The sequence below is a fragment of the Eschscholzia californica genome, unplaced genomic scaffold (genome assembly GCF_041429995.1).
Source record: "Eschscholzia californica isolate CP2 unplaced genomic scaffold, dmEscCali1.0.p SCAF_2, whole genome shotgun sequence".
In the NCBI taxonomy this organism is placed as follows: domain Eukaryota; kingdom Viridiplantae; phylum Streptophyta; class Magnoliopsida; order Ranunculales; family Papaveraceae; genus Eschscholzia; species Eschscholzia californica.
Window position 1 is genome coordinate 40,677,055 of NW_028238309.1, and position 72,089 is coordinate 40,749,143.

General features: G+C 36.5%; 5 protein-coding genes across 7 annotated transcripts; 1 reads left to right on the top strand and 4 right to left on the bottom strand.

Annotated features, from left to right (window-relative positions):
• Nucleotides 1-12,886: 12,886 nt before the first annotated feature.
• On the bottom strand, nt 12,887-13,695 carry LOC147557929 (uncharacterized). The gene is made up of 2 exons (XM_086658960.1): nt 13,119-13,695; nt 12,887-13,077 (listed from the first exon to the last, which is right to left on the bottom strand). The coding sequence occupies exons 1-2, from the start codon at nt 13,693-13,695 to the stop codon at nt 12,887-12,889; spliced, it is 768 nt and encodes a 255-aa protein (XP_086515086.1).
• Nucleotides 13,696-21,291: 7,596 nt separating this feature from the next.
• LOC147557930 (protein yippee-like At3g11230) lies at nt 21,292-23,425 on the top strand. The gene is made up of 5 exons (XM_086659492.1): nt 21,292-21,781; nt 22,563-22,606; nt 22,771-22,879; nt 22,985-23,040; nt 23,125-23,425. Exons 1-5 carry the CDS (start codon nt 21,686-21,688, stop codon nt 23,207-23,209), a joined length of 390 nt encoding a protein of 129 aa, XP_086515618.1. The 5' UTR covers nt 21,292-21,685; the 3' UTR covers nt 23,210-23,425.
• Nucleotides 23,426-24,228: 803 nt separating this feature from the next.
• On the bottom strand, nt 24,229-29,668 carry LOC147557931 (arginyl-tRNA--protein transferase 2-like). 3 transcript variants are annotated; one of them, XM_086659493.1, is made up of 8 exons: nt 29,486-29,668; nt 29,021-29,211; nt 28,785-28,928; nt 28,129-28,167; nt 27,220-27,370; nt 25,664-26,779; nt 24,971-25,289; nt 24,229-24,648 (listed from the first exon to the last, which is right to left on the bottom strand). In XM_086659493.1, the coding sequence occupies exons 3-8, from the start codon at nt 28,918-28,920 to the stop codon at nt 24,529-24,531; spliced, it is 1,881 nt and encodes a 626-aa protein (XP_086515619.1). In that variant the 5' UTR covers nt 28,921-28,928; nt 29,021-29,211; nt 29,486-29,668; the 3' UTR covers nt 24,229-24,528. The 3 variants fall into 3 exon arrangements, with proteins under 3 accessions (XP_086515619.1, XP_086515621.1, XP_086515620.1); XM_086659495.1 differs by having other exon boundaries at nt 28,785-28,946; XM_086659494.1 differs by lacking the exon at nt 29,486-29,668 and having other exon boundaries at nt 29,021-29,441.
• Nucleotides 29,669-32,271: 2,603 nt separating this feature from the next.
• Nucleotides 32,272-35,706, bottom strand: LOC147557932 (non-specific phospholipase C1-like). Its single transcript, XM_086659496.1, has 3 exons — nt 34,480-35,706; nt 33,688-33,864; nt 32,272-32,946 (listed from the first exon to the last, which is right to left on the bottom strand). The coding sequence occupies exons 1-3, from the start codon at nt 35,582-35,584 to the stop codon at nt 32,639-32,641; spliced, it is 1,590 nt and encodes a 529-aa protein (XP_086515622.1). The 5' UTR covers nt 35,585-35,706; the 3' UTR covers nt 32,272-32,638.
• Nucleotides 35,707-50,567: 14,861 nt separating this feature from the next.
• Nucleotides 50,568-51,203, bottom strand: LOC147557933 (uncharacterized). Its single transcript, XM_086658961.1, has one exon. It carries the CDS (start codon nt 51,201-51,203, stop codon nt 50,568-50,570), a length of 636 nt encoding a protein of 211 aa, XP_086515087.1.
• Nucleotides 51,204-72,089: the final 20,886 nt, after the last annotated feature.

A 72,089-nucleotide genomic window follows, 5' to 3' on the forward strand; every position in this document is an offset into this window, starting at 1 on the left:
CTTGGTATTTATCTTTACATACTTTCTCCTGTTTGGTATGCTAAGCCATGAAGGAAATAAAATTGTTTTTCAAAATTTTCATTTTTCACTCTATGTTTCATTGGGTTATTTTCCAAAAAACCCCCAATTTTGTCACCGACTTCTTGCCTAGCCCCCTATTTTATCAAAAATACCCAGATGGTCTTCTTTTTCAGTTACCGTTATAACACCATTAATTAGTCATCACCTCTCTCTCATCCAACTCATCCCCTCTCTCTGCCAGCTCACCTTCTCGCTACCTCATCATCTTCACCGGCGAAGGTCGCCGGCTGTCCAAATTTCCTGTCGGCGACCTTCAAACATAAAAAAAATTGTTTATCTCTCCTCTCTCTCTCTCTCTAAATTTTTTTTTAAATCTCTCCTCTCTCTCTAAAAACTCCGACGAAGGGAAACCCCTTCGTCGGAAGGTTTGTTCACGAACAGATTTGTTCGTGAACAAACCTGATCTGTTCGTAAACAGTAGGAGGTATGTTCGAACAGACCTTGAAGGTTTGTTGAACGAACATACCCACCTCCGACGAAGGGGTTTCCCTTCGCCGGAGTTTTTAGAGAGAGAGAGAGGAGAGATTTAGAAAAAAAACTTTTTTTAGAGAGAGAGGAGAGATTGATCTTCTTGACTATCATTAATTTGGAAAACAAATAGATTTATATTAATTTTGAGAAGAAATTTCTTCTCATTCTCGTGATTTTATCTCATCATAGACAACATCTCGAGAAATTACTAATTTATTAGTGATGGGATCATGAAGACCATAACCATTGGATTCATTACTATACCAATGAAGATGAATTTTTCTCCATTCTCATCAACTTTTTCTTTCCTCAAGAAATGTGAGAATATGCCAAACAACCAAAAGTTTTGAAAAAAAAATCTACCCGAGGATTTTTCTCGTCCCACACTTCATATGGCGGGATATTTTGAACTGCTTTTATTGGAGACTGATTTAATAAGAACACGGATGTACTTGTCGTTTCAGCCCGTAGATTATTTGGAAGCCCTTTTCCCTTCAACTTGGTTCGAGCCATTTATGTAATTGTTGGATTCTTCTTTTCCGCCACACCATTTTGTTGTTGACTATAACGAATTGTGAGCATTCTTTTTTGCTTTTCAATAATTTATGAAGGATTTATAAATAAATTCTCCACCTCGATCAGTTTTGAGAGTCTTCAATTTTTGGCCACTTTGTCTTTCCACAATTGCCAAAAATTTCTAAAAAACACAAAATGCATCTCATTTTTTCTCAAAAATATAAATCCCCGTATTCTTTGTATAATCATCAACAAATAATAGAAAGTATATCTTATTACTAAGTGAAGGTGTTTTAGTTGGTCCAAAAATTTTGGCATGTACCAAATCAAGTGGTGCATATTCTCTTGAAGAGACTTTTAGAAATGCAAGCCTGCATCTTTTTGTAAATACACCCTTCACAAATTTCATAATTTTTTGAAATGTAAGGTAGACCAACAACCATACTTTTATGTTTTAATAATTTCAGACCACTATAATTCAGATGACCATATCTCAAATGCCAAATATGAGCAATATAAATTTCACTTTTGAGAGAAACAATCTTACACTTCGGCATAATAAGGTAGAAAACACCATTTGAGATCATTTGGGTAGTAGCCACAATAAGATTTGTTCTTTGATCAACAATCTCACATTCTTCGTTGTCAAAATGGAGAGAATAATTTTTCCTCAGTATAAGTTGCCCAACACTTTAGAGGTTTTGTGTTATACTAGGCACATAAAGAACATAAATAAATTAATAACTTTATTTATAGCTACCGCAAAAACTCCTTTTTCTCCAGCATGTTGTAATTTTGCATCACTAAGCTTTACTTGAGTAGAAATATTTTTTTCAATCTCTACAAATAATTCTCAATTTCTTTCCGTGTGATGGTTGCATCTGCCATCCAATATCAAATATCTGGTGAGGGTGTTTCAACATTCATGCAAGAAATAATTGTGCTTCTTGTTTTTCTTCAGAAAGATTAGCTTCATTTTTTTTGGAACCAAAAATCTCTTTGAGAAAGATTAAGGATTTCGCATTTTATGCATTTAAAACGACAATACTTGGATTCATGATCATTTTTTTGCAACAGAAACAATAAGGAGCGAAATTACCTAAGGAATTTTTTGTGCTGAAGAAGTTACCTTGATTGTGTTATTTTCCTTTGAGATTGAAAAGAACCTTGTCCTTCTTGATCTTTTTTCAAAAGAACTTATTTTTGGAAAATATTACTTCATTTTCTTTGTTGTTTGGACACTTTGTTTTGCGGAACATTTGACTTAGACTGAAATGCTTGCTCCAACGGACTACTTTGATATCTATTGACTCTGCTTTCATGAGCTTCAAAGTAACCAATTAGTTCACAAAAAGATAAAAGATAAATCTTTGGATTCTTCAATTGCTGAAACAACATGATTAAATTTTTGCGGTAGACTTCGAAGAATTTTTTTAACGGTATTTTTGTCTTCGATAGTATCTCCAAGATTTTTAATTCTGTTAAAAAGTTCAGTAAGACGAGATGAAAATTGTTGAATATTTTCACTCTCTTTCATTTCTAAATTGTCAAATTATTTCCACAATGATTGATGCTTGATAACAACAACTTTTCGGAACCTTGAAATTCCTTTTTTAAAATATCCCATGCAATTGTAGCTTTGGTTGCACCCATAATTTTATGGAAAATCGATTTACTAACCCTTTTTTGAATGAATTGCAATGCTTTTGCATCATTCTTATTTAAATCTTTTAATTGAGCTAATTTTTTGCCTTCTTCTTCATAACCTTCTTCGCCTAACTATCATAAGTCTTGTGATATATAAATTGTTTTCATTTGAATGCTCCAATAATTATAATGTTTTCCATAAAAAATTGGTACGGAATTAGTGATATATTGAAGGTGGGTTTTGGAGTAGATGTTGTAATTTGTTTATGAGATTGAAAAAGATAAGGGGACCATTGGTTGTAAATACTAAATTTGTTGGGTGCAAGGATGATTACGAATATTTTGATACTGCTTTTTATATGCTAGATGCCCTATTTTACTATTTTTTATCATTTTTTGTGCTTCTTTAAACACATTACAAAAGACCTCTGTTAATAGTGGAGGGTTTAGCCCAACTAGAAAAAGGCTAGCTATTTCCACTTTGTAACTTACAACTAATCAATATAGGGTGCGGCTAAAGGCCCACAGCAAAAATGATGCAGGCACCCGTATTACACACAAATTGTGAGAGCTCCCATGTGTAATCTGGGGGCCTACAACATTTTCATTGGGGGCCTTTAGCCTCTCTCATCAATATATAGTCTAAGCTTATCTCATAGTCTAAACTTATCTCTAGTCAAACTTCTGTATATTTATCTACTTTGAAGACTACTGCAACTAATTAACATTCCTCTAGATTTTTCTATTACACTTAGCAATTACAAATTACATTTTTTTAACACTTATTGCTTCTGAAAATTCATGTTAAATTGAGAGATGTAGAGAGACATAAGAGAGAAGTATGAATTTAAAGGTGAATTATATTGACTTGAATATGAAGTATTTGAGGCTTTACATAGGTCCTGTTACATAATTAGAAGTACAAATATATTACATAAATATTGATAAATACAAAGTATTGGAAAGCTTAATATATAAAAGTATTGGTGATCGTTGGATCCTAACACATGCACCGTTTGATTGTCTTCAATCCTTTGAGATGATTTTACTGCCCAATTGTTCTTTCATCCAATATATTATTTCAATAGATATTTTAATAATATACAATATATGTGTATATATGATTTGTATATTATTCCAATATTCTTTATATCATATATTATAATATGATGGGAATATCCCAATAGTATTAGTATATTTTCCAATATAATATAATGAATATATTATTCCAAATTCCCCCCTATCCCCCCTCCCCCGCAAGTTGGAGTAGGTGAAGAAATTTGAGACAAGCGCAACTTGGATGCTAACCGATGAAACTGGTCTGAACAAAGTTTCTCACGAACAGATATGGGTCGTCTTAATACGACCGGACACAAGTTTCTCACGAACAAAGTGACATGGAGCTCGATATGTTTAGTTCGTTCGTGAAAAACAGGATTTGTCGCAATGTGTATTGCCGTCATATTGTCGCAATAAACCTGAAATGGTTCTGGAGTAGGAATGCGTAAGTCCTGAAATTGATATTTCAACCATTGAAGTTCTGTTGTTAGAGAAGCAAGAGCTCGATATTCTGCTTATTAGGAGGAGCGAGAAACAGTCGTTTGTTTCTTGGATATCCAAGATAACGGGCTTGCACCTAACATAGTGAAGTAGCCGGTGGTAGAATGTCGAGTAATAGGACAACTGGCCTAATCAGAATCAGTGAAGCTAGAAATGGTGAGAGAGTTGGACGATGAAAGGAGAATCCCATGATCTAGGGTACCTTTCAAGTATCGTAGAACTAGAATCGTCGCATCCATATGGGTAGTGCGGGGGTGTTGCATAAATTAACTAAGGTAGTTGACCGAAAACGCAATGTCAGGTCGCGTAACAGTGACATAAAGAAGTCGACCAATCAGACGACAAAATTGTGTGGGGTCATCTAAAAGTGTACCGTCTGTGGATAGCAACTTCAAATGTTGTTCCATCGGGAATGAAACAGGTTTGGCTCCGAGGAGGCCAGAGTCTCGAAGAATGTCTAAGGTGTACTTTCGTTGGCAGACAAAGATACCCTTGGGCGAACGAGAAACTTCAATTCCAAGAAAGTATTGGAGGCGTCCTAAATTTTTAAGGGAAAATCGTTGTTCAAGACGCTGTCGAAGAGATTGAATAGCCTTTTCATTATTTCCCGTGAGGATGATATCATCAACATAGACAAGAATGTAAATTACAGTCGAACCATGAAAATAACAGAAAAGAGAATGGTCGGAGGAAGATTGGTTGAACCTTTCGGCCTTTAGACCGGTAGAAAATTTAGCAAACCATTGTCTGGAGGCCTGTTATAAACCATAGAGAGATTTGTTCAAGCGACATAGTTGATTATTGCCTGGTTTGCCAAAACCAGGTGGGATGTTCATGTACACCTCTTCATTTAAGTCACCTTGAAGAAATGCATTGTTGACATCCAATTGATGGAGTGGCCATCCTCGGATGGCAGCAAGAGAGAGTAAGACACAAACAGTGACCGATTTGGCGATTGGGGCGAAGGTGTTATGAAAGTCGATGCCCTCAACTTAGGTATAACCCTTGGCAATGAGTCGCGCTTTGTGACGTTCAATAGAACATCAGAGCCGTATTTTATTTTGTAAATCCACTTACAACCAATGGGTTTCTTGCCAGGTGGTAAAGGGGTCAGATCCTAAGTGTTGTTCTATGCGAGGGCTGAGATTTCTTTAGCCATAACGTTAAGCCATTCAGGAAGTTCCTTGGCGGTCGTATAAGATTTTGGTCCTTCTATAGCGATGATCGAAGTGAGAAATGCCTTATGAGAAGGGCTAAAACGCTCGAAACCAATATAGTCTGTTAATGGGTATGGTGTGTAGGAGGTCGGTGTAACAGTACACGAACAAAGATAGTCAGCCAAGTAAGGTGGCGGATTTGGTATGAAGTGGTCGAGAAGGAAGTGGTTGTTCATCCTCTGGTTGTGTCACTGGCGGAGAGCCAATGTCAGAGTGCGGAAGCGGTGAAGCAGTTATGGGTTCGAGATTTTGATTAGTCGAAGAAGGCTCAATCGAAGGGGAAGATAAGGATGGTGGAGGGTCGTTCCCATCGATGAGGTTTGGGTCATAGTTAATCAGGGTGTAAGAAGTTGATGGAGAACCACCGTAGGAGAAATGGTGGTAGGAGTAGTGGCATTATAGGAAACCAGGGGCTCCATCCAAGATGGTGACTGATATTCGTCTTGACGCGGTGAAAATATAGGCGTCATTGGATGGAGGGTATAATCGTCCAATTTAAAAGGAGAGAGAATCGGAGAGTCAGTAGACGAATGAACATTGTCCTTTACCATAAAGGGAAATTTGTCTTCAAAGAAGCTAACATTCGGGAGTCGTAGAGTAATTTGGACTCTAGGTCGTAGATTGTGTATCCTTTCTTACCCAGAGGATAACCGACGAAAACACCTGGTTTTGCTCTGGGATCAAACTTATTTTTTATATTGACATTGTGGCCAAAGCAGAGGCAACCAAAAACGCGGAGGTTCTTGTAATCCGGAATTGTCTCATATAAAATTTCATGAGGCGATTTATTTGACAAAATGGGAGTTGGCATCTTATTAATCAAATAAGTTGTTGTTTTTAAACACTCACCCCAAAATGTGAGCGGAACATGTTGATGCACCCGAAAAGGTTGTACACCCAAGCGGAGGTATCAAGTAGTAACCCGGCAAAACCGGGGTCGATCCAAGGATAGGAGGGTAACTAGGATATCGAAGGGCCTTGTCCGTCGGTTTAAGTATTACAAGCTAACTTAGACAAAACAGAAAGAAACAAAGATGACGGGGGGTTTTGATTGAATAAGCAATAAAGAAAACAAATAAAACTAATGAAACGATAAGAGTAAACGGGCGAGAGAGATTCGAGAGAAGAGTCGGAGGAGCAAGAGTCGGGAGACAACAAAAAAGTGAGAGAGGTGTCGAAATTCGGGAATCTATAATGATAAATCTACAACTATATGTAGTCCGATCTAATGTTTCAAAGTATAGCCGATGTTCGACTCATAAAGTAGATGTCTCTAAGTACTACGTATATCCGGAGATCATACTTAGTCAAACAAACGTCTAAATCGGTTAATCCCGAGTCAACGAAAGTGTTGTTTAGTCGCCTAACTATGTGAAGTGCAAGACAAGACACATGAAATTATGACTTAGACTACGATCGATATCGAATACTTCGTTTCGTCTATTAACTATGTGAAGTGCTGGACAAGACACATGAAAATACGATTGAAACGATAATCGAAATAAATGAACATCAATTTATAATCAACACATCAAATCATGTTAAACATAATCACAATTTCATCACATTTCATCTCATATAATCGACACACTAAAGTTAGCTAAACATGATGATTGAATGAGAAATGGAAAGAATATGATGAGAGAATCCCCCTTTTTCGATGTGGTTCGAGGCTAAGATCGTCGGAAAATATTAGTAGTTAAGGTGCAGCCGATCTCCCCTTAGTAAATTTCTGGGTTCCCCATAACGACCATCATCATCTTCTCCATTTAGAACTCAACCTCCATTAAAGCTAAACCCTAGCTTTCTCTCACTAACCAATTTTAACCCACAACAAAATCAAACACAAGGGAAAGCAAGGTATAGATGAGCGAAGCAAAAGCCCTAACTTTTCCACCCAAGAAAATGGCTGGAAGTTCTTGAGAAATACGGCTAGAAGATGATGAAATCCGGCCAAGAAAATGGTGGTCCGGCCAAATCTCAAGCATCCCTAGCCACAGCCGCGCGTCCCGTGCCCTGTCCTGAGCATGTAAGCTTCCAACCATGACCGTCCAAGCTGTTGCCCGTGTTGCAGCAGTCGTTCAAGCAAATTCCGAGCTGATCCAGTCAAGCTCGTGCTGTCCCCCTTGAATACGAAGCTTCAGCTCCTGAGCATGAAGACCGTCCCATGCTCAGATCTCCAAGTCCGGAGCTACTGCTGTTGTCCGGTTCGTTTGGTAGCAGCTCCCGTGCATGTTGCTGCCGCGATTTTGCCCCAACCGAGCTGCTCCAATGCCGGCCAAAGCTTGGTCGGCCTTAGTGTTGGCCGGCCAAACTTTGCCCGATCTCCCCCTTCTCTAGCTTCTCTAAACCAAACCCTAGCTTTTGATGATGAACACCAAAACCCTCGCCTTTTCTCTAAAACTTGTGTAATGAAGGAGATGAAGCTAGAAGATCAGATGACCACTTTTCTTTCCTTCAACAACTAAAATCCCTAAAGGTGGGTGCCTCTAAAATTCCTTCCTTTCTTTCCTCTTCTTTGGGTTTGTGTGGGCTTTGGGCTTGATTTAGAAACCAAGAGGTGCCTTCATCCTTGTCTCTACATCTTTAAATTGTCACAAAGGACTAAAATACCCTCGGACTTCTTTCTTTCATAACTTTCCCGTCCGAACTCGGAATTGAATTCCATTTTCACCGTCGGACTCGTCATTGCCTCCACTTGTAATTTGATTTGCTTGAAGTAATTTTCTCTCGTTTTGAGCACATGAAATGATAGTGATAATTCGCTCATATTATTCTAAATTTCATGTTTAATCCAAAATAGGTACATAACATGAAAAACACATAAAATATTATTGATAACACTCGAAAAGGACTAATTAGTCTAAGTTAGGCGCTCCAAATGTGACATTTTCGTGTCACATCACATGTGCTTGAAAACGAAGAGCACGTGTGACATTAAGTAAGTATCGGTGCTTGCGTTCAACTACTCCATTTTGTTGAGGAGTTGAGACACAACTACGATGGTGGATAATACCGTTTGAGTGAAACCAAGATTGTAAATCCTTGGTAAGGAACTCGGTTCCATTATCAGAACGAAAAATTTCAATCGAACATGAAGACATTGTAGTCTGATTGCAAGAAATATACTTGATAGTCTTGTTATATTGTTTGGTACTGAATTTAAAAAAGAAACCTAAGTATGTCTTAGTTTCAGACTTGGATTCCATAAGAAATGTCCAAGTATATCTGGAGAAATCGTCAACAAGGGTGAGAAAATACCGTTTGTTGGTTAAAGATGGGACAGAAAAAGGTCCCCAAATATCGGCATGGATTAATTGAAAACAAAATTTACTCGAGGTACTTTTATTAAATGGTAACTTGTGTTGCTTTGCCATAGGGCATACAAAACATTCATGCGATTTCTCATAAGAAATAAAATAAAATTGTTCAGCTAAAAATTTAAGCCGTCCTAAATTGGGGCAGCTAAGTTGACGATGCCAAATGTCGAGTGGCTTATTGAAAGCGAGTATTATGTATAGTCCATCAATTTCATCAGCCAGACCAATCTGCCGAGTCGTCAAGTGTTCCTCGAAAACACAATGAGGTGGAGAAAATTGACATCCAAATGTAAAGATTTACTTATTTGGCTAACAGAAATCAAGTTAAATTTAAAACTTGGAATGTAATAAACATTATCAATTGTGAGAGTGTTTGAAAAAACCACTCTGCCAATGTGTTTCACCAAATAGGTGGTCCCATCAAGTATTTGTACATAACATGATGGGGGGCCAAGTCGTAAGAGTTGAAGGCACTTAGGGAAAAACTAACGTGGTTAGAGGAACCAATATCTACAATCCAAGAAGAAGGGTTAGACATTAAAATTGTACCTGACATTAAAGTCGCCTTAGAACCAGGGGCAGCACTGGCTTCGAGAAGTGTGATAAGTCGATCATAATGCTCTCGACTTAAGATCGGAGTTGCAGACGTGTTGTTGGTGGATGAACTGGATACAGCTAGTGTGCGGTGGGGAATGTTTTTACGTTCTGGATAGCCATGTAATTGGAAGCGTTGTTTTATTGTATGCACTGGTTTGTGGCAATGGTCACATAGTACACCCTTATTACAATTTTCAGTGGAGTGCCCGTGCATTTTGCAAATACTACAATAAGGGCGTGGTCGTTTACCTCTTTGAGAATTCTGAGTATGTTGTTTGGCAGCAGCCGTGATCTTAGTAGTGAGAGCAGAATAGTCAAAGGGTGAACCAGCAGCAATATATTGTTGTTGCTCCTCTTGAGTAACCATATTATAAATTTTGGCTAATGAGGGCAAGGGGTCCATAAGTAGGATCTGACTACGAATGGGTGAAAATCGATCATGCAGTCCCATTAGAAATTCCATCGTACGGACAGAGTGATGGTACTCAATAGTTGCCTTCCCAGTAACACAAGCGCATGATTGGGGGGGGGGGGGGGAGGGAATCTAACTCGTCCTAGTAAGTTTTCAGTTGGGAAAAGTAAGTAGAAATAGTCAAAGCTTCTTGACGAAGGGAAGCAATGGATTTTCGCAACTGATACATGTAAGGAGAGTTGGATTTGGCATACATTTCTTTCAAACCTTTCCAAACTTCAAAAGCTGAAGTCGAATGCATAATGCTACTGCGGATGTCAGGGCTGACGGAGTTGAGGATCCAATTCTTAACCATTATGTCACAGTGAATCCAAGCATGGAGATGGGTAAAATCCGTGGGTTTGGGCAAAGAGTCATCGATGAATCCTTGTTTGTTTTTAATGACAATGGCGTTGTGCATGCCATGAGCCCAAGTCACGTAGTCATGTCCAGTGAGAGGAGATTAGACAACGGAAGTACCAGTATCTGAAGGATGCACATAATATTCATCGCAAAACTAGGTTAACAGTGCGTGATGTGTCAGAGGTGTTCAGAGGACTCTGGGTAGTCGTGTCGAAGACATCGTTATTCGCCATTGTGGGGTTGTCAGTGGCCATGAAGGAACTTTGAGTGGTAATGAGTGAGTATATAAAATTGATAATCCTTTGCTTGATCGTAAGACAATCGAAACGAACCACAATGGAACTCCTTATAACTTAAGAGTAATATCCCACTAATAACGTTGCTCTGATACCATGTTAAATTGAGAGATGTAGAGAGACATAAGATAGAAGTATGAATTCAAAGGTGAATTGTATTGACTTGAATATGAAGTATTTATAAGCTTTACATAGGTCCTATTTACATAATTAGAAGTGCAAATATATTACATAAATATTGATAAATACAAAGTATTGGAAAGTTTAATATATATAAGCATTGGTGATCGTTGGATCCTGACACATGCACCGTTTGATTGTCTTCAATCCTTTGAGATGATTTTCTTTCCAATAATTCTTTGATCCAATATATTATTTCAATAGATATTGTAATAATATACAAATACAATAAATGTGTATATATGATTTGTATATTATTCCAATGTTCTTTATATCATATATTATAATGTGATGGAATATTATCCCAATAGTATTGGTATATTTTCCAATATAATATAATGAATATATTATTCCAATAATTCAAGAACAACGACGCAAGTTCAGGTTTTCTATAACATGTCCAAAGCATAATCAAAGTTTACATGTTTCACGTTTGAAATGGCTTTTAGAGCATCTTCTACTCCCCGAATTGAAGGAGCTTGACATGCTTCAACTAGTTTATTTGCAGCTTCCGTAAACATAATACCGGTATCATCATGTTCTGGTCACCGCCTACGCTTCGGTGTTAGAACGATTACGACTACTAGATGTTGGAGAACAAAGACCGTCATCTTCAACAAAATTAGAAACCAATAACATTATGAATATGAATAGAACTGAGGGAGAGAAAGAAGATTGATTTTATAAAAATATTGTAACAAATAGAAAGTTAATGATAAGGATAACATAAGATAACACAAGGATAAAATACACAGCTTTAAGGATGAAGCTTTCTCAACAAAGGAAAAGGATGAAGCGTAGTAAAAGAAAGTCAAATCCAATCTTATAAAGAAAAAAACTAATCAAAAGAAAAATTGATCACAAAACATATACAAAAGAAATACAAGGGAAAAATAGCTAAACGAAAATGGTGGGGGATATAAATTTATTGAAAAAAGTAAAAAAAGAAAAGAAAAGAAAGGTGCGGTGGCAAGGACTCAAACTCCTAACCTGTTGGTCATCAGACACTCCGTGGCACCGCTCCTGAGGAGACTCCCTCTCAACATTTTTTTTCCTTCACTCTGGTAATATGCTATCAACTTCATATCTTCATATATGTTTGAGTCTTACAATAACTAAATCATTTTCAATTCATGTTAAGGCTACTCTACCTTGTTTAATTTATTTTAATAGTATATGTTTGAGTCTTCTTATCTGACAGGTTGTTAGGTTATAAATCTGGTAGCTATATTTGATAGTCGAGTAGTGAGTTTAAGGGACAATTTACCTTGTTTAACTAGTTTGTTGTTTTTGTTGTTAAGTATATATTAGTTTAATTCTTCAATTAATGCTCTGAAAGGTGAAATCCTTATTTGTCTGTGAGTTGGAACTATGCTTATGTGGCTTCTTTCTCAAATACCATTTGAAATTAATCCATATTCAACTAATCATCTTGGATAACCTCTCTTTATCTCTCTAAATAATTAATGTCTCTTTCTCTCACATCTAAACCAAATCTTCTAAATTCTATGACCTAACCAATAACCAAATTAGATGAAAACCAAAAATCTTTGTTCATGCATGTAATGGCGATGGGTTCTAAGACAACTGTTAAATGGTTGTCAGTGAAATTTGTATTAGTGACGAAATATAACATTCTGTCATAAATCTAATGGTGGTGCTGTTTGGTGCTGGCAAGGGCGGAGCCAAGATTTGAAACTATACAAGCCTAGCCTAAAATTTCTAAAAATAATTTCTTCTTATGGTAAATATATAATCGCCGAAAGTAACATGTAAGGCCAATTTTTGGTGTCGAAGTAAAGTTTTGCATCATTATTGTCATAAACCACATAAGCAATTACCTAAATCAAGGATTATTGGTGGATTATTTCAAAAAATGAAAAGTAAGAACATACTTATTAAAAATGCGAAGTTCGTCCGTTGCAATTATATTTGTTACTTTGTCCAAAAGACTACCTACCAAAAGAAACATTTCGCAATATATCATATACCAAAAAATTTATCTATATAATACGATAGTCAATTGAATTAAAAAGTTCACAAAATAGTAAATAAGATCAAAGTAATATTTTCATTTCATTGTGTATATATTACCACATTTAGCATATAACAAAAGAGGGTATATAGCAAAAACTAAAAGATGTATAAAACATCGAAGGCCATCAAAAGGACATGTAACTATACTACTTAAGTTTCCATACGATCCTTCAACCTATTGGATTCATCAATTATTGAATCAAAAACGATTGCTTCGGCTATTTCTTTCTCGATGTCTATAATCATGCAATTTCTTAGGAAATCATCCTCCAGTTTGCTACGAAGTGTTGTTTTGAGAAGTTTCATCGCTGAAAATTCTATCTCTATAGTTCTCGTAGAAACTGATAAAAATAACACCAAAAAATCAATCTATAAACCAGACAATAAGACTTGGACTTTCTTGTTTCAACCAATTTCTTGCACAACTCCGATATCATAGCTAAATTTTGGAATTCCGGATGGTGAAGCACATTATGCTCATAATGTAACAATTGATGTCTCAAACTAATTATATCTTGATTACTAAAATCTTCTGGATAATACTTTTCAGCAAGAAGACAAATATCATCAATCTTAAATGACCTAAAAGCATCTGTACGATCCAAGGTTGAACTAAGTATAAGAAGTTCGATTGTTTCATCAATAATCCTTGTATTCAACTCCTCTAACTGAAAATCAATGAAAACATTGAATAAATCTATATGGTAATGATGTGCCATTGTAATATTGTCTTGTTCATGACAAGAACGAAGTGAACCTACTACGTAAGGAGCACTCATAACCGGTATTATCACATCATTCTTCTTATAAAATGCTTCGACTTGTTCTATGAAAGCATCCTGACCATCTTGTGTCAACTCCTTAAGAAGTGATTTTGTACTTTTTGCAAGACTCATTGCATTGACAATATCTTGAGATTTTTGCTGAAGAATTTGACAAAGCAAATCAGTGATCTCCATTATCTTACACATCAAGAGCAATATAAAAACGAATTGAAACGATGTCACTGCAATGAACAAGCTCTCGAATTATCCACGTAAAGAATTATTTGGTGCGACTTTCATTAAATTCTAAGAACTTCACACGTTGCATCAAACATATCGATCAAACTCTTCACGGAATTAAGTGGGAGCTCCAACGAGTAGCCCCCGTTCGTTGCAAGTTGCCAATTTGGTTTAACCCTTTGCCCGTCTCAAGCTCGCCATCTTCTAACAACCTCACAATTTCATTAACTCGAAAAGATTTTAATTCGTCTTTCCTTAGAGGTGAAGCACAAAGAAAATTAACGGTTGTAACCAATGTTGAATAAAATCGCCAAATAGCAGTTACGTCTTACGTGCTCCAACTAATGCTAGTTGTAGTCTATGGTCAAAGTAATGCACATAGTATGCATAAGGATAACCCGAAACAAATAATGTTTGCAATCCATTAAAAGCTCCACACATATTGCTAGCACCACCACGCCCTTAACCTCGCATATTTTCCGTATAGAGGTCGTTACGAATAAAGACATTGCTTGCTTGAGAGTCAAAGAGGCGTTATTTTTCATATGTAAAATATCAAAAAAATCGTGCTTTGATAGATCCACCATCATCAAGAAATCGCAAAACAATAACCATTTGCTCCTTGTGTGAATCATCTTGTGCTTCGTCAACAAGAATGCAAAACTTTGATGATCCAACTTCTTATCGAATCGTGTTTCTTACTTTGTTAGCAAGGATTGACAATATTTTATTTTGAATAGGAAGAGATGTATATTTAGCATTTTGTGGAGCATTTTCTAAGACAACTTGTTGGATTTCATCATTGTTCTTAATCAAAAGTTTTATCAACTCAATGAAATTGCCACGATTCGACGAATTTTTAGATTCATCGTGCCCCCTAAACGCACATGTCTAATAGGCAATATGTCGTAGTCAATCCATAAACGCCTTCAGTCTTAACCGATTATTCTTTACTAGTTCTATAAATTGTACATTAATCATCTTATCAAAATGTCGAGATGTCGAACCTAAATCTTGACAAGCTTCTACGGCTAACATGTGTTGAGAAATATGATTTCCCATATGTGTTAGGAATGCATATTTTTTTCCATCATTGACCCTCTTTCATCTTCTAAATCCTTGATCCATAAAGAGCTTTTTGAGCTTACCCCCTCAAAATTAATTGGTAATTGAGTTTACCCCCTTCAGTAATTGGTAATTGAGTTTATCCCCTGAGACTTACTGTTAGTGACAACAACACAAAGGTTATGTTTGGCGTACATGAAATAATTGCGACTACCAAGAACAACTATTCTTCAATATGATTCCTATTAGAGATTCTACCTCATTTTATTGTTTGATTTAGTTGGAAATATGATTAGTAAAGATTGATTTTGTTTATATATTATTTACTTTATGATTTTATTATCATATACCAAACATATCCTTAGTAATTTTGACAAAAAAATCTAAATTTGAGAGGGTAAGCTTAATTACTAATTACTGAAGGGGGTAAACTTAATTACCAATTAATTTTAAGGGGGTAAGCTCAAAAAACCATCCATAAATGATGTATGTTTTGGCGGATTTGTCTCAAAGATAAAACATGAAAGACAATAGGCCGCATCTTTTGTAGGAAAGTACTCGAGCCAAGGAAATAAGGTATACCAAGAATCTTGAAATCTTCGGGATTGCTCTCTAAACTTTGTTGTTGGGTAGTCTATAAGGATGGGTTGATAATGTCCCTCATTGAGATATGCATGTCAAAGCTCATCTTGTTTGTTAATAGGATGTTTCCAAATTTTAAGCCGCAATCCCAGATCACATATAAAAGATGTAGTATCAACTTCTTCTTCTAAAGCATTCACAGGAGGTTGTCCATCATCGACTATATTTTCAATGTTAGATATATAAGGTGAAGGTTCTAAATCTTTTTTGTTGGTGTCTCTTTTTGAAGTAAAAAAAACTAATATATAGTTCTTTTCCTTCGCTTGGGTACTTGAGGATCATCGAACATTTTAGCCTAAAATTAAATCAACATCAAAACAAAACAAATTTAGATGACTTTCTACTCTCTAAGTTACAAAAAGATCATGTAACTTATTAGGCAAGTCTTGTGTAAAATTCATATATCCCCTAAACTCATAAAGGCCCAAAGTTACAATGAAAATTAAAAATTTCACCCGAATCATCTAAATTAGTAGCTCAATTTATCAAAATCAGTAACCCTAACAATAAAGTAATGGACAATGACTTAATAAAAATCAATAATCCACCTAAAAATCAATATCAGTAACCTAATCATAATACCCAAAATAATCAAAATTGAAGCATTGGAAGCTTTAATAAAAATCAAAGAGAAGAAGAAGAAACAATACTTACATAGATTAAAGATAAAAAAAGCCTTGAATCCCTTAAGTAGTTGATTTTGTTTTTGTTAAAAAAAAAATAGAAGATAAAGAACTCAAGAACCCTAAATCTCACTTTAACTCTTAAATTTGTAGAAGCATTAAAATCTTAGAGAGAGATGATGATGTTAGACTCTTAGAGAAAATGAGAAAGAGACATTGACGAACCCTATATTTCACTTTCATAAATTTCACTCGTTCGCCCCCTCTCTCGAATTGGAACTAGTTCACGACCCTTTCTCTCTCTACCCTCTAGTTCTTCCTTGAAACAAAGTGAAAAGAAAATAATGCCCCGGGCTACTTTTACTATAATACCCATACCTCTTTACGAAATTAATAGACCGTCTCCAAGTGCCTCCGACATTGGGTGCAGAACATTGAATCTACAAAAAATCATGTTTTTATGGTGGTGATTTTGGTGCTGCAACTTCAAACATTGAATCTAAAAATCAAACATGGAAAATCTTCGAGTTCATCAAGTTCAACAGCGGAAGTTCAAGACTCGACTCCAACATTATTTTCCATTCCAACACCCGAACCGACTTCAACAACCGAACAGACTCTAACATTGGTAAGTCCTCTCGGATTTAATTAATCATCTTTATTAATTGATCCGGGACTCAGATTACCAATTTCAAATTATGAATCCCAATATAGAGATAAAATTCATAGACTACCCATTTTAGTTTATTTGCTTATTACTTCAGCACTAACTTTGTCGGTTGCTACTGCCTCTGTTGAAAGAGATTTTTCGGCTATGAAGCTAGTCAAGCCACACTTAAAAAAACAAGATGAGTGATATGTGGTTGAATGATAGTTTTCATTGAAAAACATGATAAGTCGATTATGAAAACATTTCAAAACATGAACTTTCGTAGAGGTCAATTGCATTTGCAATCGTTGATATATTAATATAATTATTAAATACAAGTATTTTGTTAATTATCGTTTTTGCAAAAAACACAATATTTAGGTATATAATTTCGCACCCCCTAAGTGGAAATCTTGGATCCATCCCTGCAAAAAACCCATATATTGATAAAAAAAACAACCATGAATAAAAAACACATACTAGATAATACCTTGTTTTAAAATCCGTAGAGAGGAGGAGAGAGGGAGAAAAAAATATACCTGGTGTAGAGTTATCTTAGTCTTTGCTTAATTATAGCAATGTAAAACTCTAAAACTTATAGCTCATGCGCCAAAGAAGAAGCAAGAAAAAAGGCGGGTTCAGTTTCACAATCGAGTAAAAGTCGTCCAGGTTTTTTTGGATAACAAATTCCCCTACTTATTAGGAAATTCCGTAAAAATAGATCACATGAAAGAAAATCTAACTTTCCGTAATATAGGCACCAAACAAATGAAAAATAACATATTTAGATAAATTTTTTCTCTTTTCCCAGGGAAAAACCCTACCAAACACAACCCTAGATGTTGTATTCTTCTACGGACCATTGGAAGCTAGCTTTGTTTTGTGATGTCTTTGTGAAATTTCATAAATATTTGAAATGGTTTAAAACGATATATAGGTATGTACTATACAAACTTTGTAAGGTCTAGACACATATAGCATCCTTGATTTTACATTTTTTTTTTGAATTGTTCAGCGTGCCTCGAACCCTTTACCTCTAAGATGGAAGACTATACCTCGAACCCTTGATTCTACATGTCCATGAGTTAAATGAGAAATGTAAATGTTTGGTTGAACGGGAGGGTGAGAGAAACTAGATGTGTAACGTGTTGGAGTTGGATCCTCACCTGGGTTCGTTTTTCTCTATTTAGGGGATCTCCTAGTATAAACTAAGAGTTTTATGTGTCGTTAGATTCGTCTCATCGAGTTCTTGAGTTTAATTCTAAGATTTGCTGAAAACTGATTCCAAATGAATGAGTTATTAGTATTTGAAGCAAAACCTAGAGCAATGATAACATCCAATTCTCCCGTTCCTCCTCTATTACTTGCTGCAATAATTTCATTAAGAAGTTAACCTGGATCTGATACACAAATAAACACATGAAAATAAAGTTCCAATCAAAAGTTATAGAGAAAGATGTGTTGAAGGCATTTTATCATTGTGTCTTTTAATTAATATGAAGACAGAGTTCAAGAAAGCACTTTGGACGAACCCAATTGTCATAAGAGAAAACAAAAACAATAAGAACCCTAGCTTGGCGACCTGATGAAGAAGGCAACCCTCCATGTCTCGCCCACCTCACGATCCCGTACATTATAGCCTGATGAAGATGGCAACCCTAAAACAATTGAAATCCTGTCCAACCAATAAATCTATATGAGTTTGTGATCAGCTTTAAAAATTGAGTTTGTGATAAGTTCTATAAAATTGAATTCGTATTTCATGTTTCTATGTGTTTGTCTCTCTATCTCCTTATCAATTTGAGGAAGAGAACCGAGTTTCCTAAACTCTCTCCCTCTCTCTCTATCGATTTGAGGAAGATAACTCAATTTCTAAACTCTCTCTCTCTCTTTATCGATTTTGGAAAAGAATCGCGCTTTCTAAACTAGCTCTCTATCTCTGTTGTTTTGGGAAGAAAGTTGGGCTTTCTAAAGGCACCTAGAAAAAGCTCATGAAGTATATAGATTTGTAAAGGCATCCAAGAATTCCCTAAAACCATGCTTAACAGTATATTTTGAATTTGTGATGTGAAAAATTGTTTTCTTTCCCATACGAAATGGATGATTTTTTTCACCAAATATTTTCACACGAATCAAAAGGACCCTAAACTTCATAGACTCTTTAGAGGGATTGACCCAAGGGCCCAAAATTTTTGAGAAATAAGACCCAAATCCAAGACAGAACGCAAATTAGTTGCAGGTCCACAAGACAGTTTCCTGACCGTTAAAAAATAGAATATTACAAAACTCTTTGTGCTTTACACGATATTTCCGAATTTGCCATTGAAGAAATTTCGTGTTTATGTTGTATTTCTGGTAAAATTACATATTTACTACCACTAGAATAATGACACGTCAGTTAACTAATGGAAATTACAACTGTTTGTACTTTACACGCTATTTATGGATTTGCCATTGAAGATAATCCTTTGTTATGTTGTGTTTCTGGTAAAAATACATATTTACCCTCCACTAGAATAATGACACGTCATTTTTTCTTTTCCTCTCCAAAATTACTTTTTTTGTTTGAAACTTCCTTCCTTATATTTTGGAGATTTTTATGTAGACTACATAACCAAATGTACCCTATTGTACATATGATTGTGTCTTGTACACTTTCCAAATTTCTTACACTTTCTAGGAAGAAAATATAAGAAATTTTATTATGTACTGAACATAATAAAATGTACAGTACATAACCAAATGTCTTATACAATATTCCTTCTGAAACTTAACTTATTTTAATGAAAATTTACAGGATATTTGTTTATGTACACTATATAACCAAATGTACTCTACCGTACATATGATTATGTCCTATTCTTTTCAAATTTCTTACACTTTCTAGGAATAAAGTATAGGAAATTTTGTTATGCACGGTACATAACTAAATGTACTTTACATATGATTATGTTCCGTACACTTTTCAAATTTATTACATTTTTCGGGGAGAAGTATAAGACATTTCGTCATGTAATCTACATATGATTCTGTCCTATACACTTTTTAAATTTCTTACACTTTCTGGGAAGAAAGTATGTGACCTTTTGTTACGTACTGAACTTATGATAATGTCTTGTACATTTTTCAAATTTATTACACTTTCTAGGGAGAAAGGATAAGATATTCTATTCTGTACAGTACATAATCAAATGTCATGTACTGTACATATGATAATGTCGTATATACTTTTTAAATTTCTTATACTTTCTGGAAAAAAAATATTGAACAATTTGTTGCGTACAGTATATACGAAGAAATACCCCTTTATTGATCATCACATAAACATTGTACAAACCAAAAAAAAAAGAAAAAGAACAACACAATTCTTCCCAATACCATCATCATCCTCATACATATAGACCTGCAGCTAAATTATTTCATCTTGAAGCTTTCAAACTTCCAGAACTTTTACAAGAAAAAAGGTCCAAATATGTTTTAAAGAAAACCTCTAGGTCTGTACAAAAAATTACTCTCTGTAACTTTGACGTTGAATCCTTTAGATCTTTTAAAAAGAATATTCTAAATCTGATAATCTTTGCTTCATCGATTTCGTCATGAACACTAAAGGAGGAAGATTGGTCAACTTTTTTTTAGAGAAAAACAGAGATGAAAAAAATATAAAGAGAAACAATAGAAGGTAAATATATAGAAGAGAATCTATTAAAGAAGATTTCTTTCTTGGGTGCGACATGCAGTAAATGGAAAGATGTACTTCTGTCAGAAAAATGAAAGTTTTTTTTTGTACTATCAAGGGCGTGTATGAAAAATAAAGAAAAAGAGAAAAGCTGACACTTTTCTGTACATTTAGAACTTCACCGTATTTATTTTCTTTGCTGGATCAGGAGCTTATTAACCTCCCAATTTTTGGGCCTCCAATCCATTATGTGTTGGATAAAGTGGGAAGGGCCCATATAAAATTTTTCTTATCGTTTTTGGGTTATTTTCTGAAAGGCCCCCTACTTTGTGACTAACTTCTCGCGTAACCCCATACTTTATCAAAAATATTCAGATGACCCATTTTTTTGTTAAATGTCCGTTAACTCTCTCTCCTCCATCTTATCACCTCTCTTTGCCACGTCAACTTAATTTTTTTTCTCTCTTTCTCCACCTCACCTCTCTCTTCTCTGGCAAAGGTCGCCATCCATAAAAAATTTCGGTCAGCAACCTTCAAACATTAAAAAAAAAAAAATCACTCCTCTCTCTCTAATAGATCTGAACCAAACCTCTTGCGAAGGGAAACCCCTCGCCGGATTGTTTAGAGAGAGGGGAGAGATTTTTTTTTTTTTTTTTAAATGCTTGAAGGTGAGGTAGAAAGAGAGAAAAAAAATAAGTTGACATGGCAGAGATAGATGGCTTGGCAGAGAGAGAAATGACGTGGAAGAGAGAGGTGATGAGATGTAGGAGAGGGAGTCAGCAGACATTTAACGATTACGAAAAAAGCGAGTCATCTAAATATTTTTGATAAAATAGGGGGCTTCGCAGGAAGCTGGTAACAAAGTAAGGTGCATTTCGAGAAAGAACACTTTTTTTATTGTTGAAATTAAATCCTTCTTATCCAGTAGTGGTTTTTTAAAAGAATTCCGTCGCTCTTGGTTGCTTTCGTTTTTGTACTTGTCGTGTCGGAGGAGGAAGTGCAGGTGGTGGCTGAATGTTCAACATTGATGTTCATTTTCATTAATTAATAAATAAATAATATAATCCCCCATCCGTCATCCTTACTAACTACTACCCCTCTCTCTCTCTCTCTTCCAATACTTTACTTGTAGAATCAAGTCATCTCTCTTCAATTCTTGGGGTTGGCTGGATATCATCACTTATCTTACTTTTTAGTTTTCTTCTTTTCACTTTCTCCATCTACTTGATAATTCTTATCTCTCTCTCTACAAAATTAGGTTTCTGGTGTTTTTGTAAGAGAAAAACAGACATGGGTAGGCTTTATTTGACCAATTTAGAAGGAAAGATCTACACCTGCAAGCACTGTGAAACCCCTTTAGCTCTCCTTGATGACATCGTCTCAAAGGTTTATTATCCTTCTTCAATTTATATTCATCTTTAATTTCAGGAACATTAATTATTACCATGAATTTAAAGAAACCCCATAATTTTACTCCCAATTTTGAGGGATTTAAGTGATTGAATTTAATAAACTTCTATATAATCTTTGAACACTCATAGATGTTCCAGTCTTGCCCTTTCCATCTCTGTTCATGATTTTGATTACTTGTTGCCGTTTATCTAAATTATTCTGTAACAAGTCTGTTCATTAATGCCCACTCTTAATTCATATAAGCAATAAGATGTTTTATGGTCTGATTTCTCTGGGTAGTCGTTTCTTTAGACGTAGAAATATATTAATGGATGGGATGCTATGCCAAAAAACTTACATATGTATTTCATGCTGAAGCCTACTACACAAACATAAGACACCATAGGGTTTTACGAAGTTATGTCATCCTCCACTAGTCACATTCCGGGTTTGTAATGAAAATTTGGAAGATTGACATTTCGCTAGTTCCTCGAATCAATGCGCCTAATAGGTCGGTGTCCCAATTTTCAGGATGATTTTTTCCCGTCTCACTTCTTGCTTTACGAGTAGTCTCCTTGTCAAATTATCGTTTCCTTCATGTGAAATTTGATGGCACATATCAAGTTATTGTGGAATGACTCGAATGGAGAAACCAATTTAATTGTTTGCATTTGTGTTCGGTGTTTATTTTTATTTTTTTTTGTTGAACCTGGTGTTTATTTTTTTCAAGCCAAATTTTGACTCAATATATGACTGCCATTAATTTTTTATCCAGTCCTTCCATTGCAAGCATGGGAGAGCTTATCTCTTCAGCAAGGTGTAAGTTGTTCTTGATTTTCTTTAAGTTCATGTGTTAATCATTTTCCACCCTCGAAAGTGTTGAGCACTTCACAAATTGGCAACATCAATTGGTGCAAGATTCCATTTTCAAAATTAGGACGTTCCAAATAATTCTTTTTCTTCTTTCGAAATATGATTGACAGTGTGAATGTATCTGTTGGAGAAAAAGAAGATAGATTGATGATGACGGGACTCCACACTGTTGTCGACGTATTCTGTGTGGGGTGTGGGTCAATTGTGGGGTGGAAATATGTAAGATTAGGACTCGAAGTTTTTCGAAATTTGATTTAAATATTGTTTCTTATGGGCTGTATTTTTGGTGTAAGTGAATGGATGACTATATTTTTTTTCTTCCAGGAATTTGCTCATGAGAAGAACCAAAAGTACAAAGAAGGGAAATTTGTTCTTGAAAGGTATAATTCTAAGAAAGTTGAAGTATTATTCTGACTTACAGATTCGTTTTTCTTCATCTGTGTTATTGTTGTGATTGAAAGCAGGTTTAAAATATCATTTCCGGATGGAAACAACTACTGGGTTAACCGTGGAGCGCGGATTGGTGCAAGCGATGCAGAGGATGCTTGATTTATGAAGCAGCTTCTCTTTTTTCTTCTTTAACAACTGTACAGTCTTTAGCCTACCCAAAATGTTCATTTACATCTTCACTTGTAATGCTCTCTCTCTCTCTCTCTCTCTCTCTCTCTCTCTCTCTCTCTCAACTCTAACAATGAAGACTACCCACAATGTACATGTTCCTATGTAATTAGCACTCATTCATATCTGAATTGTTGATTTGGGTTAGTCTGTTGTGCAAGGAAATAATATCTCCCCAATTTCTTAATACTAGTAGGTTGGGTGGAGCTTAGTAGGTTGGGTGGAGCTAAAGGCCCCGCAGAAAATGTTGTAGGCCCCTGTTAAGCACAAATTGTGAGAGGTCGCACGTGTAAGAGCATCTCCAATGCAAAACTCAAAAAAATCTCCGTTCATCATATGTGTCAAGTTCCAATTGAGATTCTCACTCCTACGTGGCGTTAATAGAGATTTTCAATTTTTTGTTGTCTCCAATGCAAAACTCAAAACTTATCTTATTTACTTATGTGGCATAGTTATTTTCGTAAATAAATAATTAGTTATTTTAGAAAATATAGAAGACTTGATTTCTATTGGTTGAAAATTAAATATTGATGAGTTGGACAATTAGAGATATCTCAAGAGGACACTCTAGAAATAGAGTGTCCTCTTGAGATATCTCTATTCCACTCTCGACACGTCATCTTAGAGATCCAAATAGAGTGTTGCATTGGAGATGATTTTTAAGAAAAAACTCTAAAAATCCTACATGGCACTCGGAGTTTCTAAGATTGAGTGTTGCATTGGAGATGATTTTTAAGAAAAAACTCTAAAAACCCTACATGGCACTCGGAGTTTCTAAGATTGAGTGTTGCATTGGAGATGCTCTAATAGGGCCTACAGGGGGAGCTTTAGCCCCTTCCTAGTAGGTTTGTTAGACTTTTCAGGAAATTAAGTGTGATTATATATATGAGAGAGTATCACACATTCAAGTATTCAACCAAGTAGACTCATCAGTAGCCAACACAGAAAGATTTACAGATCAGCTGTAAAGTTCTATATGATTTATCACACTATCAGTTCAGAAAACAAAATGTGAATTTAATTTAGTTTAAGTCAGAAAAACTTCAAAAAAAGATAAAGGGGTCATCAAAACAGAACCTCTCACTCAAATAAAACAATTCCTAAGAGAAGAGACAAGCTTATCTTCAGTTCCTCTTTTTTCTGGTTTGTGCTTCAGAAAATACAACTTCAGTTTCATCACAATATACAAAACCGCCTTCCAACTTTCGGCCGAAACATGAATCTACTTCATTTGCGCCTCCAGCTACCGCTTAACCAAGTGAGTATACCATGCGCTCAGATAGTCCTCGACCAACTGCCTTCGTGTATTTACTTAACTGAATTTCCATGTAATGCTTTTCCGTACTGGAATCAAACGCTCGTCTCAGATCCTTCAATCAAACAAAAAGATAAAAAAACAAGTCAACTGGAGATTTGATACGATTTTCCTTTTTTCAGTTTCCTTTTTGTATAACAATTTGGTCAACTGGAAAAACAAGGAAATACTACACCTATGGTATAATCTGTGGGTTGAACAATTGAATCTACGAAGTACTTAATATAAAATAATAACGACGTCGCTAATGCATGGAAGGGAAAATACTAAGTAGTTTTAGGGTTGGGAGTTGGAAGTTTGAACTGAACCACAACTGATCATCCAACGAGAGAGAGAAAGATAATCAATGCAACTTCGCTGTAAGATAACAAGCATACCTTGAATCTTAAATGGGAGTTCTTCAAGCCAATTAGAACATTATCAACATTGCCATCCTCGTCCACTAACGTGCTAGTTTCAGGATCTGTGTCGTCAACATCAGAGCCTTCATAATCAGGCTCCATCATTTCTTCATCATCTTCGTCATCATCATCATCATCACTGAGAATTCCAACTGAATCTTCTTGACTAGGTTTTTGAGTTGGAGATTCAACAGGATCTTGCACTGACTCGCCATTTTGCAGAGTTGCAAAATCAGATAAAATAACGTATGGTTTTTTATCAAGCAAAGGCCTGGCAATAGAAAATGGGATCCACCTGCAGAGTACATTTCACTTTTTTTCTCAGACGAAAATCAATACAGAGTCTCATGTCATTGAGAAAGAACTTCATAACTTAATTAGCTGGGAGTATCCAGGGGTGCTGAATTTGAACTTAAATTCCACCAAGCCGGATAACACATAGCACGGCTGCTATTTCCAATTCATGAAGTACATAGTGTGCATAAGCAACATTCCTCAATGGTAACATGTTACATGCTTTTTAACAAATGCAGAAATGATAACCCTAACGCATGCAAATAAGCAACTAGAAAGGTGTACTTTTCACAATTACTTCACCAGCAAATAATAGAAGAACTTCAGATCTATTTCAGGAAAACTGTAATTGGCTATAAAAGAAAAGGAACTTACTGATAGCGAAGAGGACATAGCAACTCAGATGGGTGGTAAGATGCTTTGTATCTCATCTTGTTGCAAGAGTGAATATAATAGCCAAGATAATAGTGTTGAAGACCAGGGCAGACGGCCTGAGTCTCTTTCACCCACCTTATCTCTTGGAGTGCGGAGTACTTACCTAGCGAGAGAAAAGCAAAGTCAGGGTCCCAAAACAAATATTTACTTGATAAACACCTCGGAAGTATATCCACCACCCCAACAGCAACAAGCCTCCCATCAACTAAATATTGCTGATGAAAAGAGCCAAATCCACATGGTGGAACTGAACCATCACCAGATGGTGGAACAAATATCAATGGAGTATCGACCAAAAATCTTCTATACGAGCCCTCCACAACTTCATTTGGTGCATCATTGTGCACATTAATCTGATATTTTTTATACAAAGAAAATTCTTCTGGATCAAAACTTGACCTCTTCAAACGAATCTCAAGCCTCCGTTTTGTTTCCTGTTGAAAGTTGCTTTTTCTTACCATGGGAGACTGCTCAACTCCAGTGGCTCTACGTAAGTTCTTAGATGCATTTGTTGATTCAAGCCTTTCTCTAAATTGAACTTCTCTTGTAGCAGAGTAGAAGTTTAGGTGCCCATTACAAGCTCTAGTTGATAGACCGGAAAGTTCCCCCAACTTATTCAAATTAGATGCTATCTTTTCTGCAACATATTTTGGTGAGAACTCAAAAGATTTTCCATTTTGATTTACATCACATTTTTCTACTCCATTGGTGCAAGTGTCATTCTCTGCACCTTTGAACCGCCTTAAAGTAGCAGCTAACTGAAAAGAAATGTTGCTGAAGTACAAGAGATCTTCAGATTCTCCAATTTGCTTCTTTTTCGTTTGAGTTAACTTTTTGAGAGAAGCCTTTGGAAGTTGGATTTCTAAAGGAAAACCCTCACTTCCAGCCCATGCACGTACTACATTGTCAATTTGGCTTGATAAATGCTGCAAATATTGCTCTTCCTCGTTCCGATCACAATTATCATTGGAAGATTTAATGACAGCAAAATCAGAGGTATTTGATTCATCCATCAACGTGTCTTCTTTCTTCCTATCTAATGTGCCATCTAGAAACCTAATAAAGTGCAAGATTATTATCAGTTGAACTTTAGAATATGAACTATTTTTCAAAAATCAGTCTATCTTGAGAATATACTCCGGCTGAATATTTGGTCAAGGTGTGATACGGGCAGGGGCAGTTTCATGTTTCATCAAACAACCCCCGAAGACCTGTCCTGTGAGGCAACATTTGTGCATTATGAAATCGCGAGTACTACTCATTTTGGTGAATCAAAATGGGTACCAAAGCAACAGAAAGGATCAATTATATGGATGGTTTTTATCGTAACAAACCAAACTTAATTTTTGGAACAGTGGTGCCTTGGTAGAGCCTGTGTAAGAGTAGTTTTTGGTTCTCAGAAGTCTGCATTACTTTAAAATATCCTCAGTAGAGAAGCATAAGAACTTGAAAAGGAATATCACCAGAAAAGTAGGGGCAAAACGAAATAATGATACCTTTCCATTCGTCTAAACACTCGGGATTGCTCTTTGGAAGCTACAAAATCAGCTGCATTTAGGCGAATGGTATAAGAGGGACAACATGTCTTATCCATCTCCGGTTTGTAAAGAAAACACCCAGACCTCCTCCAACCCCGGTCAAGAAGATCTGCCAACATGGGTGTGAGAAGAATTTAAACACCAAGAAGAGGAGGAATTATAAGACCATTTGTGCGTGTTTGCCGAATGACATACAGAGTCGCAGATAAAGAGAACACCAGTCACAAAAACAGATTATTATGCTTTTTTTAAATATCAGTGTCCCTAGTAAAATATATCTGTCATGGTGACTTACCATTGCCACCCTCAAGTATTTCCATGACTTCGCCGATAAACCCCTAACACGAGCTACCATTGTTTGGTGATTTTTTCAAAGTTTAGAGAACAGCATCTATTTCAGACCTCAGCTAAAGATCATACTACGATAGTTAGCTAACAGCTTCCTCTGCAGGTGCCCAGCCCAGTGGCCCAATATACCTCATTATTTCACCATGTGAAACTGCTAGTACTTCGCTTATTCTACAATTTAAAGTATTATCTAAGGCCTGCTGTTCGTAAGATATAATGGAACTGTATGCCACTATATATCGTGTCTGGTCATTAATCCGGAAAGTTCTACTATCAAATTGACAAGCGGGACTATTAACATGATATACACCTTTCCATGTGAAAATAAACAAAAGGTGTCTCAATTCTTAGGCTCGTCTAAGTAAGGAATATGACCACTAGTAAATATCCTCAAAACGCTACTTTCTCAAACGAGACAATGACTTTCTAAGAATGGGCCACAAGTTACTTCCAAAAAAAATTGTCATATACCACATGCAGAAGTAGCCGTTTAGAGGTGAAATGACCAAGAGTACAGACCTTGGTAATCATAAACTGTCATACTATGTGCCCAGAGTCCTGCAAAAAAAACCATGCAAAACGATTCAGAGTTCCAAAAATAAGTTTGATATTAGATAATGTATATTTAACTGCATAAAATCAAACCACATCACTACAAGCCACAACTAGTTCATTAACACTTAGGTCATTTCCTCAAATCAATCAATCACAATGTAGTGGTCTAGCTAAAGGTTCTTTTTGTGCCGCACGTGCACCTGAAATTGATCGGCGAACCTAAAAGCCTTGGTAATTAAGGAATTCAATACCCATAGTAGTTACGCATAATTCTCGGATATTCTAAATAAAATTGATCAATGACAAATTTTTACCGATCCCCAAGAGTTTTCTAGATGAATTCAGTTATCATATCCCATCCACACAGATTTAGCAGAAACTAGTATTGCAAAAATAAGTGAAAGGGAATTCATTAGCCCTAATCCTCGTCTAAAATTTTAAGTCAACTACAAATAAAGCATCAAATCAAGGTGATACAAAATGTTTTTGCAAAGATAAAAAGAAAAAAAAATATTCAACTTCGATTCAATTAGAGAGAAGTCAACCCAGAACCCTAATTTCATCATTAGAAACTTGAAATACAGGAAATGAAGATTTAGTGAGAGAAACATGACTCTAACCGTGAGTTATACTGGTACGTCCACCGGATTTGCAATAACCGCAAGTACTCCGACGTCGGCCGACATCAACAACGACACTTTCACCTCTATCGTTGTTGCTACTACTGCTTGCTTCGTTACCAATTTTCCCCGCCATTATCAAATCTTCACAGGAGGAAAACCCTACAGAATTCAGTTAAATTGACAAAAATAAATAGGGTTTTTTTGTTATACAAATCAAGATTTACTTCATTTACCTACGAATCGAGTTATTACGATTGAACACTTTCTCTCTCTAGAATAAAACTGAAGATGATTGAAACCGCAGTTGCTTTGACACAAAGACACCCAATTAGTATAAAAGAACGAAAAATAATTTGTAGAAATGGCTCGAGAGAAACAGATAGTCTTATTTGTTTTATGAATAAATTAGAAATACGATAATACCCTTGACCTTGTTTTTTTTGAATCCAAGGGAAACATATCCATTAATAGTGATAAAATCACAATGATACAAGGATAATAATAATTATTTCTCTCTGTCGGATGCGTCATGCTATTTACAAACCTGTAAATGCAAATGCCTCCTAAAGGGGGAGAAATTGGACTAGACACAGACACTATTGGGATCCTAAAGATCCGAGAAAAGAGACCCTAAAGATCTGACAAAAGGATCCTAAAGATCCGACAAAATATTAACAATACTAAAATAAAGAAAATACCCTTGACCTTGTTAACGCATTAGTTAATTAACTATGGGTACTTTTGTCTTATATTACCTAACCTAGTGTCTAATACTCTAATTATATTGGAGTCAATCTATTTGTTTCTCACAAGTCTAAAATATTTTGTTTCTCCAAGTCTAAAATATTTTCTTCTACAAAAAATAAAGTCTAAAATATTTGTGTTTTCTAGACTTTAATTCTTTTAGGCCCTTTTAGCTAAGACGAAACTTTTCTACTTTTCTTGCATCAAGATCCCCGAAGGAGGTCGTCGGTCAACGCCCTTATGTCAGTGAACAACCTTAGTGAATAAGTAGAGTAATAGATCTAGCTAGATTATGAACTAACCAATTATACTTCTGATCGTAGTAAAAGAATGCCAGACTTGTAAATGATTTCTTCGTATGTTTTATACATGATAGTGTGGCGTATTGGATTTTCTCTTTTGAAGTTGTGAAATAGTGTTTTGGTTGTCTGCTTTTATTATTAGCTTGTTGATGTCAAGAGTCATGCCCATTACATAGCTTCCATGATATCTTTAGCTTCCCCATCTTCCCTATTTCTTGCTCAAAAACTTGTAGATCAGAGTATGAAGTATGAACAATACGGAATTCACGATCCTGAATCACCATTCCAATGCGTATTGTGTTTGTCTGTTTCTGAAATGATACATCTACGCTAATTTTATAATTCTCAATAGGTGGTGGAATCTAATAACCTGATAATTGAGGAGCTGATTGTTTTCTATAGTGGAGTTGTGTAAGAGAATTAGTTTGTAATTTCAGAAAGTTCAAAATATTTCAGAAGTAGTTTGAGTAACTATCTTGATATGCTGAAATTGAGCTTTGCATCGGGTTTTCTAAATGATCCAAAGGATAGGAAAAATGTGCACTCATGTATCCTTTTCATCCTTTCATGTTGATTTCCATGTGGTTATCCATTCAGAGATGGATATAATATTTATAGAATGTACGTTGAAATAAAACCATATATTTCTAGCGTGCCAACAACCCTTGGTTGGAGTGGTTAGAGGTTTAGTCTTCCACCTTAGAGGTCAAGGGTCGAGGCACGCTGACAATTCCTGTGGTTGATCCCGGGGGACAAAGTCAAAGCGCTTGATCCTTTGTCAAAAAAAAAAAATATATGTCTAGCGTAATCACAATGTAACAGTGCATGCTCAATCTTTTCGATGTCTATATGACATATTTGGCATAACTTTGACTTAACTATAAAAAGAGCAATATTGTTAAGAACTGGCAGCACCTAAACATCATTTTCACAAAAGGAGTTTAATCTTAGGGATCATGTCAAAATGCCATATAAAGTGCAACTTTACCTTAGCATTGCTAGTTGAATTTTTCTTCAAGAATTTGATTGTAAAACGGGTCAATTGAAAATTTACCATTGTTTGTGAGATTCTAATTTATCTTTTTGGATCATTTTTCTCGAGAGTAAATGAAAAAATGGAGTTTACAATGGATACGCCGAGATTATCATTTAATACTTGACTATTGCAATTTTGGTCAGAATAAACTGAGACACTTTAGTCTGATGAGAGGTTTTTGTACTGGGGAGTGATGATTCAATATCCAGAATCCAAGGATCTGTCGAGATGTTGACATTGAGACCATCGTGAATCTCCCAAATGAATTATAGTCAATGAATTGAAAGGATTTAGAGATACTCTTCCGAACTCAATAATGATGAATTTTTACTGATTAAAAGGAAAGGTATTACGAAAGTATTTTAATTTAAGAAGTTGAACCTAGACAGCAGAAGACTCAGTCTTAAGCTTGGTTTTCATAAATAGGAGATTACCCAAACCCATAATAAAATGTGAAGTCTTGAAAGACCTCATATTTCATTCTTTTATTTATGTAAATGACCAATTCAAAGTCTCCTTAACAAAAAAAAAAAAAAAAAAGACCAATTCAAAGTCATCAAAATTGAAAATGATATTGCTACTAAGCCTAAATATTACCTAACTTACTAAATTGACTTTGAGCGTTAGAAACCAAATTTGTTGGTCAACTTTTATCTCACTTGCTTCATTTTGGCCTCATGTTTGTAGACCCAAATTGCATTCAAGATTCAGTCAGGACAAAAGACGAGATTCGGATAGAGAGCCCTTTCCCACTAGAGAATGGGATTGGGATCCCAAGTAGATGCTCCCCCATCAGCCCCAGTTTCACTAGTCGCGGAAAAGGCGACTAGGAGGGTGAGGGCCTTCCAAGCTGTATCGGAATTCTGGAATTCTCCTGACTGGAAGCAGAACACAGTAAGTACATAATGGATTCATTCGCATTATTTTTCACCACATTGTGCTGGACTTTGTTGGCCCTCTGTGTAGCACTTTTAGCAACCCGTTTTTGCACCGTTTGTGGCAATTATATAATATGCACTTCCACTTTTGGACCACTTATACTGATGCTGTTGCAGCACTTACTGTGATGCTATTATGGCAATTTCCGCGAAGACTCTTGCATACCTTCCTAATGTTTTTGCACATATTTCGGTCTATTGTGACTTTTGGCAATACTTTTCACTGAAAATGCCTGCAAATACACCAATAGGAGATTCCACAAGAGCATCGTAGGAGGTACTCACAAGATTATTGCCCAAAAGAGACCGCAAAAGCATTGCTGAAAGTTCCACCGATCAACGCAGAATACTCTACCCAACCGAAGTTCTGAACCTGCTAAAAAGAAGTTTCAAGCACAAGTATCACAAGCAACTGACATCATCAGCCCAATATGTTGGATTCTATATAGCATAAGACCTGAAGCTACTAGTCAAAATATTATAATACATAACAACATATCAGTGGTTTTAAAGTATCCATCAAATGTTTCTCAATTCCAGAAGATGGGATGGAATCCCCCACAAGTTCCAAATTTTTGGTACAGGTAGCTATGTTTATTGACTCCAACAGATTGTAAACATAATCCTACTATAGACGGATAACATGTTATCGGGGAGCAGACGACATGGCAGCAGAACATGTGGCTTCCAGCTGGCTTGCCCCAGTGTCAAATAAGACTGCCTTCTTTTCCCTCTGACATTGGATGAGAACTTGCTACCTTCGTAGATATATATATATATAGACAGATATTTATACATTGCAAGAGCACAATTGACCTGCAGATATTTCAATCATAAGTCATAACTTCCTGCAGAACCACGGCTTGTTAAGGAAGGTCTCATGGTAACAAGCGCAGACTCGTTAGCTCCTGCTCTTAAGGCAGCTTTTCCAGCTTCTAAGAACCTAGCAACTGCATCCTCTGCGTACCTATTGGCTTCACCCACGGTCATGCGGTGACCCATATTTGGGTAGGCATTAAGTACGTGATCCCCATTCAGCTGCGATGCTAGCTGAATCATCTCTACTTGGAATTCCGAGAGTTTGACGTCTTCCCTAGGTCCATATGGCCTCAGTGATCTTGTGACTTGTGGGAGTGTTTCTGCTCAAGACAAAGAAGTGGGAATCAATCAACAAATATATGCCCATTAACTTGTAAATCAGGTTTGATGGATAAGAAAATGAAAGTATGGGCATGTTGTTTCCCCACATTTAGTGATATTTGTTCTTAGCTTTGGGATTAACAAATTGGTACGGGTAGAGACATAATTTTAGAATTGAAACCCATTCGGTAAGTGGCAATAACTGAGAGGATTCTCATAACCGCTTATTAGTTTTCAATACAAAATAAAGCTCAACTATGAATTCTCTCACATTCCTGCTAGTTGGTTTGCTGGAATAAAGAACAACATAACGCCCCATCACTATTAGTGGCAAGAAAACAAAAAACACCCCCAAGAGGAAAGAGTTTTTAGATCCTTTTAAGGAGTTCCAATATGTCATGGGTTCGAGGCTTGGTACGATTTCTAAAAAAAGACTTTTTTAGATCCCCTGGTAGCCTTAACTTCTGAATCAGAAAAGACCTGACAGCCTTAATTCAACCTGTAATAAGCAATTTGATGTTACTTTACAGTTTGAAAGAATCGAAACAGCCTATGAATGGTGGCCCTTAGTGAATATTCCACCCAAACTGAGTTGGGATTTGCGAATCCATTTATAAATGGCTGCATTTTTAATTCATTATTTCCATTTTTTACTGAAAATTTCTTCTTTGTTTTTCAAGCATGAGTGAGTAGTACAAATAATATGGATTTCATAAGTTAATGGAACCATGGATCTATACCTGGGCAATCGTCACGTGGAGTGTCACGGATTTTTAGGTACTTATCAAAGCTCCCGGCCCATGCATCCCTATTTGTGAGGAAGTTTGACTTCAGATTGAAAAGCTTCTTCACTGTAGCAGGAACTGAAGAATGCTCAAACTGCGAATGAGGTGTTGGTCCTTCAGGCTCATGGATTACTACATCGAACAATCAAGAATTCACCTATCTTAAGCAAGAGGATTTCAAAAACAAAAAGAAAGTCATAACGATATGGATTCTAACAAGGTTGAAAGATTGTTTGAAGTAGCAATAGTGGACCCAAAACATAAGCCTCATATACAATGATGGATGCCAATTATAAGTTAAGGATCAACTACAAACTATTATGTTATCTCCTCTTATAGCTTCAGTAGAATCTACGAGTATCGGAAACTTACCTGTTTTGATTTTACCGACACAATCAAGCTCATTCGAGTTTCTATTTGAACTATCCAACAAAATCATACAACCATAAACTAATATAACCACAAAGGAAAATCTTTAACACCTGAAAGGTTGCCGAATGGAAGTTTTCCATATATAGCAGCAACAATTGAAACCCTTGATTACTATTCCCTCAAGTTAGTAATTAGTAGCTTCACCTAATGGTCAGTGTTTTGTGATTCGCTTAAAGTCTAATTAAAGCAAGTACACATATTATCTAGTTTCTTAGTATCAGTTCAGAAATTAAAATCCTACAAATGAACTAATTTAACATAACCATGAATGAGAAACAACTTCAAGATCAAGAACATGAGAAAAGAGAAACTAACCAGTGCCTTTCTCAATCCAAGGAGAAATCAATAAGGTCGGAACTCGAACACCCAATCGATCAAACTTGAAGTAAAACGGGTCAGGTCCAGTTATCCCATCAGGACTAGGAACACCAGAAACTGGTGTGGGTACATGATCATAGAACCCACCATGTTCATCATAAGTAATCAAAATTGCCATCTCCTTCCACTGAGGACTAGCTCTTAAAGTTTCATAAACTTCTTTCACAAATTTCTGCCCTAAAGCCACATCATGAGAAGGATGATCATCATTTGCTGGAATCAATTTGTTCTCAAAATATCTCTGTTCAATCACAACATAATTTGGAAGAATACCCATTTTAGCATGTAATTTGAACATCAATTCATACTTATGAAACTTGGTTATATGTTTAAGTTTCCTCAAACTCTTGAAGAACAAAGTAGCAGGAATATTTTGATAATAAATCCCAAAACTCAAATCGTTTTCATCTAACGAGTCAAAAATCGTTTTCTGAGGAAACCCATGAATCAAATCTTTTCTAACGTTACTTGTAGCGCCATGAGAAGTAGCTGAATGAACATAAAATCGGTTAGGCTGAGTTGAAGCAGGAACTGAAGCAAACCACCGATCCATTACAGCAAACTCGTTAGCTAAAGCTGTGTAAATCGGTACTAACTCGGGCTTAAACCCACTCATCACAGTTCTAGCCATGTTTGGCTCAGTCATGTTCATAGCTTGTTGAACAAAACCATTCATTGGAGCTGGATTTGCAGAACAATCTTTTGAACCAAAAATTTGTTCACGAATCGCTTGAAACGAGTGACCCGGATCGGAATCGATGAAAACTGCATCATCAGTGACAAAGTGTTCTTCAGAGTTTGGATCAGATGAAATAACTCGGTTTGATTCTTTACCTGTTAGACCATCGATATCTGGCCGAGTTGATTTTAACCAACCAAGAACGTGATCAAAAGATCTGTTCTCCATGACTATAACAACTAGGGTTTTAATGGGTCCTTCAATTTTTCCCTTCTTGTGGAAATTGAACTCGAAAGGTTGACATGGAGTAACAACAAGTAGATGAAGGAAGAAGAAGAGGATAAAATCCCGCCGGGAAACCATTTCTGTTAGCCGGGAAACCAGATTCTGGTTTTCCTTATTTTTCAAGTAAACTGATTAAAGCACGGATGAAGCTAAATAGTTTCAACAAAACTGTTGCTGTTTTTATCAGTCAAGTAAACGACAAGGAGGTGCCGGTTTTTCAAAGTAATTTATAATTGGGTTATTTTCCGAAAGGCCCCCAACTTTATGACCAGCTTCCAGCGTAGCCCCCTACTTTATCAAAAAACCGAGAAGGCCCCCTTTTTCAGTTACCGTTAAATGTCCGTTAACTAGTCATCACCTCAATCTCATCACCTCTCTTTGCCACCTATCTTCTCGCCACCTCATCGTCTTCACCGGCGAAGGTCGCCGGCCGACCAATTTTCTGTCGACGTCCTTCAAACATAAAAAAAATAATAATAATTCTCTCTCTTCTTCTTCCTCTCATGTTCGTCCTCTCTTCCTTTCTCTCCTCCCTCTCACTCTTTTTAAACACTCCGGCGAAGGGGTTTCCCTTCGTCGGAGGTCTAGTTAGATCTGGTGAACCAGATTCGACATACTCGAAGGTTTGTTCGAACCAAACCTACATCTGGTTCACCAGATCTTCTAGATCGGTGAAGCAGACCTCCGACGAAGGGAAACTCCTTCACCGAAGTGTTTAGAGAGAGGAGAAGAGAGAAAGGAAGAGATGGAGAACACGAGAAGAAGGGAGAGGAAGAAGAGAGAGATTTTTATTTTTTTATGTTTGAAGGTCGCCGACCGGAAAATTGGTATGTCGGCAACCTACGTCGGTGAAGACGATGAGGGGGCAGAGAGAAGTGATGAGATGGAAGAGAGAGAGGTGATGACTAGTTAACGGACATTTAACGGTAACTGAAAAAAGAAGCAATCTGGATATTTTTAATCAAATAGAGGGTTACGCGGGAAGCTGGTCATAAAGTAAGGGTCTTTCGGAAAGTAACCCTTAATAATTTTAGAGCAATCTTTGGTGCTTTTTCCACTCATCAAATATTCAAACGAAGGATGTGTAATTATTGTCAGGTCAATCAATCTGAGTGTTGACCAACTCAACATTTTCTTGCACCTATATTTTCTCCTACCTTAAACATTATTGTTTGAAATCAGATAATTACCACAAATGTTTAGGAGATATAGTTGGAATGAGTGGTTTTAAATTTTTAATTAAAAACTTTAAAAAATTATGACATGAAATAAAATTATTTTGCTTTTCGAAAAGAAAAATTCTCATTACATGTAGGAGCGTAAAGATAGGTGGATTCTTTGGGGAATAAAAAAATTTCTTTAGGGATAAAGACTTATTCAATCAATCTTGACCTAGTGGACATATTCTTTTTTTAGTCCAAAATTAAATATGTTAGTATTTTAGCCCTTAAACATCATCTTCAATTTCACCCTTCCACCCACAAATTCCATTCACCACCACCATAACTGATTTCCGCCCACCTACCACCGTTTAAGAATTTTCATCCTCTAAACCCCCTCTTATATTTCAAAGCCATAAAGCTCCACTGACACACTTCTTCTCTCTAACCTATACCACAATCCTTCTTAGAATAAACCCTAGCCTCTCTTTATAGATAGAAGAAAAACGTCCCCAATTCCTTCTCTCACCCTTCCTCATCAAATTTCCCTCTTCTTTCTCTATTCTATATTATCTTAATTAATCATGGGAGGAGGTTTTTAATCAGAACAACTTCAACAAGTAAGAGATATATTCTCAAGATTCGATATGGATTCAGATGGAAGCCTAACTCAACTTGACCTGGAAGCATTGTTGAGATCATTAGGGTTAAAACCAACAGGTGATGGAATCCATGTTTTATTATCAAATACGGATGTTAGTGGCAACATGTCTGTTGAATTTGATGGATTAATATAAGCAATTATGCCCCAATGTGAATGAAGAAGTTCAAATCAATCAATAACAACTATGACAAGTATTTAGATCAAGATGGAACTGGGTATATTGATGCTGCTCAATTAGCATAATCATTTGGCTAAAATGGGTAAAACATTAACTTATAGAAATTAACAGAGATGTTGAGAGAAGCTGATGAAGATGGTGTTGTTAGTTTTAATTAATGTGCTGCGTACTATCATGGCTAAATTTGCTTATGCTTTTCTTGGGTTTTCCCTCTTCTTCAATTCAGTTAGTTGAAGCAGAGTTGAGGTAGATAAGCCCCAGCAGATCCGAGATGTATTGGGGTTCTTAGAGAGAAAGAGATGGAGAGGATGAGAAAGAGAGAGGAGAGAGAAAAAGAATCAACGAAAAAATTGGTGGTGGCCGGATAATGTGGTGGTGGCCGGAATATGTGGGTGAAGGTGACATGAAGAAGATGAAGATTGAGGGCTATAAAATAATAAGATTTATTTTTGAATCCAAAATAAAGATAACTCATAGGTCAAATTTTGTTGACTGAAGTTCTTATGCCCCGGAGATTTTTCTTCATTCCCCAAAGCCGCTAATTAATTTATTTAGGGGTGATGGAAGATTAGGTCCAAAAAAACATTCCCAATGTTAAAAAATCAACCTGGTATATTTTCTTAATGATCGTTTAAGCCACAAAGTGTAAAACTGTCTAAAGGACAAAAACAAAACAAACACATGACATTTTATATCTTAGTTTTACTCCAACTAGAGTATATCCCGTGCCCTAGGGCACGGACACTTGTATCAATCAAATGTTACGAATTTTATTGTTATATTTTATTGAGAGAGAGAGATTTTTATTAGTTATTATTTTTTTGTTTCTTTTTCTCTTAATTTAGTTATTATTTTATTGAGAGAGATATTTTAATTTCTTTTTTTAACCCTTGAAATTTATTTTGTTTCTTTTTTTCTTAAATTAGAATTTTTATTTCTAAGAAGGAAAGGATTATTATTTTGTAAATAGGTAACTTTATTTCTACGAAGGAATATGTTTTAAATTTTGAGAAGGGCTTCTAGACAACATCTTTTATTAAAAAAAGATTTTTATTTCTAAGAAGGAAAGAATTATTATTTTTTAAATAGGTAACTTTACCTCTACGAAGGACCATATCATAAATTAATAGAAGGGCTTCTAGACAATATCCTTTATTAAAAAAAGATGTTTGTCCCAGTCAGCGTTTTCCCTTCTGTTTTATTATATAGAATAGGGTATAATCCGTGCCCTAGGGCACGGGCACTTGTATCAATCAAATGTTACGAAATTTATTGTTATATTTTATTGAGAGAGAAATTTTTTTATTAGTTATTATTTTTTTGTTTCTTTTCTATTAAATTAGTTATTATATTATTGAGAGAGATATTTTAATTTCTTTTTAACCATTGAAATTTATTTTGTTTCTTTTTTTCTTAAATTAGAATTTTTATTTCTGAGAAAGAAAGGATTATTATTTTTTAAATAGGTAACTTTATTTCTACGAAGGACTATGTTTTAAATTTTGAGAAGGGCTTCTAGACAATATCTTTTATTAAAAAAAGATTTTTATTTCTAAGAAGGAAACGATTATTATTTTGTAAATAGGTAATTTTATTTCTACGAATGACTATATTTTAAATTTTGAGAAGGACTTCTAGACAATATCCTTTATTAAAAAAAGATGTTTGTCCCAGTCATCGTTTTCCCTTCTATTTTATTATATAGATTATGATTGAAATTTATTTTGTTTTTTTTTTCCTTAAATTAGTTATTTTATTTCTAAGAAGGAAAAGATTATTGTTTTTTAAATAGGTAACTTTATTTCTACGAAGGACTATATTTTAAATTTTTAGAAGAGCTTCTAGACAATATGCATAATTAAATAAGGATGTTTGTCCCAGTCATCGTTTTCCCTTCTGTTTTATATAATAGATATCCACACCATATTAAATGTTGTCTCTAAATTTTGTAAGAATATTAGTTTGATCCTCTCAGTTGTTTCTTCGTCTTTTTTTTCTTATTCCTATTTCACTGTCTATTGTTTTTTTGGTTATTTTTACATTTTTTTCGGCTCTCACCGTATTTCAACTGTTTTTTGGGTTCCTAGTCCAAAAATCTACCCCTAAACACACATTTAGTCCCCCCTAATATTAATATAGGATTTTAAGCCAAAATAATAATTATAATGGATATTTAGTCCAAATTAGTTAAAGTATGTCTAGACTTCAAAGTTACAGTATTTTTCTGTTTAAAAATTCTTGTTTTGTTTCATAAATTACCTGTTATTTATTGTTAAAGTTTCATACTTTATTTCATGTTTTCCATATTTTATTTCATTTTTTTATATGTGTCATACATAATACATCATGTATCAACAATGTTTCTTCCAAAACGGAAAAGGACTAAAAACCCATTTTTTGAGAAGATTGGACCTTAAACCCTTTTTGAACTTTATTTTGGACTTAAAACTCATGGACCCTTTCTTTTATTGTTTTTTCAACAAAAAAATTTTCAAAAATATTTCTTCTGGTTTTGTTGTTTCTAATGTATTTTGTATCGTTATTTTTCATTGATTTTTTTGACCAAATTGTTTTTCAACTTAAAAATGATTGTTTTTCAAAACATTTTTTGTTAAACAATAATTTATTTTCTATCAGTGTGGCCAATAAAAACACTTTTTGTCTACTAAACTAAAGTTTGATTTGATAAAACTGAAGTTTGTCATGGACAAATTGATGCATTTGTTATTTTTTTTCGTTTTCCCTTTTCATTCTTGTCTCATTGGCCCAACAGTTTGTATTGTACAAAGAATATCTCGTATCGAGCAAACATCAATTTTGAATTAAGCAAACAACTGTTTGTATCGAGCAAACAAATGTTTGAAAAATAAACTTGACTTACCAAAATGTCACAAGCATATAGAGAAGACATCAAATATATACCAAAATAGATCAAACACTTAAAAAACATCATCAAACATAGATCAAAATGGATATAAATATACAAAAGCTTCATCAGAATTCAGAACAGATAGAAAAAACTTCATCATAACTTAGAACATACTGTTTTTCAAGAATTGACAACAGTTTGTTGAAAGCAAACAACTGTTTGCATAGAAGGGCGGTTTTGTTATTATTAGAAACATGTGAAAGCCACCCATGTGGGTGAACAAAATTATGGCAAAAACTGTCATTAGACTACATTATAATGTTATTTTGCCATATTGATATTCCAATGGTTTTTTTTGCTATTGCATCTAATTATTTTGGTCCAAACCGCCATTTTTCATTCATTTTTACCATGAAAACACTTGGATTGTCAAATGAAGTCATCCAACCTTAAGAATCAAATTCAGGACCTCTTGGATTTAAAGGTGCACCCAATTAGAAAGAATATGGAGAAACCGTTGATTGACGACGTCACCAAGAAATCGATATTTCATCATACTCCAAAACCCATCGGTGACTTCATTCTCATCAGCGATAGATAATTTCTGCAATCCTTTATTTCTCAACCTTTTGATGTCATAAAAATTAGATGAAAATATTTCTTGATCTAGAAATTGTAATTCCACCAAATTTGAAGTCTTGAAGATAGTCAGTAGTGTATCAAATTTGTTTTACTTACAACAACTTGCTTGGAGGCTCAAAACTGAGCCAAAAGCTGTATGGGCTAAACTTCTTAAAGCTAAATACTTCCCCCATTTTGATAAACCTGACCCAGCGAAATCCCATCACTCTTGGAGTTGGAATACGATCAGGAAACACTACAATCTTATTGATGATCTGACCACTTGGGAGGTGCACTCTAGTGAAGATATCAATATTTGGGACGACAACTGGATCCCTGAGGTCAACAGACCAGTGCCGAACAACAATCAATCCAGTCTGAACAAAGTGGCCCAACTCATTACGAACAACAACTGGAACAATGATGTTCTCAATGCCAACTTTGACATCACGACGCAAAATTTGATCTAAGCTATCCTGGTGAACAGCGAAGGTAAAGATCAACTCAAATGGAAGCTCACCAAATCAGGTAACTTCACAGTTAAATCGATGTACCAACACATTAGCACTAATAATATCATCCTCTCTGTTAACTCGCCTAACTGGAAATTCATCTGGTCCCTTCCCACTATTCCTAGAATAAAGATCTTCATCTGGAAAATCTGTACAAAAGCTCTCCCGGTGACAGATAGAATAGGAAAATACATTGACAATACCATCACTTGCCCGAATTGTATGAATACCGAAACAATTGAATATGAACTTTTACGCTGTGCTATGGCAAAAAATGTTTGGTTTAATTTTAATATAATATCTGAAAACATTATATCGATCTCGGATTGGATCTTCTCGTGGCAAGACAATAACCAAATTTGTTACACTAATGAAGATATTCACTTTGCTAGCATCCTTTGGGTATTATGGAAAGTGAGATGTGACCACTGCTTCCAGCATGAGATAAATCATCTTGATAAGATCATCAGAATGATCAAAGCATTTCCAAAAACCAACAAAAAACCTGAGAAAATCAATCAAAAACCTCCTGAGAAATGGCAACCGCCAACAGTACCTTTCATAAAAATTAATGTTGATGCATCCTTCACTAATGTAACATCCAATTCGGGAATTAGCTTAATTGCACATAATGCAGATTCAAAATTCATAGCAGCTCAAGTGAAATCATCGAGGGCGAGAAATAGTGAAGAATGTGAAGCAATAACCATCTTAGATGGCCTACTTTGGGCGAAAGAACAAAATCACAAGACGATAATCATAGAAAGTGACAACTAAAATCTCATCAAGCATATCCATGACAAAAGACACTCTGTCAACTGGCAATCGTTGACCCATATCCGAAGAATTCGAGAAATCAGAAGAGAATTTGATATAGTTCAATTCAAATACACCAGAAGAGAACTCAACTCGCATGCAAACAAGCTAGCAAAATGGGCAAGAAAGAAGAATAGAAGCAAAATGTGGCATAATGTTCCTTGTATTTTAGTTGATAAATATTGTAATAACGTTTATTCCAATTAATGATAGAAAAGTTCAACAAAAAAAAAAACTATAATTTTGAGACTGATTCATATTCTGAAATACTCTATATTTTGCCCAAACCAGACAAAATAATAAAAGATTTGAAGATATTCATAAAAGTAACAATGAAATTGAGAAAATTATATATGTCACCAGATTTGGAGATAATCGACACTGTAACAAATTTGTCTTGTTAATTCTCATCTACTTGAAAATTCGTGTAAAAGTTAGTAATTCGATTTTCCAATAAAGTAGTGAGTTCCCATAGGAGTGTGGGTATAGGAAATTCTCAATGTTCCTTCTAGCCTTTTCCTTTCCTATCTTTGGTTGTTTTTAACCGTCTTGAAAGACGGAGAAGAGAAGGTCTTCTACCTTAAGCTCCCACTGCTAGCGTGCTAAGCCGAATTCGGTGGCTGAGTCTTCTACCGACATTCAAAGGCTAGCGATCTCGGCATATTCTTTCCCAGCTGGCTCTTTCCTTTCACTTTCAGAGGGTCTATTGCGCTAGGAGGATTGGAAAGGAATGAGCTTGCTTGTAAGCCCTTCTAGAGTCAGATTCATTTCGACATCTTTTCCTCCAAGATGCCCTAGTGGAACACTGACCCACTCTCGATGTATTGCCCATTCACCTTCTTAAGAAAATAAACTTTTTTTGCAAAATTTGTTTATTCAACGCCGGCTACTCATCCTTATACTCACTACGGATTAATTGTCCATACCTAACTACATGGTAGTTGATGATGCACAAAATGTTCTGTCGTTGATTAACGTCAATAAGTCAAGAATAGACCAGAAGTCCAATGGGTCAACCTGGCTTAAAGGCAACATGACAGCTGGACCCGCTACGATCCGCCACCTACGCCTAGAACTGGGAGGTCGGCAAAGATCAGCTAAGGGGCTTCAGCCCTGCTTCGCCTAAAACACAATCAGGTCAGCCCTAAGATTCTCCAAAGGAACAAGGGGAGTCCACGTAAGCAAGGTCGACGCCTTACGCCCTAAATTGGGAAGGCAGAAGCGCGCCGCACGCTCACCGACTTAATCCCGAATGTTCCTAAAGATCTCAATCGGTTAAAGATCTTAAGTGTTTAAGCAACTTGGGCTTCAAGAGTCTCAAAGGAAGAAACATCTCCTAGAAGATCTATCACCTCGACAGGATATCTACGAAGTATCCTTGAACATAGGAACTTCTATTTATCCTAGAAACGAGATAAACCAAAAGGGAAACCCTGACTACGAACAGTAGGATACTTCCCAAGCGATGGATCACAACTGCCTCATCTACACCCTCTATCACAATCCGTCCAATTCAGCCTATAAAATGGCATCACATTGCCTTCTTCAAGGCACGTTGAGAAAACTCAATACATTCCCAAAAAGGTACGTTCAATACTCAATCTTTTTATGGCAAAGAGCAATCTGACTGTCTTGAGCGTTGGAGCGGTTTCCGAACCTTATTCAAGTTTCCCCCCCGGGTTTCTAAGGGGCAAGGAGCAGGAGCAGGAGCAGCAAGAAGGAGTATCTATCAAACCGGACAAAATATCCATTCATAACAGACGCTGTCATACACCAAATCTCGATTTCTTGCTGATTAACGGAGAGCCATTTTTTAACATCAGCAATTGGCGCTAGAAGGAGGGTCACTCCAGCAATATCATCAATTCGGTAACTCGAGTCCTTACTATATCTGAAACTAATCACTTTTACTCTTTCGAGCAACAATGTCCTCAGAAGATAATCGGTTGTCCTTCATTTTGATAGTGAGTAGTTTTTATAATAATAAGTACAGTCAAGAATAAAAATCGAACTCGAGGATCTTGCTAGGATGGCTCGGTAAGCAAGCAACTAGCTATATAGGTGTCAACTCCCAGTGCTTTCTCTTCTTTCTTTTTGAGTTTCGTGACAGTTCATCAAAACAATTGTCCAAGATTGCCATATCGAGCACGCGATGCGCATAGTATTAAGTACAAGAGCGGGTTGTCTCCTACTTCTTAATGTCTACTACTTCCTTGCCTCCCATTTTAAGAGATATCCTTGCTGTACTTTCGAATCTAATTCAACTTCTCAAGCCCTCCTCGTTTTTCTCTAAACCATAATGGTGAGAGTCAATTTTGAAAATATTTCATGAGATTGATGAGAGTTTTTCCTTGCAAAATGAATATTTGAGAATATAAATTGATTACCCAAAAAAAACATGATCAAAATTTAGAACGCACAGACATTAGTGTAGAAGAGAGAAAAATATATCTATATAACAAAACAACTTGGTTGTGAATAGGACAAGCTGACTAGGATAAAAAAAAAAGAGAAAAAATTGCCAATTGGGATATATATTGGAACAAATCTGACCCTTTTTTAGCTATCTTTAAATCTAATGGGAAACGTCCTCTTCACTTGGTCATTCATTTAAATCCTACATTAATGTTCGATTTGTTTTAACTCTTCCTCTTTCTTTGTCTTCTCGCATTTTCTCTTCTTTCTTTTTCTGTCTAAATAGTAGTAATTCCGTCGTTATTTCCATTATCGTGAATATGAGGGTAGTAATTTTCATTTTTTGATAACAAAAACAGATTTCCATTACTAAGATATGATGTCCACTCAAATGTTTCTCCAGCTCTACTTGCAACTAGGGGTGGGAATCGGGTGGGCTCGGGCATAATAGAGCCGGACTCGGGCGGATCGGGCACAACATTACGTAGCCCGCTACTAGGACAAGTTAACTAGGACAAGACAACCAGAAAATACTAATATTGTTAAATATCTATCAAACTTGTAAAGAAAGAATACTCAACAAATGTTTTTATAGTCACCAACCTAAAACATTCATTTATTTTTCTCGTGCAACTATACAACAATCGAAGTTTAATATATGAGAACTCAAATAAAATGACTAACTACAAGGAAAAATATACGTTCATCTCCAGTAATAGATTGAATTTCTTCAGCATATAGTTTCTTCAGTCACCAACCCAAAATATTAATTTGTTTTTTTCGTGCAACTATAAGACAATCGAAGTTTAATATGAGGAAGTCAAATCGAAATTTCATATATGGGGCACTCACACTAAGCATTTCAAGCATTATAAATTAACGATCATCAAGTTGAAACTAACTTAAATACTTGAAATAATCACGAGTATAATCTTCTATGATCAGTTGAAACTAACTTAAATCCAGTTTTGTAAAAACTAAATTATGCAATTTTAACTGAACTGCTGACAAAAAAGAAAATGAGGTACAAGAATGTCGTAAACTGAGGAATGCTTCAAAATTAATTCACTTATTAGAGAACAGATCATATGTAGATAAAGAAATATTGTGGGGAGTATTAACCTTCTGAAAATATAACAAAAAGATAATAATGTTCTTGACGACAAAATAACGGCATAGAGCTTGTCTTCGTTCAGAGAGAGGGGGTATATGCTCCTTCAAACCCTTCGTGTTCCTGATCTCTGTCTCAGTACACAGTACTGAAGCTTGGGATCCACCTTTTAATGGATCAAAAGACACCATGTCCTAGTCACAAAATAAATGTTCTTAGATGGTGAGTTGGATCGTGACTTGGACATACACATAGACATACAATCTCAACCGTTCAAACAAATCTCACATTGAACCCTTAAATCAAATCAACGGCTAAATGCAATGAACTGTTGTTGGAACGTCATTATCTCAATGAAGATCGATTCCTATCCTATAACTCTCTCTTATCGCCCTCAGACTCTCCTTCCACCAAGTTCCTTCATTCACTGTACCATTTCATCTTCATCAAGTAATAGATACAAAACCCTTCGCTATGATATGACTATCTTATTCATTTGTGTTTCAATTGTTCCAAATTCTGGTGGAAACTCTCTCCTATTATATTCGTCCTTTTGATTATTCCTTGCTTAAATATGGTAATCTTTTGCTCCAAAATCTACGTTGTTCTAGATGTAGTCTTACATTCTTCACTTTACGTTTTTGTTTCTTTCCAGTTCCTGTTGGTGTACACTTAGTGTTGTTCCTTTCTTAATCCTTAGATTTGGTAAAAATTTTACTCATTCCATGGTATAATCGTTAAATGTCATGAGGTGTTTAACAATGTCTCATATAGGGTATTGTATATTTTTGTTCTACTTAAGGTGTTTGACAATATATCATATATGGTATTTTATATGTTTGTTGTACCTAGTGGAAATCATTCTCATTAACTATAAACGAATGAATTACATCTCTTTATATAGAGAGATTAGAAACAGAAATATAACAAGTTTATAAAACCTAACAAACTCTCAACAACTCTCAACTAACTTATAACAAACTAAAGTGGTTAGGATCCTGTGCTCTTGAGATGTATAAATAGTTGTCCATCACCAACTAACATAACTAACCATATGAGGTCTACTCCAGTGTATCAGCCCTAGCAATGAATGGTCCAACCTCAGGTATAAACATATACTCTATTACCCTCCCTCAAGTGAAAGGTATAGGATATAGCTTTAACTTGGACCTGAGAGCACCAAATCGAGGACCAGGTAGTGCCTTGGTTAAAATGTCAGCTGCTTGATCATTAGTAGAAATATAGGAGAGCTGAATTCTCTTATTGCCCACCAATTCTCGAATAAAGTGAAAATCAAGAGCTAGATGTTTAATTTTAGAGTGGAATACTGGGTTGGATGCCAAAGCCAGAGCAGAAACATTATCATACCAAAGTTGAGGAGGTTGATGAAGAAAGTAATGAAGATCTTGAAGAAGAGAACATACCCAAATAGTTTCAGCTGCAGATTGTGTCAGGGATCTATACTCTGCCTCTGTGGAGGACCTAGAAACAGTGGGTTGCTTTTTAGCTGACCATGAAATAGGATTTCCTCCTAAATAGAGAACATAACCAGATGTTGATCTGCTATCTGAGATGCTTCCAGCCCAATCAGCATCAGCAAAACCATGAAGAGTTATGGAAGAAGATTTAGTAAACTGAATTCCAAAGTGAACTGTCCCTTTTAGATATCTTAGTATTCTTTTGACAGCCAAAAGGTGTGAAGTAGTGGGTTTGCTCATAAATTGACACACCAAATTCACAGCATAGCTTATATCAGGCCTTGTCCAGGTTAAGTACTGAAGAGCCCCAACTAAACTTCTGTAATGGGTTGGATCTTCAAGAGGAGTGCCTTCTGTGGGAGTGAGTTTGAACCTATGAGCTAATGGGGAGGAACAAGGTTTGGCATCCACCATTTGTGCTTTATTTAGAAGATCCAATGTGTATTTAGTCTGAGAAAGAAATAAACCAGAAGTATCTCTATGAACCTCTATACCCAAGAAATAGTGTAGATTGCCCAAATCTTTCATTGCAAATGTAGAACTTAACTTCTTGATAAGATCATCACAGGCAGAAGAAGAATTACCTGTGATCAAAATATCATCCACATATACAAGTACATAAAGAAGAACTCCATCATGAGAAGACACAAATAAGGAAGTGTCAGATAAGGACTTTTGAAAACCAAGTGCAAGCAAAGAATCCACTAGCTCCTCATACCAAGCTCAAGGAGCTTGTTTCAAGCCATAAATAGATTTATGTAGCTTACACACATGAGTAGGTCTGGACTTGTCTTGAAATCCAGGAGGTTGAGACATATACACTTCCTCTTTGAGATGACCATGAAGAAAGGCATTACTTACATCTAGCTGTTTGATATTCCAATCAAAATGAACAACAAGGCTGAGGAGAACTCTTATAGTTGTGGGTTTAGCTACAGGCCTAAAGGTCTCTGCATAGTCAATACCCTCTCTTTGATGAAATCCCTTTGCAACCAACCTAGCTTTATATCTTTCAATACTACCATCTGACTTCTGCTTGATCTTATAAACCTATTTACACCCAACTAAATTTTGATCAGGAGAAGCTGGAACTAGAGACCATGTATGAAGATCTTCAAGAGCTTTGAACTCAGTGGCCATAGCAGCTCTCCAATTTGGATCTTTATTGGCTTGAGTGAAGCAGGTTGGTGTAGAAGGAATTGAGATAGCACTTAAAGCTTCTGAAATAGGATGTTTGGTAGTAGCTAAGTAGGTCTTGGGTTTGGTAATGCCAGACTTGGCTCTAGTTTGCATAGGATGAGTTGATAAGGATTGAGGAATAGGCATAGGATTAGGTATTTGGTCAGAGTTTGGTATTGGGGCAGAGACAGATATTTGGTCAGAGATTGGTGTTGGTAAGGTCTCAATGGAAGAAGATGTATTAGGAACAGTGGGAATGATGGGTTCTGTGATATCTGTGAAAATAGGATCAGGTGTGCTAATGTTTGAGATAGGAGTGGGAGATGGTTGAATAGGAGTAATATGTACTGGATAAGAGGTATTGGAAGAGACAGAAGAGATAGGTGAACTAGCAGACTTTAATGGAAAATGATCTTCATTGAAAGTAACATGTCTAGAGACATAGACTCTACCAGTAGTAGGATCTAAGCATTTGTAACCCTTTTGATTTTGAGCATACCCAATGAATATACATTGTTTACTCCTAGGCTCAAGCTTATTAGTGGTATAAGGTCTCAGCCATGGATAGCAGGCACAATCAAAAGTCCTTAGAAAATCATAATCTGGAGTGGAATAGAAAAGCTTTTCCAATGGTGAGACAAAGTTCAAACTTCTAGTTGGTAGTCTATTCACAATGTAATTAGCAGAGTTAAGAGCTTCAAGCCAATAATTGCTAGAAAGAGAGGACTGAATAAGAAATGTCCTGGTGAGATCAAGCAAGTGTCTATGTTTAGACTCAGCCACCCCATTTTGTTCTGGTGTGTGTGCACAAGTGAACTGATGTGTAATACCTTTATTTTGAAGAAAAAGCTTGAAAGAAGTAGAAATAAACTCTCCACCACCATCAGTTCTAATAGACTTAGTCTTATGTCCTAATTGATTCTCAATAGAGGTGATAAATGTAGTAAAAGCTGATGCAAAGTGAGACTTGTGTTGTAAAGGAATAAGCCAACAAAATTTGGAAAAGTCATCAATCACATTAGCATAATATTGAAATCCACTGATAGAAGCTACAGGTGCTGGACCCCAAAGGTCAATATGCAACAATTCTAAAGGAGAAGAAGCTACTGTACTAGAAGAATGAAAAGAAAGTTTTGTGCTTCTTCCTAATTGACATTCTGAACAGAAGAATGGTGTAATTGAGCTAGATGAAAACAAATGTTTAAGCTTCTGCATAGTTTGAAAAGAGGGATGTCCTAGCCTCTTGTGCCAAAGTTCAGTAGATGTTGGACGAGCAGTGAGTGCCTTTATTTGTGGTTTTGTACATGAATGATCTTTATTTAGTTGAATAGGGTAAAGTCCTCCTTTAGCTGGCCCTTGGAAAAGTGTCTGGTTCGAAGTTAGATCCTTCACATAGTAATGAAAAGGATCAAATGTTAAAGAGCAATGATTATCTGAAGTGAATTTGTGAACAGAAAGCAAATTGTGTGAGGCTTGAGGAACAACTAATACATTTTTGAGAGAGAAAGTATTATGTTTGTTTCGAAAATATGAATTGCCAGTTCTAGTTATAGCCATACCTTGACCACTAGCAGTAGAGATGGCCTCTTTTCCTTTATAAGCCATTGAAGAAGAAGGAGTAATAGCAGAAGCATCTGGTGTTATGTGATGAGAAGCTCCTGTGTCAGCATACCATGGGTTTTCTCCTAGAATATTAGCAGTAGCAAGCATGGCTGCCAAATTATTGGGTAGATTGCGACCTTGATAGGAGAAATTCATCCTATGATAACACTCCATTGCTGTGTGACCAATCTTATTACATATTTGACAAATAGGTCTATCTCCATTAGAGTTTCGTGAACCTTGATAATTGGAAGGTTTAGATTGAGAGTTAGAATTAGAATTGCCTCTTCCTATATTGAATGAGCTATTATAATTTCTTGGATTGGAAGAATTACCATGACCTCTTCCTGAATTAGCTCGATTATGACTATAATTGTTGGATTTAGATTGGTTAAACCGATTGAAAGATGAAGATGATTGAGGATTGGTAAACAAAGCTTGATTTATATTGGTTGCTCATCGTTTTTGTTTTTCCAAAAGTGAAATTTCTTCACTTATGAGAAGATTTTGAAGTTCAGTTACAGAAATAGGAGGTTTCCTTAATCTAACAGCAGCAGAAAATGAATCATATTCAGAAGGTAAAGCTCTCAAGATGCTTACCACTAATTCAACACTTGATGCTGGACTTCCAGCCGCAGCCAATGAGTCTGAAATTTTCTTCACTTTGGTGAGAAATTCAGGCATCTTCTCATTCTCTTTCCTCAAATCTCTGAGATTCTCTTGGAGTTGGAAGATGTGTGAAGTTGATGCAGAGGCAAATGAATCCTCAAGATTTTTCCATAATTCTTGTGAAGTCGAATTTCCAACAACATAAGGAATAACAGAATCAGATAAGGTAGAATTGATCCATATCAATAGAGTTTGATCTTCTTCAACCCAATTCGTGTATTCTGGATTGACTTCTGATCTTTCAGTATCTAGAAATTGATTAGGTTGTGGTCTAGATCCATCAACTAGATCCAAAGCTTTATATTTCTTGAGAATTGGTAGAAACAATGACCTCCAAGCTAAGTAATTGTCATTTTGGAGTTTGACAGGGATTACATTTCCCATTGAAGTAATAGCTAATGATGTGATTTTCGGATGATCCATCACAATTTGCAAGCTGGAACAGAAATTGATTATAATAGATGAAGAAGAAGAAGTTTAGAGAGAGAGAGAGAGAGAAGACGAAGAAGAAAGAGGAAGAAGAAGAAGACCAGAAAGTTAGAGAGAGAGAGAGAGAATTGGCTCTGATACCATGTTAAGTTTGTGGCCATCCAACTCAAAACCAATTGGCAATGAGTGGAGAGGACCTATTCTTTATATTCTTGGTTGCTAGTTACCATTTATCCCATGTGGGACTATTCTCACACGCCCCCTCACGTGTGGCGTTCTTTGAGCCTAACACGTGTGTTTTTTCTTCTTTACGGGTGACGTGGAGCACGTGTGGCTTTTAAGCCTATCACGTGTGGGCCTAGCTCTGATACCATAGTGGAAATCATTCTCATTAACTATAAACGAATGAATTACATCTCTTTATATAGAGAGATTAGAAACAGAAATATAACAAGTTTATAAAACCTAACAAACTCTCAACAACTCTCAACTAACTTATAACAAACTAAAGTGGTTAGGATCCTGTGCTCTTGAGATGTATAAATAGTTGTCCATCACCAACTAACATAACTAACCATATGAGGTCTACTCCAGTGTATCAGCCCTAGCAATGAATGGTCCAACCTCAGGTATAAACATATACTCTATTAGTACCTACTTCCTCTTCATTTGTACCTTAACTTGAAATCAACAAATTCCATACTTTTAGGACTTCAGCTCATAGTTAAACCAAACAGTATTCATGTGCATAGATGTCCATCTTCTTCAATTTGGGGAAGCGTCTCAATTTTACCATTTGATTTATTTCTTAAGCTTCCTTTCCATTTGATTCATATGTGTTTTTAAATTTCTTTTCATTTTCTTGTGGTCATTTCTTCAATTTTTATTGGCTTCGGTCTTAGAATGTTTGATAGTAGTTTGTTAACTTCAATACATTTGATATTCCTAGATTAAATGAAAAGAAACATGGAAAAATATATTTATTGAATGGAATTTGTCGACTATCCACGAACGTAAGGCAAAGATAAAAATAATTGATGTTGGAGAGTTAGAAATTTATTAAGACTATACTTTTACTTTCTAAAAAGAAGTTTTTGTTCATTCCAAACTAATTAAGGTTTATTTGTCAATTAACATTCATGGAAAAAAACCATCAAAATATCTTCTACCGTCACGCCAATTCATCTAGATTATATGTTTAATGGATTTCGTCGTGCCGGAGGCAAGGGTCATTCTTAGTAGAAAATAATTGTGAAGATAGAGCGAAGAACTTCCCCTTCATTAACGAAGAAATTTCTGATGACAAATCCTCCATTCGCCCTATTTGGAGTGAGAGAGAGAGAGAGAGAGAGAGAGAGAGAGAGAGAGAGACCGGTTAAGGAGATAGTGATATTTCTAAGCTAAATATATATTGGATGTTATATGTTATATGTTTTTTTTTATTTGTTGAGTAGGATGTTATATATGAAGGATATATATCCTAAAGGTCTGAAGGTATATCCTTCCGAAGGAATGTCCTTTGACCAAGATGGAAATGCGTACGATTTGGCTCATAGGATAATGATGACTTTATTTGGAAGATCAATCAATCCGGTTCAATTAGGAATCGTAATGCTTAGCTAGAAGCCGCTTACGATTGTCGGATCACTATCGTTATCCGCGGCTAACATAGACCGGATCCTACAACGGGTTACACATAAGAATGGTGACTTGAACAGTGAGAATAGACTGATGGGAACTAGCATATACATGGATATGATCCAGTCTAATAGTGCTCAAAAGATAGAAAAGAATCGGGCTCGAAAGGGAAGTCCGAAAAGGAGCAAAACCCACTTTTGGGCCAACAAGGTAGGAAAATATAGAGAGAGTAAATTTGTCCAAAAAAACAACTTTTTTGATTTTTTGAGAAAAAAAACCAACTTTTGAAGTTGATTGAGGCAAAACTAGAAACCCCGTCACCACCATCACCTCTTTTCTTCTCTCTATCTTTTTTTTAGCAAAACCCACTCAAAGTAGATTATACCCCTTCCCCCTAGGATTTCGATTTGCTCTAAGTTTGATAGTTTTGGAGACCTTTTTATCAATCTAAAGAGTCATGGTTTACAAAATAATCTTCGAATTTCATATAATACGCAATAGACTTTTATATACTAGTCTCAAGTGATCAAACTTAAACCCCATGGAATTTTCTTGGAGATTGTAGAGAGAAAGGGAGAAAAAAAGATAGAGAGAAGAAGAGAGGTGATGGTGGTGATGGTCGTCGCTTGGTGGTGGTGGTGGTCTTAGAAGAAGAAGTACTAATTGTTTTTGGAAGAGTAAATTTGTCAAAAAAAACAACTTTTTTGATTTTTTGAGAAAAAAAACAACTTTTGAAGTTGATTGAGGTAAAACTAGTAAAAGCTATAGTGGACGCGAGTCATCTTCAAAGAGGTTATTTTGGTGCGGTCAGTGGCGGCCAGAAAATTTTCCCTGTGGAACACTTTTTAGTTATAAAAAAGAGTAAAAATAATCACAAAGAGGTTATTTTGGTGCGGTAAGTGGCGGAGGCAGAAAATTTTCTCTGTGGGAACACTTTTTAGTTATAAAAAAAAGTAAAAATAATCATAACCAAGAAATGATTGAAACATGACGGTACATCCTTCGAATCACTTAAATTGTTGTGTTACAAGTGAATTGTCTAAAAGATTTGTTTGGCTTTCCAACTAAAAATCCCTATATGTTACTCTCAACCAACTCACTTACGCCTAACTTAGGAGTTGTTTGAACTGTAATTTAATTATAAATAATTAATAATGTACATACTTGAATTACGTAAAAAGAAGCATGTTAATTTATATAAAAAAGAATGAGAGACATTTTATCCCCCGAGACAAAATTCTCATAATTCATGTTGTTTAAAAAAGTTTGGAGAGAAAAAAAAAACGATAGGTGAGAAGGTACAGGGAGAGAAAGAAGATTGATTTTATAAAAATATAGTCACACATTTATACAAATAGAAAATTAATGATAAAGAGAGCATACGATAATACAGAGATAAAATACACAACTCTAAAGATGAAGTTAAGTAAAACAAGGTCAAACCCAAACTTATAAAGAAAAAAACGAGTCAAAAGAAAATTTGATCACAAAATATAGACCAAAAAAAAAGGTGGCCAATATTGGGCAACCAATAATCTTATGTGGACAACTACTTTCGGGTTTGGGGCAAGTCAACTATGCTTGACTTTATTGACTTCGATTTAATAAGGGGACAATTCTATAAGACCTTAAATATTAAAACACTATTTAATCCGAGGACTAAAAACAAATACAATAGATTAAAATATAAAACCTAACGGCCATTCTTCTTCTTCTTCTTCTTCTTCTTCTTAATATTCATCATCTTCTTCTTTTGAAAGATTTGCAGTTTGGACTCCCTTTCTTATAATTGACTTGCTGTTTGGACCCCTTTTTCCAGAGTTGCATTTTGGATTCCCTTTATTTAGAAAAATGTTAAATATAAAATTTCAAAAACATATGAAAGAGGAAAATACTATTATACCCTCTATTTGACCTAACTCAACCTAAGTAGTTAATCTCATTGATGAGTTAACCTTCCTTCTTCTAAAGGATTGAAACTTTGGAAGAAAATATATCTGGGTCTGGTTGGATTTAAGTTGGTTAACTTCGAAAAATCCCCTTTATGTTCTATCTATACATATGAAGTACAAACAACACCCTCAATCATCACTCATCCCAATCCTCTTTCTCAGTATAATATTTGTTATTTACTTTTTTTCTCACTCTAAACAATCTTTAACCATGATCAATCTTCACCCCTACCCATGTTCATCATCATCATCAAGTAAACATCCATTAGCAGCCATTTTTCTCAATCAAAACCCAAATTACTACTTGCAATGATCTTCTTTATCAGTCTGCTCCCAATAGATTTGTATGTGAAAAACGTTTATGAGATCCAAAATACAATCAAGGAAGAAATAAAAATGAATCTATGAAGTATAAATTAGGACCATTAGGATTAATTTTGGTATCAAGTTTAACCTGGGCTTGAAAGAGGATCCATGGGGTTTTCTTTTTCTGGGTTTTATAACAATGATGTCAACAATTGGCACATTAATGGTGGATACACTTGCTAGCAGTTATTTTAAAAGATCACATTTTGGTAAGACTTTACTTGTAAATAGAGATGATGAAGAAGAAAGTGGTGAACAAGTTTGTGATCATGTTCATATTACTCATGCCACTCGTGCTCATGGATCTTATTTTATTTCTGATGATCATTCTCCTCCTTCCTCTAATCTCATCCGCCACAGAGTTATTTCCCATGTGAGATTTTCATCTCTGGTTTTTTTTTTCCTTTTCTTAGGAGGTAGATTAATTTGATATGATTTCTAATTCTTTCAGTACTTCTTATGTTAATTATATTAATGGTTAGTAGGATGAATTTAGGTTATTGTTTGTGTGGTGTGAGTTTCTAAATGGAGGAAGAAGATGAGTTAAATAAATTAAGGGGTTCAAACTGCAATTTTAGTTATTTAAGGGTGACGTTGGAATTTTTTAAGTATAACTTTAGAGACAGAATATTCCCGGATGATGTTGGATTATGGTGTCTCCTAGTGTTGTTAGCGGAATCTCAGACATCTAATGTCTAACACTAGTATCCTCAGGATCTCATGCATAAGCAAATAATGAGCTAAGCAAATAGAGATTGTTACCTTAATCGTTATTTTTCCCTCGAACCTTTTCAATCGCTTAAGAAGACCATGAGCTTCAATTGTAGCTCCTCTACCTGAGACACCGAGTGATCAACTTGATCTCCCACCTTGGTGTTAGCTAGAACTCCAATGGTGGTTAGATGAAGAACACCTACTAGATAGATAGTTGGGATTAATTCTCTCTTTCTTACTCTACTTGATGTTGTAGAATAAGATAGTTGCTTGAGAGTTTTCCATACCTTATTCAAGTCTTAAGAGACATTATATAGAACCCTAAGTTAGAGTCCAACCCTAATTAGATCTCCTAAAAGTCTCTTTAGAATAAGATTTAGGAAATACACGAAAATAGAAACTAGTTTCTATTTTCTAGTTTCCCTAGTTATGGTCGGCCAAGATATGCCCTAAAAGGGCAGATCTGGTCGGTCCACTTAGGCTTGTCGGCCAAGCATGGCCGACCCCTATAATGGGTCAAAAAGTCCCTTTTAGGTGCCCAACCCAAATTCCCTTTATTCGGGCCTTTTGTACTATCTTTGCCAAAACTTCTTTTAGGCCTTTTGAACAAATTTTGGGTCTAACCAACGTATATATGTCTCATCCCTCTAGTCATATCTTTTGACCAAGTCGACACTCTTTGGAGTAACCCGATGTAGGATCCGGACAAAGTTAGCCGCGTACTTAAGTAATTTGACGATCGTAGTTGGTTTCTAGCTAAATATTGTGATCCCTAAATCGTCCGGACTTGATGATCTTCTTCATCAATTGTCCTATCCGACAAATTGCTCGCATTGCATCTTTGGTCGAAGGGCATCTTCTTTAGTCTCCCACTTGTACTTAGAACAAGTGCAATGTTAGACTCTCGCGTCAGTTTGTATCACATCTGATACGTCACATCTTTCAGGCTTTCTTGATTACGAGTACAACTGTCAATCCAAACGATTAACTACTTAATCCATTTGAGCGTGGCCACACATTTTCAGTTGTTGCTCATCAAGTGGCCTTGAGACACTTATCCTATATTAATTAAGATGACACAATCCATTCCGGCACTCCCACTTAGCTTCATTTCTATTATGTCTTTCCCAGTATCCGCCTTTATAACCTCCTTTTACAGCGCGACGTTTGACGGAACCAAAGTCGGACATTCCTTACACAAGATGAGCGGAACGCTCATGTTTTGAAGAATCTGTCCAATTTTGTCAATAAGAGGTAGTTGACGTTCATCGACTCTTGATGTACTCCCATTGTGGGTTATTCAGTGTATATTCCCAATCATACACCCTCGTAGTCGACTTGAATACCCTATTCACATAACCCATGAAACAACGCTATCTTGTCGATCTCACGTGCTAGTCTTTATAAGTCATTGTTGTCCATGTAATGACCTGGACTAAGTAGATGATGACGAAATATTTCCAAGTTCACTTAATAGGGTTTCATTCATCAGATCCCGTATCTAACAAGCCTATTTGGAATGCTTCATCATCGACGGACTGTCGTTTAAATACTGGATCAAATTTAGACGACGAAATAAATAACAGTTTATTTCTCGATAACAAGAGTTTGTAAATTTTGAGTTTCCTCTGTAAACTACTTTACTCACTCAATTTACTTAGTGAAGGTTATTGTAAAAATATTCCTTAGGCCTTTAGACCTTGTATGATGTTGTTCATACTTTGTCTTAGGTGACAGTTTAGTTTAAATTTCGGATCTTATCTGACTAAGCTTTGCTGATTATCTCTTTAACCGAAGGTTCCTTCCTTCAATTCCTTTGATAGTCTTTTAGCGTTCCTTTACTATAATCAATGCTTCTAAACCTTTGATTATATTTTTTCATTTGTAGAGTTTGCAACAGTAGGTGGCTGAAAACTATTCCAACCTACTGTATGGGCCAAAATACGTCACCAGGAGCGCCCCTAGAAATCCGTGATTAATGGGCTTACACAGTGACCAAACCCATGAACTAATAGCTAATGGGTCTGGCCCATTCATCTTCAAGCACCCAGGGTGACGAGAAAATATACGCGCATTAAAGAAAGAAATCAACCCTGGATAGAGGAGTCATCCCCGGATAAAGAAGTCAGCTCCACACAAAAAGGTTGGTCATTATTTCCTAAGCGGACCTCATTCCCATATACCCGTTGAGGCTAAACTATTATTTAAGATAATGGTTGGTCGAGGATATCATCAATATATCCGGTGGATGGGAGTTACGATATCCGCATTCATGGTAACAGCTTCGTGCGTTACCACATTCAAGGCGACAACTCACCACAGGGTGACGGTTGACCAAAGGAAAGACAGTTGACCACGAAGACTATATAAAGATCACTTGGTCATCGACTAAGACATCCAATCACGGATAACAACACCCGACATCCATTGCACCCTCAATCAACTAACCACTTACTTTCCCTCTCACATCGATCATCCAAATTTTTGGCATGTGACCAACAACTTCTATTATCATTCTCTCTCTTGACGACTACTCGATCAAGCAGCTGACGAGTGATATTTCTCTCTCCTGACGACCACCTGATCAACAAAGGCGACTGATCTTTCTCTCTCCACACGACCAAGGGGTGCAAGCACTTTATCTCACTCGACGACCAGAGAATTAGGCAAGCATACGCCCGGTTGTATCACCTTCTCTCCCAATGATCGTCTTGCTCAGACAACATATTTAACTCAACAGTTCAATCTCCGGTTTATTATTCATACTTTGTCAAGCTTACTGACTTGATCGTCGGAGCCCCCTTAGGCCAGCACCATCCTGGTGTCCCTTAGGATCTTACGGTCGCGTGTCTTTTGTCTCTTTTGTCACAGGTTAAGCCCAAAGACGTCGTCGGTGCCCGCAAAAATATTAAACAGGTGAAGGTCCGATTTCTGGTCAACGACCCGACCCTATTGACTTCTTGACCCGCGATTTCATACCCTCACACCTACTTTTCTTCCATGTGTGGAAGTCTGTAACGTATGACAAAGGTCATCCTTCCAAATGTTTCCACTGTGATGACAAGGGTCACTGGAAGAGGAAGTGCCCCAAGTTCTTGGAGGACAAGAAGAATGGAATAGTGGTTTCCGGTTGAAGTATGAACATTGGCTGTTAATTTATCAAATACGGTAAATTCCCTTTTCGGTATTAGATACCCAATGTACATGAGCAAATGTGAACTAAGTATTTGGATAAAGAAGAAAGGAAAGTTGAAAATGTTCAAGCCCTATAATGGGAAAAAAGTCCCTTTTAGGTGCCCGACCCAAATCCCTTTCATTCGGGCCGTTTGTACTATCTTTGCCCAAACTTCCTTTAAGTCTTTTTGACATATTTATGGGTCTAACCGACGTATATATGTCTCATCCCTCTACGAATGTCTTCCGATCAAGTCCACACGCTTTGGTGTAATCCGTTGTAGGATTCAGACGAAATTAACCGCGAATTACTTAGTAATTCGACGATCGTAGTTAGTTTCTAGCTAAACAGTACGATCCCTAAATCGTCCGGACTTGATTATATTCTTCATGAATTTTCCTATCTGACAAATTGCTCGCATTACATCTTTGGTCGAAAGACATATCCTTCAGATGATTTTGTCAACAGGGAGCCCGAAGTGCAACTCTAAAAAAAGGGAGTCCAAACAACAAGCCAATTATAGGAAAGAGGGTTCAAACAAAAAAATGTCCCTCTTATTTTTGTTAGTCTCATTCTTATTCTTTTACGACTACTACAAGTGAACTACAACTTCTACCACTTCATTATCTTATTTCTCAAACCCTCGATGGATGAGGAAGATAAAACCCCTCACTCTCCACTTAAAGAAGCTTTTCCATGCATTTCTATAGTAGGAAATAATGATATTGATGGGGTAAAATCCTAACTTTTATTATTTGGTTTTGTATTTTAATTATTGTAGTTTGGAAGAATTGAAAAATATTTAATAAGCAAAATTCGAAGTGAAAGAGATGGGTTCCAGAATTTCGTAGAAAACCCATGAAAATTTGGCTCTGTTTGTGGGGCTTTAACACGAAATTATGGGACGATTTCTTGTAGTTTGCCACGAAACACGAGCAAATATGCTTGTTGTTTGATAAGAAAAATCATTATCTAGGTTTTTTTTTTATTTCAATGGGTTTTAGGGTTCATGAAACCAGATCTTCCACGGATTGGGTTATTTTTGTTCAACAACTTATATCTCGGGAAGATTCAAACAAAAACCTAACAAATTTGACGAAAAAACATCTCAAATCTAAGTGTTTTTTTAGAAATGGACTACGATCTACGTTAGTCGTTACAAGGCATTGATACATCATGAAGATGTGATGAGCATGATATCCGCCTAATTTAAACCATAATAAAAGAGGCTTGAAGCCTGACAACATGAAAGAGGCCTAAAGCTCGACAAATTTCTTATATTATTTACTTTATTGCCTAAATTACATGGGATAAATCTTAATGACAAACTTCTTCCACCGAGGCCCGATCCCCTGACCTCATGGGCTTAAGAGGGGGTGTCCAACCATTACCAAAGGGTGGTGGACTCTCAAATCTAAGTGTTATGTTGGAACAAACCGTAACTTTATCTTTGAGAAAATTCTTTATCAATTTCCTTTGATTTTCTTGGTGCCATGATCAACAATGTCTCTCCAAAGTTTCTCTATCTACAAATTTGTGGGTGATGAAAAAGAAGAAGAAGAAATAGTATGAAGTCTAGAGTTTATGAAAAAAAAATAGGGAGGACTTAAAAGAAAACATTTAATTCTTAGAGGAAATGAGAGAAAAATAATAGAGTGATGTCCCCTTAAAAATTGTTGTCCATATAAGACAATTGATTGTTCTTATATTGACCATGAAAAAAAAAATATAAAGCAAAAAAAAGTAGCCAAGAGAAAGTGGTGACAAATATAAATTCATTGAAGAATGTTAGAAAATGGGTGTGTGATAGAGAAAGATATTCTCTATATTTAAAATTAGGAGTTTCTATATTTTTGAAGATATTCTATAGTTATTTAATATTAGGAGTTTCTATATTTTGGAGTATCTAAGTAATTTAGGAGTTTTATATTTTTATATTTCTAAATATTGAATCCTAGTTGAAGTCTAATTAGGAGTCCTAGTTAGAGTCTAATTTGTCTGGTTATAGCCTCTATATGGTTGAGTTTATAGTAGTTAGGATATGAATATTGAAGTTATTAATAAAGTTTTCTATTAGTATTACGTTTATCTTTGGCTGTCGTAGAGAAGGACTTAGGTTCTTATCAATTGGTATCCAGAGCAAACGCTCCTATCATTCGCTTCCCCATTACTTTTGTCTTCGTTTGAGAACCTCGTTTATGGTACAAACTCGAAGAAAAATATGGAGAAGCAATTAGGTGAATTGGCAGAGAAGACGACTGAGAGGAAGGTAAATCAATCATTATTGATTAAGAAGATTGGTCGACAATAAAGAGATTGTGTCTCAAAGAGGTGATCGTTTTATAGGTGAAAGGTTATATTTTACATGATTTAACGAATCAGATGCGGAAGGATAGATTTTTCAAGCTGAACAATATTTTGAGTTCTATGACACTGCACAAGACCAATAGATTCAGTTTGCTATCAGTTACTTCGATGGAAAAGCATTGCAATGGTGTCCTTGGGCTAAAAGAGGTAACTATTTTCGTTTATGGGAAGAGTTTGTCGAAGTGGTTGTAGATTGCTTCGGGAGAACGACATATGAAGATGCAGGGGATGGACTAGCAAACTTACGACAAATAGGGTCCTACTATGAATATCAAGAAGAGTTTGAGCGTCTTTCAAACATGATTAACGAGCCCAGGAAAGGTAAGGAGAAGACAGAGAGAGAAATAGCTAAAGAAGATGAGATGAAAGCTCGTAGAGAGAACAAAAATCTCAGAGGAAGACGACATCGATGCCATCCTGACGAATATACAAGAAGAATCTAAAAAGAAATAAATTCACATTGAAGAAAATGTTCCTAGACCTTCTCTTCGATCAAACTGTTCGATGAACATAATCCACTGAAGGAGACAAAACTGATCATATATGGAGGATACTCCAAACAAATAACATCTAATAAGAGTAGCTGCTCTGAGAAGGGTAGTTCTATAGTAAGAAGGGTGTCTCTGAAGCTATCTCCAAAGTACTATGGTCCATATAAAATACTGGAAAGAATCGGTCCAGTAGCATATCGTTTGGAATTGCCAGAGGGAACTAAAAATTTATCTTGTTTTTCATGTTTCTGTTTTGAAGAAGACACTTATCCTCAATATTGCGATTGATGATGAAATACCAATTGTCGAAGATGAGGGAGACTCGGTATTAACTATGATCGAGAACATCCTTGAGGGCAAGGATTCAGTCAAGGGAGGAGGAATGATAGAGAAAGATATTGTCTATATTTAAAATTAAGAGTTTCTATATTGAAGTTATTAATAAAGTTCTCTATTAGTATTACGTTTATCTTTGGCTGGCCTAGAGAAGGACTTAGTTCTTATTAGTGTGTGGCAGGGGAATCGAACTTATGACCTGTTGGGTGTTAAACACCGTCACACCAACTTGCTCCTCATCATTTTGTGTTAAAAACGGGTTTTAAGTATAACAGATCCAAGAAACATTTGAACTATCCACATGTTAAAATATTATTTCATATGGGGTGTGTTGGGCACGTGCCCCCACATCCCCCTACGTGGGCCTGCCGCTGTGATGCGGTAGACATCTTTGCGAGGCAAAATAGAATTAATTTTTTTTTTAAAAAAAAGAAAAGAAAGAAAATACAATTAATCAATTTTATAAATGAACTACATTCAATTGGAAAGCAACATGATAGTAATTAAGACGTCATCAACTTCATGGTAGGTCGATACTAGGTTTTTTTTAGGAGAGAGAGTCCAGTGTGACGTCACCTTCTTCTAGGTTTTTTCTCCTCTCCTTTCCTGGAAACCCTAGCCGCAACCTTCACCAACTCCATTAATCAACCTCATAAAAATCAGAAGCACACCACAAAATAACACCCATATCAACCATTTATAGCCTACTATTAAACAATCTGAGTAATAGTCTTCAAAAAAGATACTCTATCATCACCAACATACCTCACACGCAAACAGGAAATTCTTGCACTTCCAAGATAAGAAACTCAAGGATTGTTCGGAAGCAAGAACAAATAGCTGCTACAATAACAACAGAGAGAGTCCCGGCGTCATTAAATGAGCTCACACCTGCGAAATCTCGAGATAAGTAGCCTTTAATACCTTTGAGTATCATTACTTTTTGTCTTCCTCTCTCTTATTTTGTTTGCTTCTTGCTGTCGTTACTATCTTTAGGTAGTAGTTGCGATAGATTTTGGTCTTCTAGATCGAGTCGGATGTCAAGAGTCCATTTAGGTTGAGTAGACAACTCGGGTAGTAAATCCTCTACCAATCCCCTTGCATGCACGCCAATCATGGTATTTTGGCACCCAAGCGTCCCTAGTCTTCATAACCCTTCTATTCTCTTCCATTTAACCACAACTCAACTTCCTCTCCTCTGCAGTTCTCTTCTTCTTCTTCTGATCCTTCCAGACTCAAGCCTTTTGCTTTTCTCCTGCTCATCTGTAATAACAGATTACTTTTCCATGGCAACTCACTACGCTATCGCCAACAGGGGTCGCCTTTCTCTCAGATACTCCAAACCTTCAACAAACCAGGAACTTCAGCCGATTAACTAGGGTTTCGTAGCCAGGTGGTGCTGTCCATATGCAGCTTCCCTTTCTCAACTCAAGAGACTCCTATACCCACAGTCCAGATTCTTTAGAGACTGCGACTACTTTGAGGTAGATGGTCCTATTAAGACATTCCTGATTAAGCCAAAAAGCCTGTTCATCCTCAATGCTTTAAACTTTGGTAGCCCTGGATTATGAGGAGCATGATAGTGGTGCTAAAACAAGTTGATTTTCCCCTCACAGAAGATGTTCATGATCTATATTTTGAACCTATGTGGTGTACTTTATATCGACTCCCTCTTGCTATTCAGAATAGGGTTGACCTGGAGATCATATTTGAGAGGATGGGGAAAATGATCCAGATCAAACCTAGGAACCTGGGGTTTGTCAACAACCAGATAATCCGGGTGCATTTTCTTTATGACGTCAGAACTCCACTTCTTGCTTTCTTCAACCCTATTTTTGTGGATAGGGAGATGGAAGTCAAACCAAGTTTTCAAAAGTTTCCCGGAGCTATATGCCAGCAGTGTCGGATCGTCGAGCACCCACTCACTAGATGCCCGTCGGTGAATCAAGACTCCTCAGATGAAGAAGAATCTAACCAGGACCATATGGATGCAACTCTTGTGTTATCTCCTGACTATACTCCCAATGTCCCTGAACCAGTGGCCCCACCACCTTCCCCAGTTAACCACCCCATACCACCTCATAACCTTTTCTCACCTACTGGTAAGCGAACTAGGGCTAGCCCAAGCCACCATTCCATTTCTTCATCAGACCCATCCGAAGATTCTGTGCATTCTCATTCGATGATGTTTGACAACATGGAAGCTCGCCGTCTGTTGGATGAATCCATGTTACTGAACAGGAGCTTGGACATATTGACCAACAGGGAGGAGGAAGGGGACAACAATCTACCCGAGTAGTCTACTCCTTTTGTCCTTAGTCTTAGTCTGCTTTTAGAAGGTTGTTGTTCTTAGTTTACTTGTTTGTGTGTTTTTAGTGTGTTTGTTTATTGTTTGCTTTTGTTCAGGCTGGTTGCTGGTACATTCGCAAGAGTAATTACTCCTTTCACTTTGAGGTCAGGAGTGTAAAAGAGGATCTTGCCTAGCTCAATGGTATAAGACATTGAGACAAGATCTCCTTTTTGGTCTTCTTGCTAAATGTACCAGCTGAGTCCTTTTGTGATCTTAATTCTAATCTTTAGTGGACTGTTAGCCTAATTAGTGTTTGCTTTTGTTTGTAGTTAGTTGGCCTTTAGTCTTTTTTTAGTGTTTGCTTTCTGCCTTCTCCTCTCGGGTTTTGTTTTGTGTTTTGGAGTGCCCTTAGTGATCGGAGGCCTCTGACTGGTCGTGTGGGCAGTACTGGAGTCACAGTGGTGCTCACAGTGTCCTGATTATTCGACTGGGCGCTTTCATTGTGGTACCTCGGCTAGCCTCTAGAGGCACCTCCACTTTCTTAGGCCTAGATGAGTACACTTAAACCTAAGTTGTCTATCCTTGCATGGAACGTTAGAGGGTGGGGGAATTTTCTCAACAGAAAACTTTTGTGGACCCTTATAACAAAGCAAACTCCTGAATTTAGGTATGGACTATACCCAGTATACAGTTGAGCCCAATAACAAAGCAGGTAGGCAAGCCATCTTTTGGAATAGAAGTCTAGATATGGATATTACTTATGCGGACAAAAATATTATTAAGGCTAAAGGTACTCGCATTAATGATAAATCTAGCTTCAATCTATCGTGTTTCTATGGGTGCCCTTATAATTCTAACCGTATGGGACCATGGAAGACACTTGATAGTCTGGCCCCAGATCATAACACCCCATGGGCCATCATAGGAGACCTAAACACTATTTTACACCTGGATGAGAAAATAGGAGGTAAAAATGATTTCCCAACCCATGCCAAAAATATAAAAAGCATGATTAACATTCTAGGGATCCGTGATGTTGGTTTTAACGGCCACCCTTTTACATGGTCTAATAGACAATTTTCTGGGAATCTTGTACAAGAGAGGTTGGATCGAGCCCTAACCAATGATCAGTGGCGCATTGAATACCCTTACACCAATCTCAAACATCTCCCGGGGGTAGGGTCTGACCACAACCCCATCTTGTTGAACACTACATCTAAATCTCATCTTGGACCGAAACCATTCAAGTTTATTCGTACCTGGATGTCTCACCCTGACTGTAGCAACTTCATCCAGATCAACTGGCTACCTAACCCCCCTCATATCCAGAATACTCTGAACATATTGGTTGGGCAACTCTCGAAGTGGAATAAAGAAGTCTTTGGCCACATTGACAACAAGATTAAAAACCGGACCATGAACCTCCAAAGAATTCGAGATCAAGAGACCTTTCAGAGACTATCCAAAGAGTTGGAAGAAGCCTATAATCAGCAAGAAAGCCTTTGGCGAGAGAGATCGAGAGTTGCGAATATTCAACTTACAGATAGAAAAACGAAATATTTTCACTCAAAAGCGATTCACAGGAACAGAAAGAACCAAATCATGATGCTCAAAATGGATGATGGTTCATGGACTAATGAACATAATGAGATAACTCGACTATTTTATTCTAATCTCAGCAAGATCTCCACCACGAATGGGAATATAGTGGAGAACAGTATCCTTAATCTCTTTTCTGCTCAGATAACTAATGCTCAAAATTTAATGCTCACTACGATTCCGAACAATGAGGAGCTCAAAAACGCTATTTTCTCCCTCAAAGCAGATGCAGCACCAGGCCCGGATGGCTATCCCCCCTATTTCTATCAAGCTAATTGGAACACGGTGAACACAAATATCTACCTGGTGGTCAAGAACTTCTTCCAGCATTGTTATCTTCCGGCTTCATACTCATATTTGTCTGATCCCCAAAACCAAAACTCCTCAATCCACCTCCGACTACAGACCCATTAGCCTTCTGAATACCACTTATAAAATTATAGCCAAGATCCTGGCCAATCGTCTCGAAAGAGCTCTTCCTCATTCGATATCCCCTTTTCACGCGGCATACGTCCCTGGTAGGCAGATTACTGATAATATCATCATCAGCCAGGAACTATCGCATTACTTTAGAACTATCCGGGGGTCAAAAAGCTACTTTGTGAAGGAGTTGAAGGAGATGTCCTTCGACCAAGGTGACAATGCGAACAATTTGTCAGATAGGACAATTGATGTGGAAGATCATCAAGTCCGATTGATTTAGGGATCGTAGAGTTGTAGCTAGAGACCAACTACGATCGTCGAATTACGAAGTAATTCGCGGCTAACTTCGATCGGATCCTACAACGGGTTACACATAAGAGTGACAAATTGATCTAGGATATGACTAGTGGGAGTGAGATATAATCATGGGAGTGTCCCATAAACATATCTCATAGGCCTAAAAAGGAATTAGGCAAAGATAGTACAAAAGGGCCAAAAACAGGGTTTTTGGGCCTAGACCGGTTCGGGTACTTCTAGGACTCGGATTGGGCTGAATTTTGGAGGGTTAGTTTCTGATATAATAAACATTATATCTGCCAATTTTCGTGGTGTTTGGATACCTCCTCCTTAGGGAATTGAGAAAATACCAATAGTTGCTATTTTCGACTATTTCCCTAAATCTTATTCTAAAGGGTATTTTAGGAAACCTAAAAGGAGGTGGATTCTTATTAGGGTTCTATATAAACACTCTTAGGGCAGAGAATAAGGTGTGGAATTTCTCTCTAAGCTTTCTTACTCTACCACATCAAGTAGAGAGGAGAAAGTGAGCTAATTCCCATTACTATCAATCTAGTCAAAGAAGAAGGTGTTCTTCTTTTCCAACCACCATTGGTGTGCTAGCTATACAACAAGGTGGGAGATCAAATTGATTGCTCGTGTCCCAAATAGAGGAGCTACACTTGAAGCTCTTGGTCTTCTTCAATCAATTCAACTAGTTCGAGGGAAAAGCGATTAAGGTAATCTACTATCTCCATTAGATTAATTACTAGTTTTGCATGTGATCCTGGGAATACTAGTGTAGACATTAGATGTCATATTTCCGCTATAAACACTAGTAGAAGGGTGTAAATCCCTACAGTGGCGTCAGAGCCTCTTGCTATTAACTAGTTTTTGCTAAGAATCGAACTAATTTATATGCCTGATAGTTTGAAAATTGAGTTTATAAAAGTATATTAAAAGGTATTTTTAACTCATAATTTGATAGGATTCAATAAATTTTCAAATTGAGAATCACATTGATGATTAAAAGTGTTTTAAAAGTCTGAATTTGATTGAATTTCAAACTAATCCATGCTTGATTAAATTGATAGTTATGTTTAAAAAGATTTTAAAACATAAAATTTGATTAATTTTGAATTGGATTCAAAGATTTTTCAAAATTGATTTCAAAATTGTTCTTTGAAAAATTTCAAAAACCTAGATTTTGATCCAAAATTGGTTTGATTAAGAGTTGTTTTTAAGTTTTGGAAACTTTTGAAAAACAAAATTTTGGAATTTTAGAAGTGTTCTAAAAAGAGTAGTTTTGACTTTAGGAAGCTCTCAAAACAAATTTGAAAAAATTTAAAAGTTTCTAAAAGTTTTAAATTTTTTTTAGAAGTGTTCTAAAAGGAATTTCAAAAATTTAAGAAAAGTTTTAAAATTGGAAAATAGCAACTTAGAGTTGCATAAGAAAAAAAAAAAATTTTCTTTTTGGAAACTAGGGTTTTGAAAAACCCTAGTGTCCGGCCAGGAAGCTTCCTGGCCGGACCAGAAGCTTCCTGGCCGGACCAGAAGCTCCTGGATGCGTCCTCTGGACGCGTCCAGAGCAGCTGCTGAGACGCGTCTTGAAGACGCGACCAGCAGCTGCGACAGAAGCTTCTGGACGCGTCTTTGAGACGCGTCCAGAGCAGCTACTAAGGACGCGTCTTGAAGACGCGTCCAGGTCGCGTCTAAGACGTGACCAGCAGCTGCGAAGGAGCTTCCTGGACGCGTCTAGGACGCGTCCAGAGCACTCGACCAGACGCGTCTTGGAGACGCGTCTGGGAGGTTCTGGGTGTCTCGGACTAGTCCGAGACACCTAGTGCTGGTCCGGTCCAGTACCAGACACGTCTAGGACGCGTCTGGTACATGGACTAGCGTCCTGGCTCCGGCCAGGACGAGACCAGGCCTTGATAGGCCTCGGCCAGGACATACCGGCCCTATGGGCCGTGCTATGTCCGGACCTTGTCCGAGCCCTTTTTGGGCTTGGGCCGGGACTTGTCTAGGACTTGTCCCGGGCTTTTTCGAGGCTTTTCGGACCACGAAAAGGGACCATCATTCGAGTGGGAGTTTTTGCCAAAATTTTTTCCGATTCCAACCAAATAATTCCAAAATCAATCCGGGCCATCCAATAGCCCAAAACGGATTTCTCTTTAAATTGATTTATGAAATCATTAAGAATCGAACCAATATTTTTTCCGAAATTGACCCGGGCTTTCTCGAGCCCAAAACGGAGTTTTTCTTAAAGATGATTTTAGAAATCATAAAAGATAAAACCGGAAAGCACCACTAGTAGAATTCTTCGAATTTAGACTTAAGGTCCGTAATGTGACATGTGATGTCAACAAAAGTATCTCCCAAGATAATCATGCATATATAATTCTTAGCCTTGATATATTATATGATTGCATGTGATGTGAATGCGGGAAACTAGTATGGCCATAGATTTATTTCTTTATTCTTGTTTTAAGCACGGATGGGTGCATGCTTTGTAATTAATTTTAATTTCAAGTTTATACGATCTGCGAATCGTTAGAGTCTTGTAATTAGAGTTTAGGGTCTATGAGTCCATTGAAGAAACTCGAGGATGAAATCCAAAGGCGAGTGGGAGAAATCAATGGAGGTTCAAAGATGGCGATCTAAGACGAACCAAAAGGCGAAACAAGAAGAAAACCAAGGGTGATTAGATCTTCTAGGTTAGGGGCCATACTAGGATCCATGTCAGCTTGATTTACTTTCTCGCGCGCATTTACTTACTTATTTACGCTTTATGTCGTGGATGTTAGTTAGGCTAAATAGTTCACTATAACAAACGCCAGACTAGCGTAAAAGTCCCCAAAAGTAATCTTGAGTAATCGCCTATCCAGATTAAGACACTCGTTGCGCCCTTGTTCGAGGAAGGTGGGTCGGCCTTCGCAGAGTACCTCCTCTACCTTGGGACAATGCGGGTAGGTCTATAGAAGAGGCCTACACGTCTAAATGGTTCTACTCAACGAGATCAGCAAGAGAGTCTTGGATACTCGAGGCAAAAGGATAGATTAGTCATTCATTAATGAAATCTATCAACCAAGAGTCATAAGGTATGATCAGTGAAGTAGTTCGCTCACCCGGAACGACGGAGTCAAAGGGTAGGGCCTTCGTCCACTTTACTTCGAAGAACTGGGGTCTTGGAATCACTTATTCAATCGGGGACGATTTTATATTGAATAATGTGGGAAAACTAATGTTTTTCAAAAACGATAACGAGTTTTAAAACTTTGCCATTACTTTATGTAGTTTTAAAGATGACACAAGGAAACAAGTTCGACCTTGGAACATACCTAAGGAAGGTGTTAAACGAAAACATCCATGAAGGAAGGAATCGGGAAATACTTCAAATATTGGATGGAGAGTTTAAAAACAAGCTAAATGTCTCAGACTATCCAATTTTGGATTTTTTGACTGCTAAGGAAATAGAGCATCAAGAGGATGATCAAAAGAGGACAGAACCAGAATCAATGACTTCTCGATTGTTATCAGCCATGGAGGCTACTCTTAACGAGAAACCTCTGAACATGGAAGTCCCCTCCATCACTCCGAAAACTGAGGATTCAATCCGAAGCAAAGCGAGAGTGGAGAGGTTTGATACAACCAGTAAATTATTGCGTCTGCGCCTCGAGAAAGGAAAACCAGTAGGTCCTCATGTTCGGCAAATGATAGAACTCTTTGCTAAACTAGAAGAGCTGGGTTATCCTGTTAGCCAATCGGCGGCTAATGACATGATCCTCTATTCACTTCATGAAGGGTTCAATCTATTTAAGATGGAATATGCGATGAATGGATGGAACAAGCCTTTAAAGGAACTTGATGCAATGCTTCAGGCAGCAGAACGACTAACAATGGACTTGGAGCCAAAGAATAAGATTCTTCTGGCTCAAGAGACCAAGAGGCAGAAGAAGAAACCCGCGTTAAAAGGAAAAGGCAAACGTATTGCTAAACCTCAAAACAAAGGTATTCAATCTACGTCAAAGATGTTTCTACTGCAGTGGCATAGGCCACTGGAAAAGAAACTGCCCTAAGTTCTTGGAGGACAAAAAGAATGGAACAGTGGCTTCCAATTCAGGTATAAACAGTTAACTTATCAAATACTGAAAAATTCCCAAACCTTGGTATATGATACCTAAAACTGCCCTTTCATTGTGAATGTACAGGCACAGCTGGGAACTGAGTATTTGGCTAAGGAAGACAAGATCTAAGAGGGAGCAGAAGCCTCGACTGCTAAGGATGCTGAAAGGGATCGAAGTCTACTTTAGGCACTATTCTAGATTAATCATTTTCTAGTTTTTTAACATCATCTCTGTACTAAGTATTATGGAGAATCAATAAAGAACTTTATTTCTAAATTGAGATGTTAATAAGTGCTAAATTTAACAAACTATACCAAAAGATTCTAAAATTGGTCAAAAACCTATAAGATAGGTTCATCCCAATCGGAAAGGGATGAGGACAACAAGTCCACTATAACCAAAACATGAATCAAACTGACAAGAAAGAAAGCCTTGAGTCAAAAACAGAGATTGATCTTCAAACGTACTTCTAACCTATCCATATTTGGAGTGTCCAAAAGGATTAAGATGAAGAACACGAATCAAACTCTATCCTCCAAAATCCATTTAGTCTAGACATAGCTTCTCACAAAACTACCAAAATTCCGTCTAACAGCTAAGCTTGTAAAAGCATTACAAAAACTAGCTAATATCTGACGCAATTTCTTTTGAAAGAAATTTGGGCTTCTTCCACAACCAATCAAGAGAACAAAGTGTTTGTTGCTCATGATAGTATTCTTCTAATAATTAGCACACCTGGTCGTCTGGGAGAAAAACACTAATTATTACAAGAATAAGTGGGAGAAAAGTACAAGTCGATTTAATTCGATCATGAGAAAAATCATGGAGGGTCATGAAGAACAATCATGAAACTTGTACAAGACGATTAAAGTCGACCAAAAGCAACAAACTGCGGCTCCTCGGAAAAGGAAAGGTTAAAGACATGATCTTATAAACCCACCGCACAAAAGCGAATGTCATTCGTCGGAGAACTCTCAAAACAAGTGAAAGTGTCTCTAAAGGAATATCTTAAAGTAATTGAGAAAATTCCAAATTGTTGTTCAAAAGCCCTAAAAGGTCAAATCTCAAAGACACAGAAAATAAAGGTTATTTCTGAAGAGATAAAAGACCTGCGCAGAAACGGAAA

Excerpts from the sequence above, each read along its gene's own strand:
- LOC147557929 (XM_086658960.1), bottom strand. The coding sequence starts at position 13,695 with ATGGAGATCACTGATTTGCTTTGTCAAATTCTTCAGCAAAAATCTCAA. Across the intron at positions 13,078-13,118 it reads AAGAAAGTCCAAGTCTTATT|TTTCTACGAGAACTATAGAG; the intron begins GTCTGGTTTATA and ends TATTTTTATCAG.
- LOC147557930 (XM_086659492.1), top strand. The coding sequence starts at position 21,686 with ATGGGTAGGCTTTATTTGACCAATTTAGAAGGAAAGATCTACACCTGC. Across the intron at positions 22,607-22,770 it reads GCTTATCTCTTCAGCAAGGT|TGTGAATGTATCTGTTGGAG; the intron begins GTAAGTTGTTCT and ends TATGATTGACAG. Across the intron at positions 23,041-23,124 it reads GGGAAATTTGTTCTTGAAAG|GTTTAAAATATCATTTCCGG; the intron begins GTATAATTCTAA and ends GATTGAAAGCAG.
- LOC147557931 (XM_086659493.1), bottom strand. The coding sequence starts at position 28,920 with ATGGCGGGGAAAATTGGTAACGAAGCAAGCAGTAGTAGCAACAACGAT. Across the intron at positions 28,168-28,784 it reads ACGTACCAGTATAACTCACG|GACTCTGGGCACATAGTATG; the intron begins GTTAGAGTCATG and ends TTTTTTTTGCAG. Across the intron at positions 24,649-24,970 it reads ACTCCCATTTAAGATTCAAG|GATCTGAGACGAGCGTTTGA; the intron begins GTATGCTTGTTA and ends GTTTGATTGAAG.
- LOC147557932 (XM_086659496.1), bottom strand. The coding sequence starts at position 35,584 with ATGGTTTCCCGGCGGGATTTTATCCTCTTCTTCTTCCTTCATCTACTT. Across the intron at positions 33,865-34,479 it reads TTGGATTGAGAAAGGCACTG|TAATCCATGAGCCTGAAGGA; the intron begins GTTAGTTTCTCT and ends TGTTCGATGTAG. Across the intron at positions 32,947-33,687 it reads TCCACGTGACGATTGCCCAG|AAACACTCCCACAAGTCACA; the intron begins GTATAGATCCAT and ends TGTCTTGAGCAG.
- LOC147557933 (XM_086658961.1), bottom strand. The coding sequence starts at position 51,203 with ATGGATCATCCGAAAATCACATCATTAGCTATTACTTCAATGGGAAAT.